The sequence below is a fragment of the Pyrus communis genome, chromosome 13 (genome assembly GCF_963583255.1).
Source record: "Pyrus communis chromosome 13, drPyrComm1.1, whole genome shotgun sequence".
In the NCBI taxonomy this organism is placed as follows: domain Eukaryota; kingdom Viridiplantae; phylum Streptophyta; class Magnoliopsida; order Rosales; family Rosaceae; genus Pyrus; species Pyrus communis.
This window is the reverse complement of record NC_084815.1, coordinates 6,567,675-6,631,161: the sequence shown is the minus strand read 5'-3', so window position 1 is coordinate 6,631,161 and position 63,487 is coordinate 6,567,675. Positions and strand designations below refer to the sequence as shown.

Genomic DNA, 63,487 nt, shown 5'->3' with positions numbered 1-63,487 from the left:
TCACCAGTTAATGAAAAAACTTCATTAATGCCGGAATGGAGAAACTTGTATTGTAACCGATAAATTTGAGAAGTGAATAGTAAATAATGCCGCAACATTAAAATAATTGTACCTAAGGGTATATAGGCAAACAAAACATATAATAAATTCATAAAAATAAATAAATAAATAAATTTGACTTGGAATATATAAGTTGACGTGGATACGAGTCAAATGATTATTTTTAGTTTTTCATCTTACATACAATATTATTAAAAAAGTGATTTTTTTAGGGATTAAAATAGAGTTTGTATACACGTGTTATAATATAAAGTCAATTGATAATACTATGTGACTATGTTACAGTTGCACAAATGAATGTTTTTTTTTTTTTTTTTAATAAAAAAAATTTAAAAAGAGACAACTGGTGGCAAACCACAGTTATCCATCCCATCCAGGCTTGGAGAGGCTATGGGAATTTCACCCTGCTTGTGACCACAATTAAGTAGACTCACCAGCTAGGAACATCAAACCCGGTACCTCCTACATTTTCAGTTTTGACCCTTACCACCAGGCCACTTGTTGTGGTTGCACAGATGAATGTTGGGAATATTGGTTTGTGCTTAAAACTTGGATTATGATATCACTTAGTACTACAGTCTAATGATATTCTTTTTCACTTGTAGGTGAGAGTTTTCGGCTTGATTCTTGCCAAAGACAAATTTGAATCACATTATTGCTAACACATTATGAAGCTAAGTTCACATCCTCTCCCTAATGTAGATAATATCGTTTGCTTTGAAGAAAAAAAAAATTTGAATGATGGTATTAATGTATTGCCTTGTTGAGAGGGACCCCTTTTAAAAAGAGTGGCAGGATCACATTGTTAGGCCCACTCCGAAATGTCGTAGTGTGGAGGATCACGTTGTTGGGGCCACTCCGAAATGTCGTAGTGTGGGGGTTCATGCCTAGGACTGCCTACTTAAGATCATTGACAAACAATAAAGGTTTACATCTCTATTTAAGATCATTAAGATCATTTGGTTATCATTGAGAGCATCTTCAACGCAAAATGCTTTGACATGGACATTTTATAGTTTTGGTTGGCCGGAAGCCATTCAAATGAAAAGATGTAAAATATTCATTCTCCTGGAAATGTAAATAAAAATGTAAAACATACTCTTTTTTTTTTTTTTTCATTTTTTTAACAGGAGTATGATTCTCTCATCTCTAACTTAGGCAATCTAAATTCCCCTCCTTCCTCTTCTCCTATTTGGATGATCATAATTAAACCATGTCAACATCTTGTGTTGACTTCTTTACACACAAAGAGAGTCAAAGAGGAAAGTAAGAGAGAAGGGGAGAGAATGTGAGGTGAAAGAATCCTACTACTTTTTAAGGGTGGAGATGCACTAGAACAGTTATTGTTCACTAAATCAGTAATTGTCTTTGCTTAATAGCCCGGGCAATAATTACCTTAGTGGGGTTGGAGTTGCTCTTAGAAGGTGTGCTCCTTAAGTTATACAGAGAAAAATAATGAGATATCAAATTTACATTTCCTCCATTAGAGTAGAATCCATATTCACCTCTCTTAGAAACTCAAAATGAGACGTAAATATAGTTTTTTACATTTCACATTCACACAGTAAAAAAATACGACCCGAAAATGTTGTCTAAATGTCTTTATCCTTCTCTTACTTATAAGTGAAGAAGAATATTGTTAAATAAGTTATTTAAAATTCAAGTCATGTTAAATAACTGTCACCATAGGAGCTTATGTGTCCAATTTCATTTAGGGATATCCTTCCCAACTTGATTCAAAGCCCAAACTACTAATTAGACTAGGGAAAATTTTAGGAATGTCATATGAACTTATATATTTTTCTTCAATTTGTCATATGAACTACAATTCACCCGATTTGTCATATCAGTTTTTCTAAATCATTAATTTGTCATCTCACTCCAACTCCATTAAGTTTTCCATCCAAAATAAATCATATGACATTGCTTTGCGCATGACTTATTTTCAAGGTTATTTTGAACATTTCAATTTCTATCCGCTTCAAGATTATTTTGGAAGGTGAAATTTAATTTGGACCCAAAATTTTCTTTCTAAACCAAACTTGTAACTTTTTTACTTTGAATTCTTTGTTTTACTTCCATAGAAAATGGGTTTAGAAAGAAAAAGAAGAAAACGAAAAAGAAACCCAGCCAAAGTCACGTCCCACATCCACCCCTACCTCTCCAAACCCAAAGACGTCCAATGTTCTTCACCCCCTTGCCAACAACCCAGCCACGACACTTGCACCTCCCCACCACTCACAAACCCAAATCTCATCCACTATAAGATAGAGGCAATACTTCACCACCATAATGATAAATCAATTAAGAGATAATCTAATTAACCCAATTTGTTTGATCTGAACCATTAAAACTAGTTCAATGAGTATGTGTGCAGAATCCTAATTCTTCATTCTTCCTTTTCACAAAATTCAACTATTTTGTGATAAACCAATTTGAGGTTGAAACTCAATGAGTTTAAATCATTCAATTGGAATGACAAAAGGTTTAGGCGGTCGAGGGTGTTTTCGTGGAGGGGTGGGGATGAGGTAATTAGAGATACTTTCACGAATGGAAATTTTTCGGCCTTTTCTTACTAATTTGGGTTTAGAAAGAGAAATGTTGGGTTCAAATAAATTTTTTTTTTGGAAAGTTCAAAGTTATTTCAGACACCTCAACTCCCTCTTTTTAGGGACATGAATGACACTGTTGAATTCTCAAATCTTGCGATTAGTTAAAATTCATGTTTGTGAGCCTAATGCCATTTTTAGTAGTTGACAATAAGTTTTTTGAAAAGAACTACGCATGTTCTTTTACCAGCCAGAAGTTTGGGTTTGTACTAGCCAAAATGTTTAATTCACATGACAAATAAAAAAAAATGAATAGTTCATATGACATTTCATATGTATAAAGTCCAAAGAGATTCCGTTATACTTTTTTTTTCTTTTTCAAAAAGGATATTCTGTTATTACATCAGCAAAAGCATTTTTGAATAATAATTTAGGAAATGATTCTACACACCCTCGTTTATTTGTATCTCACACTTTTCTCTAAGTTATCCAATTTAAATGCTAGAAATCAACAAAGCGTGAAGGGAAGAAAAATGAGAGTGGGAGAATTAATTCCCTAACCTTTTCAATACACAAACCAATAATTTAAGTTTTGTAGAGAAAATACACACAATTTCAGTTTTTTCTAGTGAAACTTCATAAGCATCTGAAACAAATTTTGCCAATCAAAAAGTAGACAATCAGCAGCTAACGCAGTGAAATCGAACAGATTCACAAAATTATACCAACACTATCAATTCTCTCAGATGAACACAATTTCAATTTATAATCTTCACTGAAATACAAAATCACAAGGCAAATGATATGCAGATATTACTGATGTATGTTTAAGAACAGCATAAATTTCTCTTTCTAACCAACTACACCGAGGTTCAATCAGATAACCGAAGATGCAACCTCAAGACGTTGCGCTAGATTCAGCAGTACCAGTCGTCCACCTCAGGAAGTTCCAAGGAAAAAAGGGCGTTTGACACGGTCCTATGCAAACTATGCCCTCTGGAGCACCAGAAGGAAGTGCTTCATATCCTTCATGGTGCTTAATTGTCCTTTCGACAGGTATTAATTTGAGCACAACTGCAACAAGCATGCTAACTGATCCAAGTAAAATGGTGAGTAGCCATAGTTGCCAGCTTAGTGGAACAGTACAAGCAAAAGCTCCCAAAAACTCTACTATGATAACCTGGAAAGCCGCTGTGCAAACCATGACGCCTAGGAATATCCAGCTGTCAAACATTCCGCGGAATATGTTTATCTTCTCTATGTCACGACTGTTTATCTGATTAAACACCTGTTAGAACAAAAGAAAAGCAAGATCATACGTATGTGGGATTTGAGTATTTCTACTACAAACGTTTGAGAAGCATTAGCTCGATCTCAGAAAAAAGACACGAGGGCAAATAAGAAACATGGGCCTAATACCAACTGCTTAATTTTCTAACCACAATCTAAACCGCATATAACTGACATTGACACCAAAATTGTGTGTGTATCTGTATTACTTCAGAATAATAAAATCAAAACTAGAAGTTATATGCTGGTAAGTATTAAACTTAACCATGTGGAAGATGCACGGAGAAAACTAGGGTACTGGTCAGACCAGTAAAGTGTACCTGGCAAAACACGAATGCGTTGAATATGACAGTGTTAAGAACCTCAGTTGCATCTGAACCAGCAAGTCCTATTAGCTTCTTCCCAGACAAATTGAGAACTCCAAGGACAGCCAGTTGATAGATACTCTGACCAATGATATTCCTCCACATAGCCTTGGTGATGAAGCTTGTACCCCTCCCAACTGGGGGCCTTTCCATAAGTCCATCATTTGGAGGCTCTGTTGCCAGTGCCGAAGCACCAAGAGCGTCCATAATCATGTTCACCCAAAGCAGTTGCACCGCTGTGAGGGGAGAAGATCCTGAAAGAAATGAGGAATTTGTTGTTTCGTGTCAGTTCACCTCCAAACAAATATAACGGAATTTCATATAAGAAAAATCTGCTGCACAACATACCCGAGACACATACAGAAACAAAATTGATTATTAGAGCAACAAGGTTAACAGTGCACAAACTTCTGAATGTTTATGTATACTGAACGTCCCCATCTGGCCACATTTACCATAGTTTTAAAATTGTCATCCAATATGATGACATCGGCACTCTCTTTGGCAGCCTGTAACATATCCATGAATAATTTAGAATTGGAAACATTCAATTATCAAGCAATGGGACAGAATATACATTCTAAAGCTCAAAAGATGCAAAATGACACAAAATGGCAGTTCATATTATGCACTTTTAGAATTCAGTAAAATCCCTTTAATATTTAGTGAGATAGTAAGAGATAAAATAAGAGCATTTTCCGAAAGATAGGAAATTTTTAATTATTAGTAGCTCACACACCCACAATAACTATCAGTATATTTAGTCCAGACTAAGCTCTCTGATCTACATGTAAATGGATGTGGAAATGATAAGAGGTAAAATAAAAAGAATTAATTAGAAGCAAAACGTCACAGAATTGAAGAAAAAAGATCCCATGTGGCAGAATACAAACCTCCGTTCCTACTATGCCCACAGCAAGTCCAATGTCTGACTCTTTCAACGCATGAGCGTCGTTAGTCCCATCACCAGTCATTGCAACTACCTCACCAAATTCATCCCTCAAAGTTTTTACCAATGTGTGCTTATCCAAAGGTAAAGATCGGGCGATTACCTGTATCCACACGAAACATTTAGAAAAAGAGAAAATAGGCTTCCATCCCTTTCTCTGTTATTTTATTGATTAAAACTTTATTTTTTTACAACTTTTTATCAAGGGCCATAGGTTTTAATAAATGTCATTATTTCAATAATAAAATATTTACATATCAACATAATTAATTTTTATTTATAAAATATGTTAATTTAGTGTTCGAAACATTACATGGGACATATTTATATTTATGGCTATACTTTGTATCATATTGTTTGGGCCCAAAATAATAGTTTGGGCCGAGGTTAGAGCCGTTCTCGGACCAGTAATCTTCTTCTAGAATTATTATGGGCCTTCTAGTCGTCATGGGACATCCAGTCAGGATCAGCCGAATCTTAATGCAAAATGGATTGGTTTAGATAAGAGTGGAGTAGTCGAAACCTAGTGCAACAAAGAGTCTTAAAAGGCTTAGGAGACGAATCTGGTTTGTTAAAGAGCTTGGTTCAAAGTCCTAATGGAATTAGGATTGGCCGAAGACCTAATCAGATTAGGATGAGGAGTTCTAATTCGAGTACAATTCTGGCTCGGTCATGAAGGGGGTTGCTATTATAAATAGAGAGGGAAGTGCACAATTCAAGGCCCCTCCAGTTCAACACACAAATTGCCCTGTGCAAAGCTTCTCAACAACCTTTGAGATTTTATCCTCTCCCCCTTTCTTCCTCCTAGACATCTTCAGTTTGGCTAAACAGCATTGTGAAGGCAACCTGCGACATCTTTAGTTTGGATAAACAACAATGGAGTTGTAGAATCAATCGATTAAAGAGCATCTTCAGTTTGGATAAACATTACTGCTTTGAGACCGACTGGTTATTTATCCAAGTCTCGGTCAACAGGGACTTTTGAGTTCTTGTTGGTAGAGATCATCTCATCAGCCTTCTCGGCGAAGTGAGGTGTTACAGGTTACTAGGCTCGACACTTTGAACGCCGAGTTGTTTTATGATTGGATATTCGCAAGTGAGTTTCAGAGTTCGGCATTCCGACGGTCGAACCGCATTTACTATCAAGACATACATCTCTTTCGAGTACTTGTTTCCATATAGTCTGGTGCCAGTTCGGCGTGCTTACACTCTTATGAATATAATCACCACGACCAAACCCGGCGCCGACAATTCGTGAACTTCACAGAACTAGCAGCCTTGTCTTCAGGCTCTAAGACCCAAAGACCGAGACGTGTTCCTTCCTCGGCCGCAGTCGCAAGATTAAGAAGTCAGCAATACGCTCAACGTAACATCAACACATTTTACTCCCCGGTCAAGCTCGGCCATCGAGTTGGCACACCCGCACATGACTGAATGATGTAGTTAGCTCATTAGTTACTTGGCTTGCGCACCACGTAGGCTTGGTAGTTTTTAGGGTCAACATTTTGGCACGCCCATTGGGACACAATGCTAAAGCTACGAAGTTCATGACCATTGAGACGCGATTAGTAAAAAAGAGAATAGTCATGGGAAAATCAACGACTAATCATCCAGTCTATAACCCAAGGCAAAATGGCTTGTTACAGGCTTAAAATCCTCATGTTGCCGTAACACCTGAAGCCACAAGCGTGACATGCCGAGAAAATGAAGTTAACTTAGGCGGACAGCCTCGTGATACAGAAATCCCCACTAAAACGACAAAGGGCATTTTCATTGAAGGAATAGTGGAGGATTCTGACGATGATGGTGGTGAAGCCTCTGATCCACCAACTAGGTCGTTTATTCGATGAAGACTTGAAAAGTAATCTTGTCAATTTGAACAAAATGTTCAGCCGAGAGGCAAAAAGCATACTCGAAGATATGCGCGATAATAGTGCTATACATAACAGGTTACTCGAAGTACTGGTTAATAAAGCCCATGAGGGCAGATTCGCCAATCGTTCCCAACAGCCTCCACTTAGGAATAATCTGCTGCCATTGATACAAGTTGAGACATGATCTACTCGACCCAAAATGATTGACTTAGAAAAAAAGCAGTGGGTCAACTAACAGATCAGACACATTCGACCAGAGAGCAGAAATGGCATATGTTGGTATGGTTGAAGTTCAGAGAATGATTTATTCGACCTTGAAAAATGGGCCGAAGTTTCCAAAATTCATTCACCCATATCATGCCTTTATAAAAAAAGTTCGAGTACCTCAAAAGGTTTAAGATCCTGGACTTCAGCCTTTTCGTTGGAGAATCATCCTGATCGTGGTTAGAGCACGTGGCTCGATTCACGGCTCAGTGTGAGGACATTAATAGCGATTTCCATAAGCTATAATAGCGATTTCCATAAGCTACGATTATTCAACTTCTCGCTAACCAGCTCAGCCTTTGCGTAGTATATCAACCTCCCACCCAACTCCATCCAAAGTTGGGAGAACCTAGTCGAGAAGTTTCACAAGTAATCTATCCACTAAGGATGGGCGTGTCAGTATCTTCTTTGGCCAAGATGCTCAAGGCGCTGACAAGTCACCAATGGAATACCTTACAAGGTTTAAGTCGGCCAGAAACTGGTGCCGAGTACCTCTAACTGAAGTCGAGTTCTTTAGGCTCGCCCTAAATGGCCTGGATGTGAAGTATAAAAAGAAATTCTTATTGGCAAATTTCTGGGATATGTACAAATTGACTCAACATGTCAAGTAATATGACTATTTACTCTGAGAGGAGAAGATCTCAAAACCCCCATCCAAATGAATGATCTACAAAAACCCTACAGTCAGTTACGCATCGCCTGAAGGCGAAGAGTCCCAGTATGCCAGTATAGACACGATCGAGATAGTAACTGATAAACCATATATACGCAAAGCATTGGCTTATGTTAATCCCAAATATGCCAAAGCTCGCTCAACCTCTGAGGAAGTTACCATCAAAATGTCAAAAGTCTATACTTTGGACATTACCAAGGCCGATGCCATATTTGACCAACTATTACTTGTGAAAATTGTCAAACTTCAATCAGGGCATAATATTCCCATGGCCAAAGATTTGAAAGGAAAAACGTATTGTAAGTACCACAACTCGAACAAGCATACGACAAACAATTGTGTCGTATTTCGTCACGCCATCCAAAGCTAGATCGACAATGGTAAGCTTAAGTTCCCTGAGAAACAGATGATCGTCAACGCCGATCTTTTTCCTTCGACGACAGTAAGCATGGTAGATGTTCAAATACCTAGGGATAAAGGAAAAGGGAAAGGCAAGTTCATTCCAATGCAACTCGTCCCGAAGCAGAACTCTCGACCACAATTGAAGATTGATTTATTTTCAAATGAGCCACCTAAAGATTTTTCAGGACCAGCTATTATCGAGTCAATGTCGGACTCCAGTGCAAAGGAAACTAACGGGCCGATAATTTTATGTAGTCAGAGCAAAGTGAACGTCATCTTAACTAAGCTGAAAGAAAAATCACTTTGGGCTGAAATACCATAACGGGCGCCCACAACTGCGGCTACATCCTAAAAGGTACTTGGTGCAAGCCAATGCCAGAAAGTTTTCGATCAGCTTAGCCCCTAGGTATAAGAAAACAAGCCATCTTTGGTAAGACGACGCCTTGACTTCGATGCACCATTTTACAACGAGAAGTATTATGCGCGCAACTCTGGCAGTTTAAGTTCACCAGCCAATCAGCACACATTCAAACCATCTAAGCCATGCGACCAGCATTGGTATACTTACAATTCCTCCACCGGTGTATATACTACGCTATCCTAATCATAGAAACGTCAAAGTTAAAAAATAGACTATATGGTTTGCCGATGAGTAGCCCAGACTACCTCAGCTGCCAAATGGCAGCCGAAAGAAATGGTGGATAACGAAGATGACCGACAACTTCCTTCTATTATGGCCGAGTTGTTCCAAGGAAAGAAAATGATTGATCGTGACTTCGAAACCACGGTTGAAGAATTCGAAAAGCGAATCAAACTCATTCTTCGGCTTAGGGAGATGAAAGCTTGCCTTGAGCATTTCCGAAAAGAAGCTGAAAGTAAACTTCCTCCACTAGCCCCACATAAGCCATTAATCAAAGTCCGACGGAATCTTCACCAGCTGTTCCTCGGTGAAGCTTTAGAATACATGCTAGAGTTTCACAAGAAGCATTTGGCTAATGACTTGTATGGCTTGCCGAAGGCATGCCAAGAAGCTCTTGACCTGGCATTAACTTGCCTCGATGCCGAACAAATCATCCAAAAAACCATGGATCCCGGGATGAAGGCTAGGTTCCAGAACATACGCAAAGCTCGAGTTCTTGGCTTTGAAGTAGACTCATATACTGATATTGATACCGATCACCTCTCTTTCTTTCTCGAAGATCTCACGTATTTGCGATACCATTTTGAAGTTTTTTCAACCATTTTCCTATTCGGCCTCACGACCAATGAAAAGGAGTGCGCGGCACGGTTAGACGTTTACCTTGACATAAGAAACGCCTGTATCGCATATCAGAAATGGACTCGTAAGGCTTTACAAGACCAAATTCCAATGCCAAGAGAGCCAGAGGTTGGAGTTCAGAATGAAACAGCTTTGACAGACATGCCACATGACCACGTTGTCACTACAATCGAAGATAGTCTAACAAGTAATGCCCATGAGAAAGATACCTCGCCAGAAAATCCATAGGGTGTAGATCACAATGGGCTCTTTAGTCCTCGACAACGTAAAGATCAGCCTGGTCCATATTTTACAGGCAGAATTCCAGCCGACCATATCTTAACCAAATTTTCTAGATGGCGACGTGGTTGCCGAGGAGGGCGACACAAGTTGAGTTTGTGGCCACTGAAGAAGTTAAGCCGATGACCAAAGAGGACAAACTCAAGGCAGCCCTCGCCGAGTTGTTACCTTGTTTTTCATTCGTTAACCTTCATCACTTAAAGTCGTTATATGTCACGACTCACATTGAAAGATACCCGATTTCCAAAATTTTTGTCCACTGTGGAGCAATGATTAACATCATGCCTGTTTCTATCATGAAAACACTACGCCACTTCAACGATGAACTCATTCCATTGAGGGTAACCATTAGTAGCTTTGTTGGAGACAAATCTCAGACTAAAGGAGGAGTGCTTCCTTTAGAGGTGACAATCGCATGTCCAAATCACATGAACGTGTTCTTTATAGTAGACTCGAAGACTGAATATAATGCCTTTTTTGGTCGAGATTTGATCCACCAAATTAGTTGTATCCCCTTGTCCTTGTATCAAGTCCTCATCTTCTAGGATGACAAGTTGGCCGTAGTTCATCCGGCCGACAATCAGCCGCTCAAAGTTAATATGATTTAGGCTCCCTATTACAATGATCACGTTAGCTACATCACTCTACAAGGTTTTAACGATGAAGGACGGTCGACTCGAATCTCAGTTCAGAAAACCATCGAGGTTGGCACTGAGATTGTTCACCAAGATTCGGCAAGACTCGGATTAGCTAATCTAATTGCCGATCCTGATGTCTAATACGAAACAGGATAGACATTAGGCCGCAGTTTCATCTACCATAGAATGACTGTTGGCCCATTGGTATATTGTTTCTCAGCAGCTGAATTCTGGCATGAACTTAGTAAAGTTCATCGTCGAATAAGATAACGGTCCAGTATTATCACTTGACAAAGTCCAAGCTGCACCAACTGAACTTGAAGATAGTCGGTCCCAAGTCAAGGACCCGTTAGAAGAGATAAATGTTAGAACGGCAGAAGACCCTCAACCTTTATTTATTAATGCTTTGTTACCCCAACCCATGAAAACCGAGCTTTGTAAATTACTCAAAGAATTTAAAGATTGTTTTGCTTGGAGTTACCACAAGATGCCTGATTTAGATCGAACACTCGTCAAGCACGAATTACGCATCAAGGCTGGTTGTAAACCATTCCGCCAACCCCCCTAATGATTCTCGGCTGAAGTATAACTCAGCGTAAAAGATGAACTCGTTTGACTTTTAAAACCCGAGTTTATTTGGACAGCTCGATACGTTGAATGGTTGACGAGCATCGTGCCAGTTTTAAAGAAAAGTGGTGCCCTACGAATTTGCATCGATTTTCGAAATTTGAAATTGGCAACCCTTAAAAATGAATATACAATGCCAATTTTAGACTTGTTAATCAATGCAACAGCAAACCACGAGATATTATCCTTCATGGATGGCCATACCGGTTACAACCAGATTTTCATCACTGAGGCCGACGTCCACAAAACTGTTCTTCGTTGTCCAGGGGCACTCGAGACTTACGAATGGGTCGTCATGTCGTTCGGCCACAAAAACATCGGTGTCACATACCAACGCACTATGAATACTATTTTTCATGATTTAATCACACCGTCATCGAGGTCTATATCGATGATGTTGTAGTCAAATCGAAATGTTGCCGAACACATTTAGATGATCTTCGGCAGGCTTTCCTTCCCATGCGCCAACATAACCTTAAAATGAACCCTGCCAAATGCGCATTTGGTGTATTGGCTGGTAACTTCTTAGGTTTCCTTATACATCATCTTGGTATCAAGCTAGATACAAATAAAGCTTGAGCAATCATTGATGCCCCACCTCCGACAACCAAGAAGCAATTACAATCACTACTCGGTAAAATCAATTTCCTCCGCCGTTTCATTTCTAATTCGGCAGGGAAGATGAAAGCTTTCTCCACACTATTGAAACTTAAGGATTCTGACATATTCGAGTAGAGTGAGGAGCACCAAGATGCTTTCACATAAATTAAAGTCTCCCTCACTACCCTACCTGCCCTTGTGCCACCTCAGCGTGGTAAACCCCTTAAGTTGTATATCTCGGCTGCCGAGGAATCCGTTGGCTGTCTTCTTGCACAAGACAAAGACACGGGGTGGGAACATGCCATTTTTTATCTTAGCCGGAATCTCAACTCGGCAGAGATGAATTATTCATCCATCAAGAAACTTTGTTTGGTTTTGCTTTTTGCTACGACCAAGCTCCAACATTACATGCTCTATTTTGTTACGCAAGTCATCACCCAAACATACATTATTCGCTATATGCTTACCCGACCGATAACGAAAGGCTGAATTGGAAAATGGACAATGGCGCTATTCGAATTTAGTTTGCAATACGTGCCCTAAAAAGCTATAAATGGACAAGCGTTGGCCGATTTCTTAGCTTAACATCCCTCTCCATATGTTTTGGGGGCAATATGTTAAAATTGGCATGGTGGAAACACGTGATAATTATTGGGTGATGTATTTTGATGGCTCTAGTACCTCGACCTCAGCTGGTGTTGGAATCATCATATAGTCCCCAAATCACTACCGATGGTATTTTTCTCTCAAGCTGGATTTCAATTGCACGAATAATCAGGCCGAATACGAGGCCCTTATCATCGACCTTAACGTCCTTCACGACTTGAGGGCAGCCCGCGTCCTTGTCTTGGTGATTCAGAACTTGTGATTAACCAACTCAATAGAACTTTTCGTTGCACGAGTTGTACTCTGGTGCTCTATCACATGGTTGCCAGTTATTTGGCCGAATTGTTTGAAGGCGTTACATTTAAGCACATCTCATGAGTTCGAAATACTGACGCAGACGAATTGGCTCAAATAGCTTTCGAAGCACAACTCCTTATGGGCGAGCTAGGCCAGGTTATACCAGTAGTGCGATGTCCACACCCGGCCTCAGTTAATCACCAAGTTCTCCAACACGACCATGTAATCCGTCCACGAGTTATGCCCCTACCTTCATTGTTGGAATGAGATGATCATGTAGATGTTTGTGCGATCGAGACATTACCTGATGGCTGGAGAAGGCTAATTATGCAGTATCTTAATAATCCCAATGGCAATCACGACCACAAGACAAGGGTACATGCCACAAATTACATAATGTACTAGAATGAGCTATACCGAAAGGGTGAAGACGATCAGTTGTTGTTGTGTCTCGACTCAGAAGATGCCGCCTAAGCTATTACAAAGGTACACAAAGGGATATGCGGGGCTCATTAATCCGGATGCAAAACCCCATGGTTGCTTTGTCGACACGGCTATTTTTGGCCGAGTATGTTGAAAGATTGCATCGAATACTTGCAGGGTTGTGTACAATGTCAAATCCATGGGCCCGTACAGAGAGTCTCGGCCGAATTACTTCACTCGGTCACTAAACCATGGTCGTTCAAAGGATGGGCCATGGATGTGATCGGCAAAATAACGCAATCTTTTGGGTCAGCAAAACATGCATGGATACTTGTTGTGATGGACTACTTCACCAAGTGGGTCGAAGCAAAATCATACGCCGAATTAATGTCTAAAGAAAATTTTGTGGAAGAAAACATTGTAACCAGATTCGACGTATCAGAAATAATCTTCACGGACAACGACACGATTTTTACATCCGACAAGTTCAAAAAATACGTAACGAGTTTGAAAATTCAGCTTTACGTGGTTGAGTTAAGTATAAACTCGTTACGAGTTATCGAACAAAGTAGATCATTCAATGCCAAATACAATCAAGCCATGTGGCAAGAATTGGAAGACTTCGAGGAAGCTCGGCTCAATGCCTATAACTTACTGGTGGCATATAAAAAGATTGCTGAATGAGCTAACAATAGACGAGTTAAGCAAAAAGCGTTCGGCGAATGTGAATTAGTACGACAAACTGTGTTGCCAATAAGGATCAAAGACCCTAGATTTGGGAAATGGTCGCCAAATTGGGAAGGACCATTCGTCATCCACAAAGTTCTAGGCAAAAGGGCATAGCACCTTAGAGATCGAACTAGCTTAGTCCATAAATTACCAATCAATGGGAAATTTTTAAAGAAGTGTTATCCGATTACTTGGGAAATGCAAGAGTAAAAGTTTATCTCATTAATTCTCTAAAGGAGTACAAGCAAGATTACAAAAAGTCAAACGGCTTACAACTACTGACAAAATCCTAAGGGGTCGAAGGAAGAAAAGCTCCAAGAGCAGCTCTCAGCTCTAGCCATCTTACTTCGCCCATCGTGACTTCGGCCTACCTTGTTTTTTTATTAAGTTGTAGTTACTGTATCCGCTTCGTGCCAACTGCATATTTCGCCGATCGAGGTTTATTCAAATCGAAATCCTTTTCAAGCTCTGAAGCAACAGTCGACCTTTGAAGTTGAAGTTCAGCGATTTGACGGTCGAAGTTGGCCAGCCGTTTCTTATTTGCCTTTATTGCCTCGAGCTCTGGTTGGATAGCTTCATGAGTGACCATGGCAGCCTTGAAGTCATCCTTCGCCTGAAGAACCCTCTAAAAAATAGTGAAGTATTGTCGGGTTCGCTCTAGGATATTGGACAGGTGAACAACACTTTCGTTGCTTTGAAGGCCGTCAGTTGCAAGGTCGTTCAGACATTCTCCTATAGAATCGTGGCCTTTGCGTTGGAGGATTTGCAAGGTCGAAAGGGATAAAAGCTAATGTAGCTTGGCGAAGGCACCGAATTCAGATGCAGTTGCAAAAGGCTCGACCGCAGTTGCCAAGGACCCAAGCATCCCAAAAGTGCTAAAAATGAGCGCATCGAGCTCGACTTCCCATGAAGGCTGCACATAGAAGAATTGTTAAGAAAATGAGAATTCAAAAGGGATGGCTGCAAAGGAAGTGGTGTTAGATCTGCCGAGGGGAGACTTCGGCCATGTCTGTTGGTTCGTTGCTCGAACCCAGAGAGTTTAATGGCCGAGCCCAGTGTTTAAGGAAGCCTTTTAATTCATACGGCCGATGAAGGTTATCTACATTTGATAGCCATTGGGGTAGCCAGGAAATATAAATAACGCCATTCGGCACATAGAATTTTCGGTGAAATAATTGACCTTTACAAAAGTCGAAGTAACCTATTGAGGAGAAATGTCGAGATTTTGGTCATAAGGGTGAACCGGCGTTTCTGTTGTCGCCTTCGGCTCGACTAAAAGCGCCGCTACAAGCCCGGGACTTACTTCGGCAGAATGAGGCTCGACTTGGCCAGCAATCTCGATCGCCAGCTGAGGATTGGTAGTTAGCAGTTCGGCCGATCAAGGGTGCCTCACCAGTGAGGTTCATTCGCTCTCATCCTCCTAAAAATAAAGGAGGATTATTTGTTAGTTGGGGGATCTAGTTATAAGAAATGGAGAACATTGTCAAGGAAAATGGTCGTACCTCTTCTTCCATGACGATCACTAGATTATTTTTTGGATTTAGGGGGAGGTTTCTCTCGGCCATAGTGGCCATCTTCTCCAAAGTAATAGTTGCTGGGCTAACATCAAGAGTAGCGGCCGGTCGTGAAGTTGCAAGTCCCTCGACCGATGGGACAATGACTGGTTCGACAACGGCTCACGTGGTCGGTCAAACCTCAGTCACCCGATCCATCAGAGGATTTTGCAGTACGTTCGTCGAGGCCTAGACGATAAGAGAAGAGAGGGAGACACTGGGAGTAGTTGCCCCTGTGGTTTGACTTGAAATAATGTGTATATCCCGCTCTCCCTTCATTGCCTTTTTCTTGAGGTGTTTTTGGGGCTGAGCAACGTTACCAGCCATCTCGACCTCTGGGTGAGGCCGTTTGTTAGATGCAGTTGACGCAGCAGGGGCTACTGTTAGAGTTGGTTCAATTAATGGAGGTGCAACGATCACAGCTTTCTTGAAAGAAAAGGCGAGTTTCTTCTTGGTCGTGACCATCGCAACCTTGCCGGCCTGTTTGATGGCACGACCACCTGGAAAAACTGAGTTTGAGTCAGAACGAAGTTTGGGTTGAATAGACAAACGAGAGAGAGAAAATATATATATATATATATATACCTTGGGTCGTTTCTTTGTATTTTAGGGCTAAAGTTTTCCTCAGTCGGTCGCCGAAGAGTTTCTTCAAGACTTCCTCGACTGAGACACCAAAGAAATCCTTGACACACGCATCCCACCAGTCGGTGAAGGTGCTGGTACTATCAGTTTTTAGGATATACGGTCGAAGGCAAAATTTGGTTCACCGTTCTTAGAATGTCTTCTCAACCTCTTGGCATTCTCTCTCTGAAGAGCCAGAGAGGCATTCTCAGCTAAGGAGTGAGTGAGAAGTAAGGAGCGGCATAGAGCAGACCTGGAGATAGCCTAGTTGACAAGCTGTGAAGTGAGGATGGTAAACCTCTCAACTGGCTTGTCGAGCATCACAACCGAAGGGAAGGTCGCGAGCTAGGACAAATAATCCCAAAGATTGTCGAAGATCGGCGTATTCTGCTTTTTCCCACGCCAATGTTGGGAGCCTGATAGAATATGATTATTTCTGGAGGCGGCAGACTAGAAACTCGTCATCCGACAAGTTTTCAAGATCGAAGAAATATTTGAAGACATCTTCAGCCAAATGAGTAGGAACAGGGTGCGAGGCCAGTTGAAGACCCTTAGCTTCAAAAGAATTGAAGCTTGGGATTTCCGGATTCAATGTGCAAAAATAGACATGCAGCCATAGCTGAAAAACCCAGAACGGGTCGTTCTAGTGCGGATCTATTTTCCCGACAGTAGCCTCGGCTAAGCATCGAGAAAGGTCAAGCGAATTTAAGCTGGGTATTTATAAGCATTTAGAAAAAAGACCAATATTTTAATTTTAAAAGCATGAGGGGTATATTCGACTGGAAAGTTTTGCAATCATAACGAATATTTAAAGAATCCAGGTGAAGAGGCCGAAAAGCTCATAGATTTAGGTTGCACAATTGCATGTAACGGCGAAATTTATGATGAGGAGACGTTTCGGTGTCCACATGCCTCGAACGTGGGGGCACACATGATTGAAGATGGAAGGTTATGATGAAAGGATGCCACATGTCAGGTTGTGTTAAAAGAAATAGAAGTGAGAAAACGTGGGAACTGCCACGTGTCGAGTGGTGCAGTGCTATCAGAAAAGTTGATAGGTGAAATACCATGCTTAAATAAATTTTTCTGGATGTTTTGAGTGCTCGAGTCTTGCAATGATCCTTTGATTTTTGGAGGGAATATGTTAAGGGTTTATTTTTCAACAGAGGATCACTTAATCAAGGTCCAGGCTTGGCCAGAGATTGTAGGCTGAAGACCTCAGAAACGAGGGGGCAATGTTTGGGCCCAAAATAATAGTTTGGGCTGAGGTTAGAGCCGCTCTTAAACCATCAATCTTCTTCTCGAATTATTATGGGTCATCCAGTAGTCATGGGCCGTCCAGTCAGGATCGACCGAATCCTATTGCAAGGCGGATTGGTTTAGATAAGAATGGAGTAGTCAAAACCTAATGCAACAAGGAGTCTTAAAAGGCTTAGGAGACGAATCTAGTTTGTTAAAGAGCTTGGTTCAAAGTCTTATTGGAATTAGGATTAACCAAAGACCTAATCAAATTAAGATCAGGAGTTCTAATCCGGGTACAATTCTGGCTCAGTCATGAAGGGGGTTCCTACTATAAATAGAGAGGGGAGTGCACAATTCAAGGCCCCTTCAATTCAACACACAAATTGCCCTACGCAAAGCTTCTCAACAACCTTTGAGATTTTATCCTTTCCCCTTTTCTTCCGCCAACACATTTTCAGCTTGGATAAACAGCACTGTGAAGGCAATCAGCGACATCTTCAGTTTGGATAAACATCACTGGAGCAATAGAATTAGTTGATCAATGAGCACCTTCAGTTTGGATAAACAGCACTGCTTCGTGACCGACTGGTTATTTATCCAAGTCTAGGTCGACAAGGACTTTCGAGTTCTTGTTGGTAAAGGTCATCTCATCAGCCTTCTCGACGAAGTCAGGTGCTATAGGTTACTAGGCTCGGCACTTTGAACGCCTAGTTGTTTTATGATTGGATATTCACAAGTGAGTTTCAGAGTTCAGCATTCCGACGGTTGAACCACATTTACTATCAAGACATACATCTCTTTCGAGTACTTGTGTCCATATAGTCTGGTGCCAGTTTGGCGTGTTTATACTCATCATGACCGAACTCAGCGCAAACAATTCGTGAACTTCACAAAACTAGCAGCCTTGTCTTTAGGCTCTAAGACCCAAAGGCTGAGACGTGTTCCTTCCTCGGCCGCAGTCTCACGATCAAGAAATCAGCAACTCGCTCAACCCAACATCAACACATTTTACTCCCTGGTCGAGCTCGGCCATCGAGTTGGCATGCCCCGCACATAACTAAAGGACGTAGTTAGCTCACTAGTTACTCGGCCTACGCGTCACATAGGCTTGGTAGTGTTTAGGGTCAACACATATATTTTTATTTTGTAATTTGTACCCAATTTTAATTTGCAACCATTATTTAAAATTTGTACTAATTTTTTTTTTAGTTTTAATTTGCACCCTTATATTAATTTCTTTTTGTGACTATATTTTTTAAAAATTTGTTTGTACTCTAAAATTTTTAATTTTTTTTTTTTTTTTGTACCCATAATTTGTTTATAATGTACCCATTCTTCTTTATAAATGTAACACTTTGTTATATGTAAAATGTGCCAATTTTTGTCTAAATGCACCATTTATATGTAAAATGAATCCATTTTGTAATATAAAATCTATAAATGTTTCCTTTTCCAATTTCAAATGTACCCTGATTTAAAAATATAAAATAAAACATTTTATTTTTTGAAAAACTAAAAAAATCTGGTAAGTGTAAGACTAAATTTTTTTTCGTTACAAGAATATAGTGATAAATTAATACTAAAATTAATATTTTGTCTTTCAATCAAAGTATTCAAATTAATAAAATTCTAGTCTAAAATTTTGGTCTAATAAAAATTCAATCAAAATAATGCCCTTATGCATTTTTGGGTACATTATTATATAGCTTATTTACAATTTTTTTAAGACTATGGATACATTCTTTTACCATTTATTATTTCTTACTGGTATCTATCCATATATTCAATAAAAAAATGAAAATTTTTTATTGTAGCTGTTTTAATTAGTAATATAAAGAAAATTAGATATGAATTCAAAGGTTTGTACCCAACATGGTAAATTAATTAGGTTAGAAGTTCAAATTTGAAAATCAAGCTTCATTTTATGTGTTTGGCTGCGTGATATGTGGATATATATGGAATAGGATTCTGAGGTACTTGAATAAAAAAAATTCACATTATTAAGGGTTTAGTCTAAAAAAGTTATCAACCAAGAACCGAAATCAAAGTGTCTCTTTAGAAAATTTGAAGCATCTTTGGATATATATTGAGGGTGAAGATTTTCAATGCAATTGTTTACTAACCTGAATCTATGGTATCACAATTTTCATCTGCTCAAGAGACATGCTACGAAACTCAGGTCCTTCTATGGCTATACCACCCTCTGTGAGTATGCCACATTCTTTAGCAATGGCTTTAGCTGTATTTATATTATCACCAGTTACCATACGTACAGTGATTCCAGCAGCTAAACAAGTCTCAACTGCCTCCTTGACCCCCGGGCGCACAGGATCCTTCTTAATACCGACAACTGCTACCAGTGTATAGCCATCATCTGGGATGCCTCTTTCAATGGAAGAGTCACCTATATCCTCGAAAGCTAAGCAGAGAGTTCTCAAAGCTTCACAGGCGTAATTATTTATGACATTCGTGATATTCTTTACCATTTCTTCGGGGAGATGAACAGATTCTCCATTAGAGTCGATGTACTTGTTACATATTCCCAGTACTATTTCTGATGCACCTTTGCAAAACGCTCGTTTTCCACCATGAGGATGAGCTACAAGAACAGACATTTTCTTCCTGACAGAATTAAAAGGTTCTATCTTAAGAATCTTTACCTCTCGGCGCAGGGCATCAAAATCGCCACCTAAAAGTAAACCGAACTCTAGCAATGCTGACTCCGCTGGTGTTCCCAAAATGGAGGTCTTTCCATCATCCTTAGTAACCTCAGAGCTGGTACTTTGAAATATAACCTGCAAAAGGATGCTTGATGCTCCATATATTTCCGATGTCAATGTTTCTTTACTGTCATTTTCTTCTGCATCTACAGATTTTTCACATATCCATACTTTGGTAACTACTATATGATTTGTAGTTAATGTTCCGGGTTCGGTTTTATCTGTGCAAATACAACCAGCAGAACCCATTGTCTCACATGCTGAGAGATTCCTTGCAAGTGCCCTATCATTCATCAATTTTTTTCATTGCAAAAGCAAGACTCAGCGTCACTGCCATTGGTAATCCTTCGGGAACTGCAACAACAATTATAGTTACCGCAATAGCAAAGTAGTTCAAAAGCGTTACGGCATTATTTGAAGACCAATCAGTGATCTCGTTGTTAAGTCCTTTTGTCACCAAAAATCTTACTGTCAATACCAAAAATGTCAACACTGCAAAAGCCATACCAATTTTACCAGTAATTGTAGCAACACCATTAAGCTTCACCTGCTGTGGGGTCTCATCTTCTCCTCCTTCACTAAGCGTTTCCATCAATTTTCCCCATTCAGTCCTCATACCAACTGCAGTCACGAGCATTTTACCTGATCCATCCTGCACTGTAGTTCCGGTAAGAAAAAATGGCTTCTCTTCACATATATTCACCGGCTCACTCTCACCTGACAAGCTTGACTCATCAATCAGCAAACTGTACCCTGATATGAAAAGTCCATCAGCTGGAACTACATCCCCAACCAACAAATGCACAATATCTCCAACAACCAAGTCGTAAATGGAAACTTTTTGTCTTTTTCCATCCCTAGTGACCTGAACAAAAATCTTTTTCTTCTCCCTGTCCAAATTCTTGAATTGCGAAGGCTGCTTGTAGTTACTAATGGCGGTAACTGTTACCACTTAAATTATACTAATTAAAATTCGCAGACCATCGTACGTGCCTTTGGGCCAGCCTTCAGTGGCAATTCCAACTCCAATTGAAACCACAGCACAGACCATAAGGATCATTAATGTTAAGTCCTGTAGTGCTTCCCATATAAACACCAAAAAAGTTCGAGGAGGTTTCTCCTTGTAACGGTTTAAGCCATGCATAAACATTTTGTCTGATTGCTATATTACTATCTTTGACACCTTCATCTACCGAGACAGAGACTTTCCTTAAAATCCCATGAATTCCACCACGGCTTTTCAAGGCCTTAGTATCATGGGCACGTGTAAGAGATGCAAGTTCATCGGGATGAATGCTGAAACCTGCCATTCTGGTATCTTCTGACAGCTTGAATTCATCCAGACCTGGCTTTTCACTAGATTCACGATCACCAGCTTCATAACATCACAAAACAAAGAGAGAAAAAGGATTCACTACATGAGATCAGCACACACATAATGAAATTTCACTTGAACTATAAATTTAAAGACGATACCATCAATGAACGGCGGCGCTGCTTTTTGAACATAAAGAGCAACTCGAATCTTTCCTGGTAAATCAAATAAGAATAATAAAGTTAAGAAAACAGTAATGATAATCATGTCATTCAGAGCTATCGTTGTAGGAACAATTAAAAGGCCAAAAACTTCATCGGACAATAATAGTAACCGGCGGCTGTATACCGACATAGATATATAAATTCATATCTTCAAAAATACATAGCTTATAGCTACATGTGTGCGTCTGCAGTTCTACACACATTATATGAAGTTATTTCTCTCATCTGGTCCTTAAAAAAAATCGTTACTGAAAGAGAGGGGGGAGAGGGAGGGAGGGAGAGGGAGAGAGAATACATTGTGGTGTTGCCGGGGGGGGGGGGGCCGGGGGGGGGGGGGGGGGGGGGGGGGGGGGGTGGGGGGGGGTGGGGTGAGGGGGTGCGGCGAAGAGGGAGGGAGGGAGGGAGGGAGAGAGAGAGAGAATACATTGTGGTGTTGTATTAGAGAAAGAAAGAGAATCCATTGTGGTGGTGTATTATTTTGTATACAAGATTCTATCCTAATGGTTCACAAAACCAATGTATTTCCGGTCAAGTAAAATTCTTATACAAACCAATGTATTTACTCCAGATATTGTGGCTTGCAAGTGAAGTTTATTTTGAGGTTTGATGATATCAGGTTTACCGCACTGTGGAAAGTGCTTTGCAAGATTTGCATTTTATACAAACTTCTCAGTGACATAGCATGTGAAATTTGATAAACGAAAAATGCCTACTAAACGACTTTTAGTTTCACATTTAATTTTTTGCATGATGGATCATGGAAGATAGCTTTCAGAGGTTGATACAAATTATGGAATCACGTTGCTAATCCACGTGTTTGTTATTAGTAGGCGTCGAGTTTATGCTTTTAGATGTAATATTAATAAGGGCTTTTTAGGTATAAGGGCTTAAATAAGATCATTCTTAAAATATAATTTGAAAGTTTTTTTGTATCTAAAAAAGATTCTTTATTTTAAAGGAAAACTAATGAAAATGGCTTGAAAACTTTGAGTTTTAACGATAAGAACAAAACAAAGGGTAAAGTGAATAGTACTAGATTTGACTTTTTAATGTAAAAATGTGGTTTTTCGTTAAAGTGAATAATACCGCAGATTTTTCGTTAAAACTCCCTTATTTTAATGCACTATGTACATGTCACTTGTAACAATACCACATATTTTATTACTACTTAAAAAAAAATGTCATCTTTATTATCTACAATGTAACCTACATCATCAAAGTTTCAAAACGTAAGGTAAATTCATTATCACCCAAAATTGAAAACACGCGGACGTAAAAGAAGGAATTCAATTATACCTGTATTGAATGAAATTTTTCAAATTTTCAAACAGGCAAACTCTCTTGTGATTGTACCTGTAATCAACTTTTTTTTTTTTTCAATTTTTTTTCCAGTTGATTAATTCTCAAAAATTATTTTCATATTTTCGTTCCCTGACTAATTATCTTATTAAATAATAATAGTTATTCTTGAGTAATTTCTATTAGGTACGTTATATATGTTGATGAAGCACCTTTGTCTTTTAGGTTCGGTTGATTCGGTACATTCAGTTATGTGTTGTAAATAACAATTAGGTATGGTGTATTATTTTACGTCCGATAGTTTTAGTACAGTCAATTAGGCTGTAATTTCAATTAGGTATGTTAGTTTCGGTATGGTCAATTAGGCTGTGATTTCTATTAGGTACGTTATATAGTTGAATACTTTTGTAGATACAGTTGAATAGGTTTAGATGACCACAACATGACACCATTTCATTGAAAACTAAATCTTTATTCAAAACTCTTTTGCAATAACCAAAGCGAAACATAGTAACAAAACTAAGATCACAAAAACAGATGAATTAAAAATATGATCTCTCAAATTTGGACTTCAAGTGTGCGGGAATTATGCCATCCAAGTCATCACACCTCCCACATGTTATCGGCCTTGATTTTTCGCCAAGCAGTTTCATCCGCTTAACTTTTGGCTCCTAGATTGTTTTTTGACCAATTTCTTCAACTCCATCAATATCGGGCTTGCTAATGTTTGGAATTGGCCAAAACGAGATTATGGCGTTCCTCCATCCCTAATAAAGAACTGACATTTTTACAATTTTGCATAACTTACCTCAGAATGGATGGATTGGTTGGAATTGGGATTTAAAACCCGAACGACAAAAAGATTAGTATGAGCTAATCACTAGTTAATGAAAAAACTTCATTAATGCCGGAATGGAGAAACTTGTATTGTAACAGATAAACTTGAGAAGTGAGTAGTAAATAATGCCAAAACGTTAAAACAATTGTACCTAAGGGTAATATAGGCAAACAATATAATAAATTCATAAAAAATAATTAAATCTGACATAGGATGTATAAGCTGACGTGGATACGAGTCAACTGATTATTTTTAGTTTTTCATCTCACATGCAGTATTATTAAAAATGATCTTTTTTTTTAGTCAACTGATAATACCACGTGATCGTATTACAGGGGATAACTTGATATAGATCTAATTTTGTGAGCCATTAGTAGAATTAGTCCACTTGATTGAAATAGGTCCAATAATTGAGATTCCATGTATGTTTATTTATGATTTGTACCATATTTACCCCTTAGGCTTACGAATTGTAGTAAATACACAAAATTTCTTAATTATGGGATAATTTGTGGTTTAACTAATCCCTTAATTGTAGGATTAGTTATAGCCATATAATCACCTCAACCCCCGCTCAGTTTCATCCCTCCTTTTTTCCTTCTTCCAAACAATTCCCTCTATCAATCCTCCTCTTTTTTGTCTCTTCTTTTCATGGGTGATATTTTTGTGTTCTTCCCTCCAAATTCGTTCCTTTAATGGAGGTATATTATATCATATTTTTATTTTTATGTTCCGCCATGTAGGTTCTCAGCATTTTTCTTCCAATACAATAGGTAGTTTATTTTTGTTTTGCGGGTAGATTATATCTTCTTTGTAGGTATAAACATTTTCTTCCTATACAATAGGTAGGTAGTTACTAGATTATATCGGTCTTGTTTTCTTCATAAATAGTAGGTAGTTACTAGATAATATTTTAGTTTGAGTATTTAAATATTCAAAATTTAAAAATTGAATAAATGATAAAAAATTAAAGAATTTAAATATTTTTATATGAAGGGGCAAAATTGATATCAAAATATGTAATTGGATAACTGGACTTGATCCCAAAAACTACCTAAGTTTTTGGATCTAGATCCAAAAGCCCCGTATTACGGTTGCAAATATGATTGTTGGGGATATTATTTTGTGCCTAAAACTTGCATGATGGTATTAATGTATTCCCTTGCTGAGAGGGATCCCCTTTTGAGAGTGGAAGGATCGCATGTTGGGGCCACTCCGAAGTGTGGTAGTGTTGGGGTTCATGCTTAGGACTGCCTAAGTTATAAATCTCATTGACAAAAAATAAGGGTTTAAATCCCTATTTAAGATCATTAAGAGCATTTGGTTATCATAATATCTTCTTCAATGCAAAATGCTTTGAAATGGACAATTTATAGTTTTAGTTGGCCGGAAGCTGTCCAATGGAAAGATTTAAAGAAGTATTTATTTTCGTTAGAAATGTAAATATACATCTACATCTACATATTTCGAAGGTGTGGCCTGTGAATTATAGAGAGAAGTAAATGAAATATCAAATTTACATTTCCTCCATTATAGTAGTATCCACATCAAATCTCTCGGAAATGCAAAATGAGATGTAAATGTGGTTTTATAATCTCAAATTTGTATTTCTCCACTAGGGATGTCCTATAGTACACACACATAGTACTTTATTTGGCAATTTATTTGGTCATAGTTAAATAACTAAAGGGTGGTGTAATCCACATACCCAATTTTACCTCTTATACACACTCTCAATTTTCGACCATCGGAAAGAATGAATTGAAGAAGATCAATAGACAAAGTTTAACAAGAAAGTGTGAGAAGTTAAAAATTCAAATGAGTGTGAATAATACTACCCTAATTAAATAGTGCCAATTAATATTTTGTGGGAGTGATCCATAAATAGGTACCTAATAAGAAGGCCGCCTGTCCAATTGAATTGTATGTAGGGTGGTAAACGATGGTGATGCATAATGTATTTGATTTTTATCTAAAGCATAATTTGTAAGTCTGTCCCTAGCATTACGGTGTATTTTTCTCCACCTATAAGTAATAGTTCTTATGTTTTATGCTCAAGATCAATTTAAAAGAAGATAAAAATTGATGTGGAATTAGGATATGCTAAAGATTTGATTTTTTTTTTTTTTAGTATAGTGATATCTTTTACATTAAATGAAAGGGGAGTTGTGCTAAGCCACACAATAGGCAACTTAATTTGGTATCGACTTCGTCATCCACGAGATTCAAGCTTAAGACCCTTCACTTACAAGTGAAAAGAAATACCACCAGACCGTAGTACTAAGTGGCAATAAATAATGTTAGTGATAAAACTGTTTTTATGAACCTAACCTGCAAAAGTCTTAGGCCATCTCCAATCGAGAGCTGGCCAGAGGGTTCGTTTTAGCCCTCTGGCCCTCCAAAATATTAATATTTTAATGAACAGTACAGGGTCATATTTGCTTCCATCTCCAACTGAGGGCCATAGGGCTCGTTTTAGCCCTATCACAAAAAAATGTCTCCAACTAGGGGTCAAAGGGCCAAACATAATTTATTATTTAAATTTAAAAACTACAACAACTTAAATTTAAAAATCACAACTTATATTTAAAAACTACAACTTAAATTTCAAAACGACAAATTAAATTTAAAAATTACAAATTAAATTTAAAACTACAAATTAGAATTTTTAGGTATTTATAGAAAAAAAAATTAGAATTTTTAAGACTTCAAAAAAAATATATATATATATTTGTCCCAAAAAACCCAAAAAAAAAATATAAAAAAAATTGGCCCAAAAATTTGAATCCAACAGTAACTAGCGTCAACTAGCCATTGTGTGACATCCCACATCGCCCAGGGGAGTGATCCTTAAATGTATATTCTCATCCCTACCTAGCACGAGGCCTTTTGGGAGCTCACTGGCTTCGGATTCTGTAGGAACTCCGAAGTTAAGTGAGAAGAGGGCTAGAGCAATCCCATGATGGGTGACCCACTGGGAAGTTGCTCGTGAGTTCCCAAAAACAAAATCGTGAGGGAATGGTAAGCCCAAAGCGGACAATATCGTTCTACGGTGGTGGAGCGGGCCCGGGTTGTGATGGGGCCCGGGCCGGGATGTGATAATTTGGTATCAGAGCTTAACCCTGACCGTGATGTGCCGACGAGGATGTCGGGCCCCTAAGGGGGGTGGATTGTGACATCCCACATCGCCTAGGGGAGTGATCCTTAAATGTATATTCTCATCCCTACCTAGCACGAGGCCTTTTGGGAGCTCACTGGCTTCGGGTTCCGTAGGAACTCCAAAGTTAAGCGAGAAGGGGGCTAGAGCAATCCCATGATGGGTGACCCACTGGGAAGTTGCTCGTGAGTTCCCAAAAACAAAACCGTGAGGGAATGGTAAGCCCAAAGCGGAAAATATCGTGCTACGGTGGTGGAGCGGGCCCGGGTTGTGATGGGGCCCGGGCCGGGATGTGACACATTGGATTCAAATTTTTGTTTAAGAATTCATGTTTGTTATATCCGATAGGATTGCTGGAATTTCTGGCCAGCCCCAGGCTGGCTGGCTAGCTGGCTGCATGAGACCAGCCCTTTGGCCTTTTCAAATTTTGTGGGGCCCATAAGCCATTTGGCCTAACCCTCGGTTGGAAATGGTTTTCAGACTATTTTCGGCCCTCTGGCCCTCTGAACCTTTCGGTTGGAAATGACATTATGGTCCTGACCATCAATTAGTTAAATCCACTTCACACGAACGAGGATCTCGGGGATTCTTCAATCACATTCATTCATCATTCATCGTGTGGCTATTTTTCATCAGGTACTGTTCATATTTAATTTTAAATAAAAATTTCACAATGATTTTTAGCCATATGATATACGATGAACGGATATAATTGGAGGATCCCTGTGATCCTTACAAAGAGGATCTGGAGAGGATCCTCGTTCACTTCACACAACGCCCTTCTGAAAAAATTGTTTTTATTTTTTATTTTTTAATTAATAAAAATACATTTACATTAAAAGCGAGGAATAAGTCGATATTAAACTCGTCATTAACGAAATTCAAATCTCAAATATCTCACTTATAAATGAAGAAGAATACTACTAAATAAGCTATTTAAATTTTGAGTCATGTTTAAATAATGTCACCTTTTTGTGTCCAATTTCATTTGGGCATGTCCTTCAGTGGGCGTTGTCGAATTTGCATAGCTGCATTGCCATGCTGTGATTAGGCTTGAAGGAATGTAGCACTAGCACTAGTCTTCCCAACTTGATTCATTGCCCAAACTACTGATTAGACTCGGAAATTTTTTTAAAATGTCATATTTCTTTTCAATTTGTCATCTAAATTACAATTTTAAATAATTTGTCATATTAATTTTTTAAAATCATTAATTTGTCATCTCAATGTTACTTCATTAAGTTTTCCATCCAAAATAAGTTATGTGGCTCGCACATTACTTATTTTCAAGGTTGTTTTGAACATTTCAATTCCCCTCCTCTTCAAGATTATTTCAGAAAGTGAAATTTGATTCAGACCCAAAATTTTTCTTTCTGGACCAAACTTATAACTCGTTTGGCAACTTGAACTGTAGTGACTATTTTCATTGAATAAGATAATTAGTCATCAAATAGTACTAATTAGTCAGATGTTTGGTAGTCTACCGGATTAAAACATTGACTATTTAGTACTATATTTGATATTGTATCGATCATTATACTGTAATTATAAAACTAATTTTAGATAGAAATTTAGGTGCCTCCACTTTCATTAATTTCACCCAAGACAAAAACTTTGTCATTATACTTCTAGATTTGCCCAGACCTTTACTTCTCACATAGAAAAGCCAAAAATTCTCCATCCTCCTCGCAACACCTTTGCTTTTCACCCAGCCAAATCCAAACCCAACTCATCAACCTCCACTCAAATACAACCAAAAATTACAATTGCTCAATCTTTACCAAGAATTGAAACTCAAAACTCAAAGCAGATCTGAAAGAAGGAAATCCTTCTAGCCACATCTCTTGTCGGATTGTTGCTACTGGGTTCACAAGAACACCATGGATTGTGGATGATAAAGAACACAGTTAGAGAGATGAGGAGGAATGGGTTCGATTCATAGCCGACTTTGATGTGTGAGGAGTTTGAGAGAGTAGATCTCAGGATGGGAGAAGTTAGGGTTAGGTTGATGGAGAGAGAGAGAGAGAGAGAGAGAGGATTGGTCTAGCCGTCACTTGCGAGGTAGGGTGGGTAGCTGATTATTCGCGTTTTTAATGCGCAGAAGACAAACTGGAGAAGGAAACAGAGAGAACGAGAGACACGGAGGAAACTCGACAGAGCGTGTCGTTGCCAGACTAAGGGCTGGTTTGGTATTGCTGTGTTTTGAAAAAAAACTGCTTCTGCTGTGCTGTGAGAATAAGCAGCTGTGAAATAAAGCAGCAGAGTGTTTGGTAAACTTTTTTGTAAAAGTGCTTTTGAAAAAAAAAAGCAGTATTAGAGTGTTTGGTAAACTTTTATGTAAAACAGATGTGAAAAAAAGTCGGTTTTTCAAAGCTAGGTTTTGCAGCTTCTTGTTTTTGGCTTTTTTTCATCCAAAACTGTGAAAAAAAGCTGAAGCTGAGTGTTTACCAAACACAAAAACAGCTCCCAACTTTTTTTGATAGCAGCTTTTTTCAAAATCACCTCAGTACCAAACCAGATCTAATTATACCGAGCCTTTTGAATGGATAAATAAGCAGGTGTGAATTGGAATAAAAAGATGAGACCGGATAAATTATACTAGTACTATTTAGTACATAATCACACCAAACACCCAGGATTGTATTACTTATCCTATCTGATCCCTTATACGGGCCAATTTGTTTAATCTGAACCATTAAAACTAGTTCAATGAATATGTGTGCAGAATTCTAGTTCTTCATTCTTCATTTTCACAAAAATTCGACTAGTTTGTGATAAACCAATTTGAGATTGAAACTCAACGAGTGTAAATCATTCAATAGGAATGACAAAAGGTTTAGGCAGTCGAGGATGTTTTCGTGGAGGGGTTGGGATGGGGTGATCGGAGGTACTTTTACTAATGGGATTTTTTTTTTTTTTTTTTTTTGACTTTTTCTTTCTAAACTCATTTAGTATATGGGGTAAAACAGGAATTTCAAAATAAAATCATAAGTTGAGTTTAGAAAGAGATATGTTGAGTAAGATTAAAATTTTCCTATTGGAAATTTCAAAGTTATTTCGAACATTTCAATTCCCTCTTTTTATGGATTTGAATGACTGCATTGAATTTTTAAATTAGTTAAAATTTATGTTTGTGAGCCGAGCCTAATGTCATTTTTAGTAGTTGACAACAAGTTTTTGAAAATAACCATGCATGCTCTTTTTACTAGCCAAAAGTTTGGGTTCGTACTAGCCAAAAATTTTAATTCACATGACAAATAAAAAAAATGTGTAACTTTATATGACATTTCAAAAAATTTCCAATTAGACTAGAGTCCAAGGATATTCCATTATTACATCAGCAAAAGCATTTTTGAATAATAATTTGGGAAATAATTCTACATACCATTGTTTATTTATGTCTCACACGTATCTCTAAGTTATCCAATTTAAATGCTAGAAATCAACAAGTTGTTTTTGTAGAGAAAATAACACATAATTTCTGTTTTTTCTAGTGAAACTTGATACTCTACTGCACGTGAAACAACTGTTGCCAATGTAAAAGTAGACAATCAGCAGCTAACGCAGTGAAATAGAACAGATTCACAAAATTATACCAACACAATCAATTCTCTTAGATCAACAATTTCAATTTATAACCGTCACTGAAATGCCAAATCACGAGGCAAATGATATGCAGATACTGCTGATGTATGTATAAGAACAGCATAAATTTCTCTTTCCAACCAACTATACCGAGGTTCAATCAACCTTTCTCGCTTTTGGAAAACAAAAACAAAATACCGAGCAGATCTGTTGAGTGTTTCACTGAACCGTCTTAAGTTCTTCACCTTCAAAAATTGGTCTTTTGACCAAACCCAAGACGTTGAGCAGCACAAGTCATCCACCTCAGGAAGTTCCAAGGAAAAAAGGGCATTTGACACGGCACTATTCAAACTATGCCCTCCGGAGGACCAGAAGGAAGTGCTTCATATCCGTCATGGTGCTTAATTGTTCTTTCGACAGGTATTAATTTGAGCACAACTGCAACAGGCATGCTAACAGATCCAAGTAAAATGCAAAGCAACCATAGTTGCCAGCTTAGTGGTACAGTGCTAGCAAAATCTCCCAAGAACTCTACTATGATAGCCTGGAAGACTGCTGTGCAAACCATGACGCCTAGGAATATCCAGCTATCAAACATTCCCCGGAATATGTTTATCTTCTCTATGTCACGACTGTTTATCTGATTAAACACCTGTTAGAGCAAAAGAAAAGCAAGATCATACACATGTGGCATTTGAGTATTTCTGCTACAAGCTTTTGAGAAGCATTAGTTTGATCTCAGAAAACAAACACAAGGGGAAATTACAAACACGGGCCCAATACCATCTGCTTAATTTTCTAACCACAATATAACTGACATTGACACCAAAATTGTGTGTGTGTGTGTGTGTGTGTGTGTGTGTGTATTAATTAGGAATAATAAAATCAAAACTAGAAGTTATATGCCGGTAAGTATTAAACGTAACCAAGAGGAAGATGCACGGAGAAACTAGGGTACTGATCAAACCAGTAAAATGTACCTGGCAAAACACGAATGCGTTGAATATCACAGTGTTAAGAACCTCAGTTGCATCTGAACCAGTAAGTCCTAGTAGCTTCTTCCCCGAGAAATTGAGAACTCCAAGGACAGCCAGTTGATAGATACTCTGACCAATGATATTCCTCCACATAGCCTTGGTGATGAAGCTTGTACCCCTCCCAACTGGGGGCCTTTTCATAAGTCCATCATTTGGAGGCTCTGTTGCCAGTGCCAAAGCACCAAGAGTGTCCATAATCATGTTCACCCAAAGCAGTTGCACCGCTGTAAGGGGAGCAGATCCTGAAAGAGATGTGGAATTTGTCATTATTTCGTCAGTTCACCTCCAAACAAATATAACAGAATTTCATATAAGAAAAATCTGCTGCACAACAAACCTGAGATACATGCAGAAACAAAATTGATTATTAGAGCAACAACGTTAACAGTTAACTGGAACTGCACAAACTTCTGAATGTTTATGTATACTGAACGTCCCCATCTGGCCACGTTTACTATAGTTTTAAAATTGTCATCCAATATGATGACATCGGCACTTTCTTTGGCAACCTGCAACATATCCATGAATAATTTAGAATTGAAAACATTCAATTATCAAGCAATGGGACAGAATATAAATTCTAAAGCACAAAAGATGCAAAATGACACAAAATGGCAGTTAATATTATGCACTTCTAGTATTCAGTAAAACCCCATTAATATTTAGTGAAAACGATACAGTAACAGGCAAAATAAGAGAATCTTTCAAAAGATGGGAGATTTTTAATTATTAGTAGCTCACGCACCCACAATAACTATTAGTATATTTAGTCCAGACTAAGCTCTCTGAACTATATGTAAATGGATGTGGAAATGATAAGAGGTAACATAAAAAGAAATAACTAGAAGCAAAGCATCACAGAATTGAAGAAAAAAAATCCCATGTGGCAGAATACAAACCTCTGTTCCTCCTATGCCCATAGCAAGTCCAATGTCTGACTCTTTCAAAGCAGGAGCGTCATTAGTCCCATCACCAGTCACTGCAACTACCTCACCAAATTCATCCCTCAAAGTTTTTACCAATGTGTGCTTATCCAAAGGTAAAGACCGGGCCATTACCTGTATCCACACGGAACATTTAGAAAATTTGAAGCATCTTTGGATATATATTGAGGGTGAAATTTTTCAATGCAATTGTTTACTAACCTGAATCCTCGGTATCACAGTTTTCATCTGCTCAAGAGACATGCTACGAAACTCAGGTCCTTCTATGGCTATACCACCCTCTGTGAGTATGCCACATTCTTTAGCAATGGCTTTAGCTGTATTTATATTATCACCAGTTACCATACGTACAGTGATTCCAGCAGCTAAACAAGTCTCAACTGCCTCCTTGACCCCCGGGCGCACAGGATCCTTAATACCAACAACTGCTACCAATGTATAGCCATCATCTGGGATGCCACTTTCGATGGAAGAGTCATCTATATCCTTGAAAGCTAAGCAGAGAGTTCTCAAAGCTTCACAGGCAAAAGTATTTATGACATTCGTGATATTCTTTACCATTTCTTCGGAGAGATAAACAGATTCTCCATTAGAGTCAATGTACTTGTTACATATTCCCAGTACTATTTCTGATGCACCTTTGCAAAACGCTCGTTTTCCACCATGAGGATGAACTACAAGAACAGACATTTTCTTCCTGACAGAATTAAAAGGTTCAATCTTAAGAATCTTTACCTCTCTGCGCAGGGCATCAAAATCGCCACCTAAAAGTAAACCGAACTCTAGCAATGCTGACTCCGTTGGTGTTCCCAAAATGGAGGTCTTTCCATCATCCTTAATAACCTCAGAACTTGTATTTTGAAATATAACCTGCAAAAGGATGCTTGATGCTCCAGATATTTCTGATGTCAATGTTTCTTTACTGTCATTTTCTTTAACATCTACAGATTTTTCACATATCCATACTTTGGTAACTACCATATGATTTGTAGTTAATGTTCCTGTTTTATCTGTGCAAATACAACCAGCAGAACCCATTGTCTCACATGCTGAGAGATGCCTTACAAGTGCCCTATCATTCATCAATTTTTTCATTGCAAAAGCAAGACTCAGCGTCACTGCCAATGGTAATCCTTCGGGAACTGCAACAACAATTATAGTTACCGCAATAGCAAAGTAGTTCAAAAGTGTTACAGCGTCAGTTGAAGACCAATCAGTGATCTCGTTGTTAAGTCCTTTTGTCACCAAAAATCTTACCGCCAATACCAAAAATGTCAACACTGCAAAAGTCAAACCAATTTTACCAATAATTGTAGCAACACCATTAAGCTTCACCTGCAGTGGGGTCTCATCTTCTCCTCCTTCACTCAGCGTTTCCATCAATTTTCCCCATTCAGTCCTCATACCAACTGCAGTCACCAGCATTTTACCTGATCCATCCTGCACTGTAGTTCCAGAAAGAAGAAAAGGCTTCTCTTCAGATATATTCACCGGCTCACTCTCACCTGACAAGCTTGACTCATCAATCAGCAAACTGTACCCTGATATGAAAAGTCCATCAGCTGGAACTACATCCCCAACCGACAAATGCACAATATCTCCAACAACCAAGTCGTAAATGGAAACTTTTTGTCTTTTTCCATCCCTAGTGACCTGAACAAAAATCTTTTTCTTCTCCCTGTCCAAATCCTTGAATTGCAAAGACTGCTTGTAGTCACTAATGGCGGTAACTGTAACCACTAAAATTATACTAATTAGAATTCCCAGACCATCGTACATGCCTTTGGGCCAGCCTTCAGTGGCAATTCCAACTCCAATTGAAACCACAGCACAGACCATAAGGATCATTAATGTTAAGTCCTGTAGTGCTTCCCATACAAACACCAAAAAAATTCGAGGAGGTTTCTCCTTGTAACGGTTTAAGCCATAAACATTTTGTCTGATTGCTATATTACCATCTTTGACACCTTCATCTACCGAGGCAGAGACTTTCCTTAAAATCCCATGAATTCCACCATGGCTTTTCAAGGCCTTAATATCATGGGCACGTGTAATAGATGCAAGTTCATCTGGGTGAATGCTGAAACCTGCCATTCTGGCATCTTCTGACAGCTTGAATTCATGCAGACCTGGCTTTGCATCAGCTCCACGATCAATAGCTTCACAACATCACAAAACAAAGAGAGAAAAAGTATTCAATACAAGAGATCAGCACACACACAATCAATTTTCTATTGACCTCTAAATTTAAAGATGATACCATCAATGAACTGCAGTGCTGCTTTTTGAACATAAAGAGCAACTCGAATCTTTTCCTGGTAAATCAAATTAGAACAACAAAGTCAAAAAAAGTAATGATAATCATGTCTTTCAGAGCTATATTTGTAGGAACAATTAAATGACCAAAAACTTCAAGAGACAATAATAGGAACTGGAGGCTGTATACCTACATAGATATATAAATTAGTAATCTCCAAAAATACATAGCTTATAACTACATGTGTGTCTGCAGTTCTACACACATTATATGCAGTTATTTCTCTCATATGGTTCTTAAATAAAATCGTCAACGAAGTCACACTAGCAGTTGTTAAATCAGATATGGCTACTCTCAATGCAACTCAGCTGTCTGTACATGAGAAACATGACCTCCTTTAAGGAACTTATGAGAAATTTTTTGTATACTGGGTAATAAAACTTCTTGTCAGGTCTGAGAACACAAACATTGACAGATGTATGAACAAAAAATCGAAATCACCAAATGGAGATCAACTGTTGAGAACTAGAACAAAACTAAGTTAATATAATTTTAAACCAAACCAAGCAATACATTGTAAATAAGTAAATCTGTTTGCCTAGCTACTAACAAATCAATCAGAAATGATCTGTTATTCTACAGGGATTCATACAATACGTATTAGAAAGAAATTAAAAAAAATTGAACATTTCTTTCTACATTATAGAAAGAAGAATGTCATTTCAAAATAATCCATGTTGGCAGGTCGCATTACATACAAGTTTCGTGTCAAGTAATAGTCAACCGTAATATGTTAATTTCATGTTGGTTTCGAGTATTGTTTTTAAATGCCGACAATCTATTATTCAGTACTAAAACTACCAAAGCAGTGTCTGCAGCGTGTTTGTGTGAGAACAGTTATCTTCCTGAAATTTGAACAAAATAATAGTTGAGCATGACCCAACACTTGCAACCTGTTTACGGTTATAATTAAACACGACTTTAATGTGAAAACAATTACTTTTAGGAATTTAATATGAAGGACAGCACGTGACATCAGAAGAAAAAGCAAAACTGCCCCATAATAATCAAATTAATGCCACGTAAGTATCAGATATTGAGCGGGTCATGTTTCAAAATTAACACAATTAGTCATAACAATTACATAAAATTTCTATTGACCCAAAAAAAAAAAATGTACATAAAATTGGAAATAAACATGGTATGCACGTGATTACTCACTACAGTAAGAGAAAATGTTTGGGAGCTCTAAAATTAAATACCTTTTAATTATGACTACTAATATTTTAGTTTAGTTATCAATCGAAATGTCAAAGGATGAACTAATATAATTGCTACTAAAACTCTATGTTACTACGACATTGAGTGAGACCAATGTTTAGTTTTAGAGGCCGGTGTTATAAATAAGCTTTTTAATCTTGCGATATTCTAAATTATTATAGTCTATCAAGAGAAAAATTGAAACTCGAATATAAGGCAACGGCCCATTCTACCTTGGCCAAGTAACTAACATACCCATATTTGCAATATGTCTTATACTTTTTATTAAACAATAATAAAAAACCGATAGAAATTAACTCACACCATGCAAAGGTATCACTTAATAACAAAATGATTTAAAATAGCAATTATTATATAATAATTAGAAGATGACCAAGTACACGTCATCCAACATAAACAAATCTTATCCTAATATATAGGGTGTCCAAGTGGGTGAATAGCATCAATAAAAAAATGGGAAGTGGGTCTGTCACTACGTAACTTGAGGGGTGGGAAAATGGGCCCGTGATGATAACCCCACTTTCTGAGGATAAAAAATGGACACAGAGTCGTTGTTTGCCCCTACTCTAAAGTCATCTTTTAAATTGAAGTATAGTTAGATCCTCACGAAAGTTCCTAGAAATTTCCTGCGTTGCCGTTATTGGAAGATGGACTCAGAAAGTCGCTTTATTATATCTACCAGCAATCGAGTGCGTCTTCTCTTTTGTTCTATAATAATTTTCATTTAACCAAAAAGGAAAACAAAACTAATGAACGAGAAAAATCCATTGAGCAACACCGACCAAATGGACCAAAATGAAAAGAATGTGTCAACGGATAATGGAATCGAATGAGACCACACGTGGCCGGGCCTAGCAAAATACCAGCATCAACAATAAAGTTAGCCTCCCCTTCTCTTAATCAAAAGAAATTTTTTCTTCAACGATGGTAGGTTTCCGAGGTTTGAAAACTTTGAATGAGGCTGATCTGTTTCTTTAACAAACGATATTATCTACAATAAAAAGATAGCATTGGTTTAATCTCACAATAAGTTAATAATAATATGATTCAAATTATCACCAAAAATGTAATTCAAATTCGTTTTTGGCTGTACTCATGGACTAATGCATGTGGGACCACCTATGCTTAGCGCATTGTTAGCCGGAGCTTTCTATTGTTACAAATTTGTTCAAGCATGTGATGCCAACAAGGCCCAAAGAAATCCATAGCTCCCCAACCTGTTTGGGAGCCGAGAAAATCAAAGAAATTAAGAAACTCCGAGTCCTCCAAATGCTATCCTAAATCTCAGCCGTTCGGTTCACCACGACGATTTAATTCAGAAACTACGTGTTTAAGACTAACGATCGGTCAAAATTAGCAAATCAAACAGGAATAATAATATCAGGCAAAAGCAAAATGCTGAAAATCGTTTCAGTTTCTTTTGTTTTCCGACCATATTTTCTCGGCAACCAAACAACCAGGCGACCAAACAGATCTTCAAAACGCTTCGTTTTCAATTTTTCGTTTCGTAAAAGAGAAGAGTAAAAAACTGATTAGAGAGGGAGAGACCTGGATTTGAAGCTTCTTCTTCTCGGCCTCAGATCGCTTGGCGAGATCGGCGACGAATCGGAACCTTCTGCGAGGGTTTTTGACGAGCGCGACGGCGTTTCTCCATCTCCTTATAGCCTCCTCCGACGGATTCTTGTTCTCCACCTCGAAGTTCTTCAAGTACTTCTCCATTCCCACACTTTCTATTATTTCTCACAGCATTTAGAGAGAAGGAGAGGGAGGCGACGACTTAGAGAGAGAAAGGGAGAGAGCGAAGTGGAAGTCAAAGGCGTGGGAGTTGCTTCCCTTTTATATTTACAGCGTAATTGTAGAGAGAGAGAGAGAGAGAGAGAGAGAGTGCAAGATCTGAGACTGTAAAAGATAAATATGCACAAATGCGGTTAGTTATTAACTTTCGTTAGGTCTGCTATGTATACACTAAGACCTCGTTTGGTAACTCATACTATACTAATTATTTCTGTCGGATAGGATAAATAGACACTGGATTGTACTGACTAAATTAGTTCGGCGTTTGATGCAGTATCGGACTAATGATCGTATTATTTATACTGTGTTTGGTTTTATATCGGATAGGAGGAATCAAACTTAAAATAAAATTAAACTTAAGAAAAATTAAAAAAAAGAAAAAAACAGAAACCATCACTTTTTTCCCAGATCTCTCTGCCACACCCCTCAAACTCCCTCCCTCTCTCTCCCTTCTTCTTCTCCGACTGCAGAAGAATCCCAAGTAAATTCAAACAGCCAGTTGCAGAAGAATCCCAAATTGAAATCATCTCTCTGCCGCACCATGTTTCTTTGCAAGACCCAGTTGCAGGGGAGGACGGTGAGTAGGCGATGAGGAAGGCCACAAGGAGAGGACGACGAGGAAGGCGACAAGGACTAAGAGAGCAGAGATGGTGAGAGAAAGCGACGGCGATAAAAAACGACGACAAGAAAAAGCGACGGGGAGGAAGCGACAAGTGACTCAGTGTAGCTTTATCTTTCGGGTTAAATTTCAAATCTGAAACACAGAGATATGAGGTGTTTTTTTTTTAATTCAACCTCCTCGCAACCACCGCCACCATCAGGCCAAGAAACCCAGATAACATCTCTCCGATTCTAGTTCGATCTGCCATCATGGATGTCTGAATAGGGACGCCATGGCCTGGGTTTAATACGCCACCTCTGATTTTCTGTTTGTATGTGCTTGATGTTGATCGGAGGTGGGGAGGGAGAAGGAGAGAGAAAGAAACTTGGATGAGGACTTGGCAATGCGCAGGAACAGAGAAGGTTGGAGAAAGGGAGACCCGACTAAATTATACGGAGGCATTGGAGTGTATAAATTAGCGGGTGTGCGAGGGATTAAAGTGGTAGGACTGGTTTTATTTATCCGGTGCTTAATTAGTACACTGGAACACCAAACAGCTGATACCGTAGTACTAATACTATCCGGTCCTTTATACGACGTGCCAAACGAGGCCTAAACAAACAATAAACCATATATATATTTCACGACTTAGTGCTCTTTTATTCTTCATTTAGTGCAGCCTTAGTCCTGTTTGCGTTCATTCCCTAGTAAAAATCAACTGAAGCTATTCTTTTATTAGTGAAGTCACCAAAGGGTTGTTTGGCATTTTGATCATCAGCCTGCAAAGTTCTCATTCGATTCCCACATAATCGCTCCGGTTAGTCCTAGTGCTCCTGCAGATCATTCACTCTCTCTCGGGCTTAATCTACAGCCATCTTCCACAAACTCATGGTCCACCGTCTGTTTTGATTGCAGCTAGAGTAACAAGGATAACATATATATTTGATACGTTAAAATACTGTCACATTATGTATTATAATATACCAAAAAAAAGTTGTATCCTTTTTTTTGTAATAAAAAAAGGTAGAGTTTTATAAACTACTTTAAAATCTAGAACGATTACACTTGAATTTCTACGAAATTTTATAAACTCTTTTAAAATTTGATGAGCTCATAATTAAGTACATTAGAGCAACTCCAATCCTAAAGACTTTGCGCCAGCACCCAACCCATTTATCCACTTCAGTGAACAGTAATAGACCCTATTGAACAGTAATAGGTCAAAGCATCTCCACCCCAAAAAAAATGTGCTGGCACCCAGTCTAAAAATGCGCTGGCACAAACGATCTCCACCCCTACAAAATGCGCTGGCACCCAGTCCATTTAAAATATTAAATAATTCTTTTATAAAATAATAAATTTAAAAAATAGTTTTAATTTCGGATAGGATTTTTAACCAATCTCTTCACGCCACGTGTCATTATCCAAACGTACTATTTTGTGAATAGATTTCCGCTAAGATTTTCAACCAATCCCGACAACCCACGTGTCACTTCCTGTTTACAATAATTTAGGCAAGATTTCGATAAGATTTTCAACCAATCTTGTCATGCCACGTGTCATTATCCGAACGTACTATTTTGTCGATAGATTTCTGATAAGATTTTCAACCAATCCCGACACGCTACGTGTCGCTTCCTATTTACAATAATTTAGCCAAGATTTCGATAAGATTTTCAATCAATCACGTAGTGCCACGTGACATTGTCCAGAACCTCATCTTCTTTTTTTTTTGTCCATATAAACCCTACATCCCTACATCCATCCTCACACTAAACTCAATCCTTTTTTTTAGTTCGGAATTCTTCTTTATCGTTTTCAAATCTTGAGTTCTTACAATATCTTCTTCAAGGAGAGTGTATAAACAGTTGCAAGAGCAGCAGAAAAAGTTGTTGGCACAACAGGAAGAATTGGTCAATCTTGACGAAGGTGGAGGTGAAGATGAGGACTTCGCAATGGAGGAGGATGAGGATGATCACCATAGAAGGCGGAGGGCCTCACATTCCCGCCGTATCATGGAAGCTGTGGGTCAGATAGCCAAACCTAGATGTACGGCAAACATCGATAGAAGAAGGGAAAGATTAGGTAAAGATCTCTTGGAAGATTATTTTATTCCCAATAGTGTTTTCCCTGATCATGTTTTTAGACGTCGTTTTAGAATGCAATGAAGTTTGTTCAATAAAATCATGAGTGCTGTTTGCAACCATGATCCATAATTTGTGCAAAAAGATGATGTTTTTCATGTTCTAGGTCTTCTTCCTGAGCAAAAAACTGCGGTTGCCTTGCGAATGCTTGCATATGGAGCATATGCAGATCAAGTGGATGAGATCACAAGGATGGGAAAAACAACAGTTTTGGAGTCCCTGATGCGATTTTGCTCTGCAATTAAAGCCCTCTACACCAATGAGTACCTTCAGAAACCCACACCAAGGGACATGCGAAGGCTTCTGAGGAAGGGTGAGATGCGAGGCTTCCTTGGCATGATTGGAAGCATCGATTGCAGACACTGGACATGGAAAAACTGTCCAAGTGCGTGGCAAGGAGCTTATGGAGACAGAAAATGAGCCAAAAGCATCATTTTGAAAGCGGTGGCTTCTTTTGATACATGGATTTGGCATGCTTTTTTTGGTGTTCCAGGAGCTCAGAATGACCTAAATGTCCCTGCCCAATCTCCAATGTTTGACGAACTGCTACAAGGAAATGGGCCGAGATGCACATATTGGGTTAATGGTAATAAATACGAGGGACCATACTACCTTGCATATGGTATTTACCCAAGGTGATCAACATTTGTCAAAACAGTGCCACATCCGCAGAGTGAAAAAGAGAAACACTTCGCAAAGTGTCAAGAAGGGTGTAGGAAGGATGTCGAGCATTGTTTTGGTATCCTGCAAGCTCGTTGGGTGATTGTCAGGGCTACAGCTAGAATGTTTGATGTCGAGGCTCTTCGATCAATCATGATGATGTGCATTATTCTCCGCAACATGATTGTTGAAGACGAGTATGATTATGATGCTGTTGATGAATATGAGCCGGATCTGATGAACAACTTAATAACACAAATCTACTATGCTCATGACCGGACCGAAGATCCCATGCAACACGAGCCGTTGGAACAGGATAGACGTTACAATAAATTGATCGTTCAGCGGTACACTTCATTGCAAGAGCCATACTGGCACATAACCCGCCAGAATGACTTGATTGACCACCAGTGGGGATTGCACGAAGGCGAAGATAATTAAAATAAGGCTTATGGTTGAAGAATAAAGTGTATTGTTTTTTAAGTAATCTTATTTAGCGTGTTTTTTTTTTTTTTAAGTTTATATGGTGAGGTTATGTAATTTTATTTGGTGTTTTTTTTTAAATGTTTATTTGGTGAGTTTATGTAATCTTATTCAAATATTTAAATAAAGTACAAAAATTACATAAGAAATTAAATAAAGTTCTAAAAATAAATAAGAAATTAAATAAAGTTCTAAAAATGTTAAGAAATTACATAACAAATTAAATAAAGTAGTACAAATAAATACGAAATTATACAAAGTCTGTGGAGTTAGGATATGTGGTGCTAGGATCTTGGTTGCTAGGATTTCTGTAGCTGGAACCCCCTTGACTTGTTTCGGCATCTCTTGCACACCTCCTTCGCACGACATCTCTTTTTTCTGATGTCCAAAAATATTTTGAATTCGGAGACAGTCCTACTAGAGACTTGTTCATAGTGTCACGATCTGCTTGAGCCATCCTTTCTTCTCTAAGCATCTCATTTTCTCAATGAAGTGCTTCTTTAATCATCTCGTTCTCTCGATTAACTATTTCTCTTTGTCTCTCAGCCGCCACATCACGAGCCTTAGTAGCTGCTATTATTGTTGCCATAGCAGTAGTTTTTTCCTCATCTCTAGCCTTTTCCCATGCCATGTTCAGTTCACCTTGGCGAGCAAGTTCCTCCATATATTTAGTGTTGTCATTTTTGGAAGAACTACCTTTTTTCTTTGATGCCTTTTTACCTTGAGGCCTGATGGACTGACGAGTCGGTTGGGTCTCCGGCACTTCTTCAGGCATCCGTTCCGCGTCTTCAAATTTGTTGGCTTCTTGTTCGGCCGTGTCTGCTTCTGGCGAACTGTGTGGACCCATACCGTGCATGACAACTTCTGGACCGGTTGCCACAATTTTGTATCTAGGGCAATCTTTGACAATTTGCCAACATTCCCATTTGTTGAATGATTTGTTACGGTTCTTTGCATTGTAGAATGCTTGTGCTTGTAGTGTCTATAAAAATGTGGGATAAGATAGTATTAAAAAAATACGGGTGTAACACAAATAAATAAATTAAAATATTGATGGGCGTGGAATGCATATAAATTACATAAGAAATTAAATAAATTAAAATATTGATGTGGGTGGAATGCATATAAATAAATAAAAATATTGTTACCTGATCCGCTAAACTTGTCCAACTACGCAGATTACCAGAAGCATGAGAGATGGCGTTTTTCCAACAAGTAAAGGATACGTTGAGTTTTTTCCAACGATCTTGAAGATCTTGACTAGATCTGGCATCTTTTCCATGTACATCGCAAAACGATTTCGTAATTTTATTCCACATTTCTCGCTTATCCATCTCATTACCCGTAATCGGGTCATGAGTAGTGTGAACCCAACATTCACACAACGTAACATCTTCAATGAGCTTCCACGAAGTCATTTTTTTCTCTCAAAGTGTACAAAATATTCAAATGTAGAAAGTGTAGAAAATATTGAAATGTGGTGTAAGGTGGAAGATGTGACATCCCACATCGCCCAGGGGAGTGATCCTTAAATGTATATTCCCATCCCTACCTAGCACGAGGCCTTTTGGGAGCTCACTGGCTTCGGGTTCCGTAGGAACTCCGAAGTTAAGCGAGAATGGGGCTAGAGCAATCTCATGATGGGTGACCCACTGGGAAGTTGCTCGTGAGTTCCCAAAAACAAAACCGTGAGGGAATGGTAAGCCCAAAGCGGACAATATCATGCTATGGTGGTGGAGCGGGCTCGGGAAGTGGTCCGCCCCGGGTGGGAATGTGACAGAAGATGAGGGTTAGGTATTTATAAAAAACAAAATTAATTTTTAAAATTTTTCTGTATTTTTTTAAAAAATTTCACAATTTTTAATAAATTTTAATGTTGTAATTAATCTACACCGTTGGATTTGAAAAATAATCAAATCCAACAGCCAACCACCTGCCACGTGGCCAACGGTCAAAATTCTGATCGTTGGGCCTTTTTTTTTTTTTTTTTTTATTTTGGTGAAAAAGTAGCCGTTGGAAATCCAACGGCCTACAAAAACTAGCCGTTGGAAATCCAACGACTCTGAGGAGGGCCATGTAGCCCTCAGCTGTTGGAACGCAAGTGGGCCTGAGACGCGGGCCCCGCCGCCTACAACCTTGTCTCCTACTCGCGCCCAATCGCGAGTGTTGTGCACGCGCCAGCCCAATAGGCCGGCTTCTGGGTCTGTCTGAAATGGGCTGGTCTATTGCCTGGCTTGGGCTGGGTGCCAGGCTGTTTTGCGGGCTGGAGGTTTTGGACAGGGTGCCAGGCTATGTTTTGGACAAGGTGTTGGGCAAGTCCACCTCCGGTGGAACTGCTCTTAGAAGTTAGATCTTGTGGGGCTCTTTCCTCTATCCCTACTTGGACAAATTCAGCACAAAATTTTAAGTTTTTTTATTTCGTACATGTGCGCTCAAAAGACTTGCGCTGTGGCGGAGGACACGTCTAATATTTTTTTTATTGCTTTACGCGTTAATATTAGAAATTTTTTATGAAAATGACTTAGATTAAATTTATTTTAATAAAACAATCATACTATAATTTTATTTAATTAAAAAAACTTAAAATTTGAATTTAAAAAAAAAACCCTTATATTTAAATAAAAATGATAAAAGAACTTAAATTTTAATGAAAATGACATAATTTTAATATTAAAAAATTTTAAAAACAAAATTTGACGCTCAGACTTATGTGTCCTCACACTGTTTATGAAAATTCTACACTATTTATGAAACTTACTGCACTGTTTATCAAAACTTACGACACTATTTATGAAATTTACTACATTGTTTATGAAACTTAACGGTACTACACTACTGTGCTGTGTTTGTAACCTAGCCCACTCTTTTTTCTTCCCCTTTTCTTTCTTCTTTTCCTTTTCCCCCATGAACACTCCAGAACTCTCTCTCCTTTTCGAACTCTCTGCCTTCTCTCTAAACCACCATAGCCAAAAAGAACTCCACGCACGATCACCACAAATTCCAATTTAATTGAGACCTCAAACAACCAAATACAAAACCTGCGTAAGCTAGGGATCTCTATGGTACCATTGCATGTTAAATTCTGTAATGGGAAGTAGGATAATCCAAGCAGGGGTTCTCAGTGAGAGTTGCTCTAATGGAATCGAGCTACAGCCTTTGAAAAGAGGAGGTAAAATTAGCTTGGTTTTGTTGTAATCTATTACTAGTAATGTCTTCTAGCATCTTGGATCAAATCTGGGTCTAATGGAGCTTTTGGTGGGTAGGTAAGGGATGCTACACAAAGGATATTGAGAAGAATAAGAAAACAAAAGTTGATATTAGTTATGGCGACAATTGAAACATACACAAAAATCACAAACCGATCGATTTTTCTTGTCTCTTCGCTTCCTCCTCCACCCTTTAACAAAGCTTGGCCAATCTTTTATTCAATCTTTTTAACTCAACAAAATCTACCTTAGTTACATGCTCGCTTTTATTTTATTTACATGCACACACGCTCTATCTCTCTCTCTCTCACTAGATTGATTACTAGCTACCTGCTGCCACTGGAGTGCCTTTAATGGAGCTAGAATCATACCTAAGAGGACTAGAGTGCCTCCTTGGTCCAGCCAGTGAAGCAGCGCATGGCAGCTGCTTCTTTGTGACAGCCCGTCCCGGATTTTTTGTACCGTAGGGGTAAAATGACAGTTTTGCCCCTAGTATTTTTGTTTCGTTGTGTGGTTATTTTGGGGTTTTGGTTGGCTGTTTTGGACCACACACGCACCCACACACATTTCATCCTCATCTTCTTCCTATACCGAGCCTTTCTCTTTCTCTCTTTCTTCTGCTTGTGTACGGACAAGACCAGGGTGCTCGAAAACGTGATAGATCGAGGAAAAAAAACTACATATTTGTGCTCGTGAGGTCCTTAGGAGTTCAACCATACCCATTTCAGGTAAGGGAACCTTCGTTTTCACGTCGAACCCGAGATGTTCAAATCGGGGTACTATTCATGCACATGTAAAACCTTGTGTTTTTGGGATTTTTAGGCTTGTAAAAAGCTTGGTGAGGTTCTTAGGAGGCTCAGGGTGGTTCATTTGAAGGTTTTGGATGTCGGGATCGTGAGTTGCAGGTTTGACCGGTTTTGGTGGAGTTTTCCCGGCGAGATTCCGTTGGTTTTAGTGCTCGAAAGTGGTAAGGATTTGTTCCTCTAATTGTAAGCTTAATTTTGGTACCAATATTGTGAAATTTGGGTGAAAATGAGTGAGATATTAAGTTTAGAGATTTTCCCGGTTTTTCAGCGATGGCGGCGGCGCCGGAGTTTACCTGGAGAAGATAACGGAATATTCTTAACCGCGTTAACAGAATCTGTCAGACTTAACAGAATATTCCTGACGGTGTTAACTGACGCTGTCAGTGTGCCAGGCACGTGCCTGCGCGTGGGCGGCGTGTGGGGGCACGTGCGGTGTCAGAAAATTATTTTAAAAATATGGAGATGTTCGTGAGGTTGAGTAGATCACGTTGGTGTATTCACACACCACATTTGAGCATTGTATGAGAAGTTTTTACCTAGTTTGGGTTATGTGCTTTAAATTAACGTTTTTATAGTTGTTTCGCATATAGGTGGGATCTATCCCGAGAACAAGCACAGTCACTCGAGGCAAGGGGGTTACGACCCTTCTACATACCAGTGAGTGGCCTTTTGGTTTTCTGTATATACCTATATACTTGTGATTTTCCCAGAAAGTGAAATTAAACGTTTATATGTTTTATATGCTATGCATTATGTTTGCCCGTTTAATTATGCATTTTTAGTTGCATATATACATATGTTTGGTGCTGCGGAAACACAGGTAAGTGTCAGGTAAGTTATGGTTTATGTTTATGTTTAGTAGTGATTTGAGATGCATGGAGAGCTCATAACTTGCACCCCCGGTGTTAGTGCTCCCACCCTGAGTAGGGCACAGTCTTTCACGTGATGTTCACCTCCCGCACCACACGCTCAGCTTGGATCTAAGTTAGGTGCACAGTTTTGTCGTACAGACCACTATAGGTGGTTCCGACTCGTAGGTGACATGCGATTATTCGCCCAGTCTTCACGTGATCGTAGCACTTGAGCGTATTTATTTACACCCAATCTTGTCGTACATACCACTTTAGATGGTTCCGACTTATGTGCAAGTATAGTTAGTGAGTTGGGGATTTGAGCTCTAGATTCAGCCGTACAGGTCGTGACTCCGGCTGACAGATTATATGGCATTGATTTGACATTACCTGAGTACTTGCATTTTGTTTAAATGCTTTCGACATGACATATTTCTAAGCATGTTTTATATATATGTGCATACTCTATTTTCTGGGAAATTATACAGGTTTTACGGCGAGGGGTTAGTACTCTTGATATTGAAATGATTTTGAAAAACTTTGTTTTTGCCCACTCACATTTTCTGTTTTTGCGCCCATCCAGGTTCTAGTTTGGATAGCTCTGTTGGTGGCTCTTGAGGGATTCACGGCATATCTGACAGATTATCACCAGTGTAGGACCACCTTTGGGTGTGTTATTTAGTGTTTGTTTCTCCCGGATTGCACTAGGTCTTTCGTGCTCTGAAAATTGTTTCTCACACTGACGCTTGCACATGTATGTTATTTACTCAGTGTATAGCTTGATTTTTATTTATTTGTACTTTTATTATTATTCTTAGCTTCCACACTGTGCACATGGTTACGCCACTATCACGTGACGCCCAACATGCCCTAACCTCGGTCGGGGTATGTCATTCTTTACAGACGCCACTGATCACGATTTTTACTTTTTATGTTTTTTTTTTTTTAATTTTTTTTTGTCCTTATCATTAAATAAAGTCAGTGTAAGGTTTTTCATTAAAATACAAAGATTTGAAGCCCTTTTCATTAATTTTCCTTTAATATTATTACTTTTCACATGACATGCCTAGTCGAATGATACAATATTTTACAAATTAAAAAGTAACACTTTTGTTTTTGTAAGTTTAATATTTTTTATAAGTGCAATTTGTATTAGGGGTGTGCGATATATCAGGGGTGTGCTATCACACACCCCATTTTACTTCTCATACATTCGTTGATAATTTCTGTCTATTGATCTTCTTCAATTCATCCGATCCGACGACCAAAAATTAAAAAGATGTTTGAGAAGTAAAATGGAGTGTGTGGAATGGATATCACACCCATTGGTACCACATTTGTCTTAATAGTGAAGTGTCTTACTTTAGCAAAAATGAAAGGAGAAAACCTTGGTTATGATAATTAGAGCAGTTTAGATGAAACAAATTTATTATCACGTGGTATTTAAATTTAATATTACATTGCCATGTGAAAAAAAAAAAAAAAAAAAGAGGTATACATAATAATTTATTAGTGGCAAAGAATGTCAATTGGCGGTAACCCATTCTGTGTAATCGATGATGCATCGTTAGAAATATTATGGGAATTTAACTTAATGTCCTGCCAATTTGTTACTAGTGATTCAGTGATGTTGGACAAGCTCTTAACTTAAGTGAGTACGTATTGCAATATGAATTAGTGAGGGAAATTGTCTAGATGGGAGAGATGACACACCCCGATCTGGAATGTCTACTAGGACCCTGAATCAAGCTGTACTGGCTGACACCTGGAAGGTGACGAAGCCATAAAGTGTGATAGTGTATAAAATGTGAATAAATTAAAACCTAAAAGTGCTTAAGTACATGAGTGCGCTATGAGCGGACCTGGACCCATTTCATGTGTGATACAGAGCATAAGTATAATACAATAAGGTAAGATAATGATTATACTATCATAAGAAGACATCTGTACTGAAAAGTGCCACCAATTCTCATCGATACGGAACTCTGCTCCTAGAACCTAGAGGGGTGCAAAACAAAACTTTTCAAATCAATTTCAATTACCAAAAGTAGTAACCCCTCACCGTAATACCTGTATAATTTCCCAGAAAATAACATGCGTGACTATAACTCAAAATCATAACCAAAATAACAGTCTCACAATTATGCCGTGTCAAATATCTCAATGAAATGGCATAAGTAATCCAGTTAAAATATAACAATGCCAAAGTATCACAATGAAATGGTATGTCAGTCGGATCCATCTATTGTGGCCTGTACGGCAGAAACAATAGTTCATCAACATGCTAGCCAATAGCTCATCAACATGCTAGTAAATAGCTCAATAATATGCTAGCCAATAGCTTATCAACATACTAGCCGGAGTCACCTCACGTGACCTGTACAACTTATCCATATCTCATCAATCATCGCTAACACATAAGTCGAAGTCGCATATAGTGACATGTACGACTTATCCATATCTCATCAATCAATGCTAGCATATAAGTCGGGAGTCACCCATAATGACCTGTACGACTTATTCATATCTCATCAATCACTTCTAGCACATAAGTCGGGAGTCACCTATAGTGACCTGTATGACTTATCCATATCTCATCAATCAATGCTAGCATATAAGTCGGGAGTCACCTATAGTGTTGTACGACTTATCCATATCACACCAATCAATGTTAGTACATAAGTCGGGAGTCACCTATTACATGTACCACTTATCCATATCTCATCAATCACTGCTAGCACATAAGTCGGGAGTCACCTATAGTGACATGTACGACTTATCCATAGCTCATCAAACATCCCTGCACACAAGTCAAAACCACCTCTAGTGGTCTGTACGACAAGACTGTGTGTAAATAAATACGCTCAAGTGCTACGATCGCATGAAGACTGTGCGAATAATAACAGGTCACTTACGAGTCAGAACCACTTATAGTGGTATGTACGACAAGCATGTGCACCAACCTTGAGTCCAAGGTAAGCGTAAGGTGCGGAAGATGAACATCACGTGAAGGATTGTACCCTGGCCACGGACGGGAGCACTAACTAAGGGGTGCAGGTTTATGAGCTCTCAATGCATCTCAATATAGCATGTACAACTCATGGGTAACCAGTACGACAAGGTCAAAGTTGCCTAAAACATAAATGTAGTCATGCCATAACTCCATCATTTCAACTAATACCATAAACTTACCTAAACTTACATGTGTGTCCTGCGTTCACCTTTGCGCTTCAAAGCATTCACAATAATTATGTGCAGATAATATACATATGAATGTACCATGATGCAATCTAATACTTAACCATAACATAGTGTTCCAAAATATATATATATACACACACATAACATGGCGTGAAATGCATAATCTATAATGCCCCACTTCCAAACTATTTATTTTCAAGAATAATTATCAGTAATAAGCCCAACTAGATACTAGTTTAATTAACTATCATTACTTACGTTTCCTTACATATTTTTCTTGATTCTTCACACATTGATTTATGACCAACATTTAACCACCAAATCATAAGGTTAAATCTCATATTTTCCACCAATGTCCCTCACATTGCTCGATTCTCCAAATAAGGCTATTGTCTCAATTATTTAGTCTCATTTATTTTATGGCTGTATCTAATGTCTCGTTAGATTACCTACGTACTCTAAACAGGGATCAAGCCATTCGTAGTTTGTACTTGTCGTCTAGGCGCTTATCGTTCAGGACGCGCCTATCATGTGTGTATATGTATATGCATATAAACACACGATAGAAGGGAAAAGACCCACTCACTTGTAGTCCACGCTATGGTTCTCTAGTATGCACCTTTAGGCGTCCTGAACGATAAGCGCCTAGAACAATTATCAAATCACATATCAGAACTTTTATCAATAGAACACGTAATTCACATAAAACACACCCTCAAGGACATTCTAAAACAGTTTGAGGCCTATTAACCACGATCGACGGTAGGGTCTACAACCATGTAACTCGATCCGGAAGATCTGCATATCAGATTTCCAATCCGCAACTTCCAAAGATCCAGATTATGATTCTAGAATAACATACTAAAATTTCATTACGATCCAACGGTCGGATCTCGCCAATTGCCCAAACCAAGTGGCGGTTATCATTTATTTTACGAATTTACAAATCCAATTCTGAAATATCTGTACATCAGATTCCTAATCCCTAAGTTTCTAATATCCTCAAATATTATATACTATAATGTATTAAATTTTGATGACGATTCAACGGTCAGATCGTCAATTCATGCAAGGAGCTCGTGGTGGCTAACTAGGTGATCAACTACGAATTTTCATTAAAACATTAAAATTTCACTAAGCGAATGACAAATATTGAATAAGGTCGTCAAAATTAACCTAAGATGGTCATGTGGGGTCTCGGCCCACGCGCTGCCACATGCGCCACCAGCCACGGTTCGTAGGAAAAATTCAACTATCTCCAAAAATTCTCAAATTTCACAGAAATGAAGATCTCAATTAGAGGAACAACTTTTATACCTGCCACGAAGTTCAAAAGTGGAGGGAAGATGGTCAATTTTGCCCACGAAGTCGGCGGGTGCCTAAAGCTTCCCGGTGTCGATTCGTAGTCTATGGTGGTCCAACGGGGTCAAGGTTGGTTGGGTTTTGCTCCTGGGATGATGGGCTACAAAACCCAAATGGTGGCATCGGCCATCGTTTTGCCGATTTGCCGGAAAATAAAAAAGGGTAGCCGGAGAACCGTTAACTTTCGTGGCCTCAAACCGCCACATACAGAGGTTAATTTAGGTGGTTCTTGGGTGTATTTTGTAGAGGGGAATAATAGCTTCAAGATGACAGTGGTGGTGTTGAAAAACTCCATTGGAGTTGGCCGAAATCGGCCTTGGAAGTTGGGTGGTCGCGGTGGGTGCACGGGAAAGCTAGGAGATTTCTCCCTTTTTTTATTTATTTATTTTTTTTTTCTTCTTCTTCTTCTTCTCTCCACATTTCTGATTGGTCAACCTTTCTTTTATTTTGATTGGTCCCTTTTCTTCTCTTAAAAACCGATTGACTTCCTTCCCACAAAATGGGAGCTCAAATTATTTAACTAACTTTAAATAATAAATTTCAAACGTTTGTAACTATACCGTTAGAATCTGGACTCGCAAACGGTTTTCGTCTATGCATTAGTGTGAACGAGTACTACAAGGATATGCTAAAAGAATAAGTCCCACATCTCTCAAACCGACGGTCAACGGAAGTCAAAGTCCTTACCTCTAGGGCATTTTCATAAATTCACGCTTTTAAATTAATAAAAACGTAAAATTAGGGACGGATTGTCACAAGAGAAGGACTTGAAGAATTTTGTGTGTCATATTCCTGATGTCTTGTTTCTTTTTATTCTACTAAAATTCCTCCTGTCCTTATCTCCCCTCTAAAGATTTCCGTCACCAAATTCCTACTACAAGTAATACGGCTAGGAATACATTTCCCTCTGGACAATTTCCCTCGGAACAACAATTTCTCTTTAGATGATTTCTCTCACTAAATTCCTTAACTCTATGTTTGGATGAAGAAATTTATGATCACTAAGGAATTTTAAAATGACAGAAATTGAAATGATGAGATTTATTTTCTAGAATTTGTGAATTTTCTTGTTTAGTTAATCTAAAAGAACAATGGAAATGAACACAAAATTTGTTATTTTTAAGCCCTCAATCATAGAAATTGGGAAATGATACCTATTTACATAGAATTTAAATTTGGGAATTGGAGGTCCCAAATTCCAAGTTTTTTTTTCCATGTAAAAATTCTAAATTTCTAAGTTTATGAATCGAAACAAATGAATTGGTGCATGTCAATTATAAATTCTTATTTTTAGCCAAATTCCAAGATTATTTCTCTTATCCAAACATAGTTTAAGGGAGAGAGAAATCTTGTTCTCCAAGTAATACATTTACAGCTAGGAAACTATTTAAAATATATTGTAGAATCTTACACATAATTTACTAGAGTATTTACACACTCAAATAGAAGTATTGTAGTCCTAATTTTTATAATTAGATATTCAGTGCATTAATATTTCTAGTCAATCACATATTGCCGTTTGAAAAAAAAATATTAAAATGTATAAATATCACCGTTATCAATAAACTTATTTCCTAACTTACAGCATCTCCACATCATTGTGAAATCCTGAGTATATGGACGAAGCGCTTCCAACAAATAGAAAGGAGCTTCCATGAATTTAGGGTGTCGCAGAAAATCATATGCATTTCATCAAATTTAGGGAAATACATAAGGTTTGGACCACTTTTAAGTGCTGATTCGAATTTGAAAAAAAGAGAGACATCTAGTCTCTAACTAATTCATGTACGTATAGCGGATGCATTATGAGATCAAGATGGTACCAGGACCACTCGGAGTCCATGAAATAAGCATGTAAATGTCTTCGGGATGCTCCAAATGTTTTGTTTGACACCCTTTGTGCCCACTAAGTGTTTGAGGTAATGCATGCTAGCATATCTTAGTGGCAATCAACAGGTTGTGTCATTAACACTCGACAATGTTTTTTATAGTACTTATCAGATTGTTTCGGCAAATGTCGATACCATTGACTTTGCGCAATATAATTCGGTTCACAACAATGAGCCCACCAAGTGGTCAATGAAATACAATAAATTGAAATTTTTTTGCGCGTTTCACGCTATATTTTTATCTAAAAAACTTGGACTTTTAACATTGGGACCTTCAAAAATTCCAATCCTGAATCTGCCACTGTACGTATATACATGCTGTCCTTGAAAACATGCATGAAAAGCTAGAAATATTTTAGCTTCAACAATAAGGTGTCGATATAAACAAGTTACTATGTACCATTATCCCATAAAGCTTTAAAGAAATATTTTACTTCATTTAAAATTTTTATTTGTAACATTGCACATTTTAGACTTAAGACAATCCTACTTGTAGCAAGCTGGTGTGTATATTGTACCGGAATGTCTTGGACTAGATTAGCTCTAAGGACTAAGTTTGACTGGCGTAGAATAGCCTATGATAGAAATGAACAATACCAGAAACTTTTCGTTAACACTGACTATTTCTAAGGACTAAAGTCCATCCTATTTTGTACATCAACAGTTTGTGTCATGTCATATTAACACTGACTATTTTTATAACTGAACATTGATTATTCCTAGAATTGAACACGAAATATTTTTATGAAAACTAATGAAAAAGGTGTCAAAACTTTGAATTTTAACAAAAGGTCATCTAACAACTTTATTTATTGATAAGCACAAAAGAAAGAAAAAGGTAAAAGAAAAAAACTCAACCAAAAAGGCACGTGCAAGGCGCATGCCAATCCGTGTTCAGTTTCAAAAATATTATGTGTGTTCAATTTCAGAAATATTATAGGTATGAGTCATATTATCGATGGCTCTTGTACCAATTGTTAGCTTTATATGGTTATATTATTAAAACACAAAAGGAAGAGTTTGTTGACCTGATTGTTGTGGCAACCATGGAAGTTGAACAAGAAAGGCAACACCAAAGTCCTCTACAAATACCTAGCCAGATACAATTACTTTATGGAAAGCATTTCGTTGTGTGTTTCTAGAGTTAGCAGGGACCTTAGTATTTATACTTGCTAAGACTTTAGGGTTTTTTCCATAAAAGAATCCCAAATCCCATTAAGTTTATCAGTTAGATATCATAATCACATATAATCAATGACAAAAAGACTCCTAATATAAGATTGAGACATAGGAAATCAAATCACAATTTTTACATAATTCCAATATTACATTCCTATTTTATACTGTAAACCACTTAAAAATTGATTTATATTGGAATAAATCCAATAGTATCTTCAAGTTGTATAGCATCGATTCTATAATAAATCTTTCTCCCAAGCAATTTAAGCGAAATATTTTACTTTATTTTAAATTTTCATTTGTGACATTGCATATTTTCCAGACTTTTTGACAATTATAAATATGTGGAGGCAACTTTCTTAAAGGAAATTGTTATTAGTACTCTAAAAATCGCATTCTACACTCCTCACAAGTGTATTTTTCTTTCTAATTATAGAAAGGTTGCTGTGCAAAATGAGATTTTTAGAGTGTTAATAACAATTCCCTTCTTAAAACGAGACGTAAAAACCTTATAACTTATTACAATATGGAGTTTATTCCAATATATAATTGGTCCAAGTGCAGACGAAATTTTTTATCACTAAACAAAGGTTATCCTTTAATAGAGAGTATCACTATAAAACATTATGTTGTAATTTTGTTAATTAAATAAAGAATAATGTTAGGGAGATCCAATTTTTGAACCAAATTTGCAAACCAAATGATTTGTCATCAATAGAAAATAAGCAAGTTAATCAACATTTAAGTAATAATCCAATCATCAACCACTACATCATTTGGTTCACAAATTTAGTTTAAAAATTTGATATTTCGAGCATTATCCTTAAGTAAATGTACAATGAGAGATCATAATAGGAAGAACAAAAGAGAAGACCAAGCCCCTTACAACATTTGGTAGCAATCAACCAAAAAGAAATAGTCCAATTTGCAGCAAGCTATAATAGAATTGGCAATCCAGACATTCAATAGAACAAAGTCCAGCATTTTTTGGACCATCTTGACTTGAGTGGTGACATTTGGAAGGCAAGCGCTACTCCTAACATTTTGCAATTCTTGTCCCTCTATATGTAATCCACAAAAGTTCTGGTAAAGCCACAATATTTTTTTCCCCTTACACGCATTTGTTTAATCACGTATTTTATTTTCGTTTAATTTAATATCGGAAAATAAAAAAAGGATGTGTGAAAATCAAATCTCTTTTTTTCAACAATAAGATACACAACCAAGGTGGAGAATTACATTTCCGAATGAAAAAACTAATATACAAAATGACTCGCTTCATAAAACAAAAATGTTAAGAAAATGATGTTTTAAACCAATCATACAACGTTTAGTTATTGGAATTTATTGAGGACAACCCATCATACCGCACTTACCAAAACTTTTGACTAGATTATTTATTTTATTCCCATGTCATATCCAATTTATGTCGTATTGCTTCAGTGCACTCTCTCATTTAAACATTCAAGACTGGAGAGTTATGAATCCTATTTATTTGTTTAAGATGTGGTACCAACGTAACCAACCCCTGTCAATTTCGTGCATGACTAATGGCCAGTTGACTGACAATATTAATACCTTAAGCAAATGCATTGTTAATTGTTTGTAAAGATATAGTGAAATTAGAAATTCATTTAGAGATCTCGTGTAAAGATTGCATTTGGGGTGATTTTTTTGACATACCGGATCAGAAACAAGATTTTCAATATTCGTTCTAAAAATTACAGATTGGATCGGAAAGAAGAGAGAGTGAACATAAGATCTTGGAAGTGAAAGTAACTTAAAATTTTATTTTTTTTATTTTTTATTTTATTTTTTATAAATATTTTATGTGCTTTCCCTTATGCACTTTCTCATCATCTTTCATCTATTTCTGTTTATCTTTCATTTTCTGTGAAAAGTCTGGTAGCGCGGGTTTGTAATTAAAGGCATGGGTTAAAATGATTGATTGTATGAGACCTTGGGTTCAACACTAAACTTGTGGGACGCACCCTACCCATAACGAGCTAATTTCCTCCATCTATTTTCTCAAATGGGACCTATATTCTAAATTCTAACATTCATGTTATCCACCAACTCTGTATGTTTTTTTCTCCTCTGTGGCGAGGGAAATGTTTTTTTTTTCTTCTTCTTATATACATGATATTATTTACACGAGGGAGGGGATTCGGGATAAAACACACAACATGTGTCAACTATAAGTGGTACTGAACTCGTCATTCAAGAAATTCAAATCTAATCTCTTATTAATAACTAGAGAATAATATCACTAAATTATAATACTAAATAACAAGAAAATGTTTTTCTTTTTAACAAACAATGTTATATACACTAAGAGGGTGGGGGAGTGAGTGGTTAAACCTCACAATGGATCAGCTATGATAATATGGTTCAAATTAGTTTTTAACGAAAATCAAACCTAAAACATTTCTCTTACAAGTGAACCAAAATGTTTGATATTGTATTTTCGCAAGTGATTAATTGGTTTTTGTTGATAATACCACGAAGGCCGAATGAATGAGTCCGAATAACTTCTCAAAGTCAAAACCAATGGCAAGAGGAACAAGCCCAACCAAAGAGGTCCATAAAATAGGCTCAATAATCAACGAAAGGCTGCTAAGCCCAAAAATGCATAAGCCATAGACCCGAGTTGCGATTGCTTGTGAATCAAACAAATTCTAACAATGGAGTGACCAAAAACTCAGAGTTGGATGATCTCCAAACAAGAGCTCATCGTATCGTCACTGTGATCATCCCTAAATCATACCAGAGTATGTGAAGCGAAGGGCAGACCCTCAAGCCCACGAACCTTAAAAGGTACCTAACTACACGTCTGATTAGAAAGACTAAAATAGACGCTAATCGCGCAAAGGGCCTACAAATAGCATTAACATTAAAAAAATGGGCTAGGTAGCATTAGATGCTAAGCTCACGTTGTCACGTCAACGTGAACTAAGAATCTCATAACGTTTTAGATGAAAAAAGGGGAAGGAACTCCAACCCTTTATCTACCTTCTTCCACTTCTTGCTCAGCTAGTTACTCTATCCAAGAGAGTGAATGGCCGACACCACCAGTACCACTTTTAGGTGACCCCTTTGTTTGCAAATTGCAAGGGAATTTTTTTTTTCTTATCTTTATCAATGGTGGTATGGGGACAATTTGTTTATATCCAAACTCTTAGTCCTTTGTTGATGCCAAATTACTTGAGCAAGTCCCAGCGCAAGAATTAACACATGCTTCAACTTTCTCTCCATCTGAAAAAAAAAAAAAAAAAAACAGTAAGTCTTATGCGTACAAGTAATCATGAAAATTCTCGGGAAAGAGAGAGATCGCTGATTTAGTTGACGACAATTGACTAACTATTGATCAAACAATCGCATGCATAGTTCACATTCTTAGTATGACAATATAAGCATTTTTCTGGTAGTCAAAACCTGATGGCCGAACATTATTAATGAGAATGAGAGAGAGAGAGCATTAATTACTAAGGTTTTCGACCGTGCTAATATTAGCGCACACAGATGTAGCACTACCAAGTTTGCAGAAGTAAAGAGGCGTTTGGATGTCCTTAGTTTGTCCCGGAGGAGGAGGAGGGGGTGTTACAGGAGGACTAGGTAAGCAGGGTTTGATGCAAACTTCCGCGCAGTCGATTGGAAGGTGTGTTCTGAAAAGACATGATATGTAACAAGCCTTATAACAATCGACGAAACCTGCGTTTGACTGAGTCCCTAGGAGCAATCCCAGCACCAAACAAACCACCACTGCAGACTTAACAAGTTTCCCCTCCATATCTGCAATTTTACCAGACCACTAATTTGCCCGTAAGCTCTATGATAGGATTTATACATGTATGCCATGCATATATATACATTAATGGGGGAGGATCTCTCTCCTCCTTTTTCCTCTAACTTTCTTCGAAAAATAAATATAGCCGTTATAAGTTCATTTAAATTAGAATCCAACTCGACCATGTACATGACTAATTAAAGCAAAACTTACATTCATAACTCGACCTTCGTAGCCTTGAAAAAGAAGGTGAGGATCATCTAAGTCCATAAATATCAAATCTGCAACGTCGTTAAGGGGAAATCTGAGTTTTGTAACAAAATCGGAGCATTAGCAGAAAAGGTTAGAGTTAAATCTACCTGCTGCAGATAATCTTCAGCGGTTGTTGCTTCAGATGGAAAAACTCTGCAAATGTTGTCCTTGAATGACGAATGTAGAAAATTATGAGGCAATTGTACTTCGGAGGTATACGCGCAGAAAACAAAGTATTGTTGAGATTCGGGTACACAAAGCAAGCATTGACTTCACATAAGAATATCTCAAGGCGAGCGCAGTTAAATGCTCTCTCTGTCTCATACAAGTATTGTTGAACACAGAAATGTCTTGAGATTCATGAAACACTGAAACTTATAAAATGTAGAATCCAAAGAGACTCATGAAATGATTGGTAATTTGGTATGGTTTAACAATTTTTAGCAAAATCCCAATGCGGCAGATTTCTACGGATTTAGAAAGGAAAAGGATCATTACCTTCAATGCGAAGGACTTAAGGTCACATGCAAGTTTTTCTGCATTTCGTTTCTTCCCTCGCGAGCAAGAAGCCTGTAAAACGTTTCAGCAACGAAAAGAAAGTGAACAAAAGAACATCTCAATCAACAGACATTCTTATATCTTAACTCTTAAGTCAAGGAATACCGCATAAGAAAGGAAGATGAACAGACGTACTATTTAGAATCAATAGCTGGCCAACCATTTTCTGGGAAACCAAACAAAGCATCAATGAAAGGTGAAGAAACAAACTGTAAGGGTACTACAAATGCTGTCATATTTTTCATATATCTAGATTTCTCAGAAAATAAATAGGAAGTGGATAGATTTACACCTCAAGTAAATAGTCATTCTTACAACTTGAACCAAAGAATATCAAATACAAAAGGAAAGGACACCAAATATAGGGTTTTGTTTCAAAAACTTATCCAACATGTTTTCAAAGCGCTAAGACAATTGCCATGCACCAATATCTTTATTTGGATTCATGAACATAGAAACTTACAACTTCCGTGTGAGAACCTTCTTCTGAAGCCAAAGGAAAGAAAAAAAAAAACCGGCGAAAGACTGAGATCTCAATTTGATACAACGATTCCCTTTAAAGTAAACTTAGCCAACATTCTGGAATTTAAGAAGGAGAAAAGGCAGTCAGAAAAGAGAAACTCAGCTAACAATTCCCTTTAAAGTACTTCTGAGGCAACTTCCATTACAATTTCTTGACCTGTTTTCTTTGCTTTCAACTGTTGTTTTGTCTTTTACTTTCAAGCCCTAAGTCTACATGTTTATACCAAATAGCCTGACTAATGTTTCTGACTGGACAATGTGATGCTCATTGCCCACATTGTGACATTGTTTAAGGGGTGCTTTGAATAGTAGTTAAACTTTTGGATATGTTAAGATTTTTAGCCCCTTCTTTATTTACTTAACATAATTTTAACCACTGGACAGGCGTCCGAGCACTAAAGCTTGAAGGGGATTTGGACATAGTTGAAGGGGCCTCGAACGAAACACCTCTCGAAGATAATTCAGGCATTGTTGAAGGCTTCTCGAGAGGGCTCGAGCAAAGCCTACTTTGGCTGCCAAATCCTGACTCATCAATTTGGAAACCAATGAATGAATCCATGGTGACAGATTGATTTCAAAAATTGAGTTGGGAAAAAGAATCAACCTTAGACCGTACAATACCATTCCAAAATGCTAAAAGAATAAGCCATAAATTGAAAATACTCTACTACAAATCTGATTTAAATTGGATGAACTGCTTACTTAATCCACCTTGGAGAAGAACTTCCAAGGCTTTACCTTCATCATGATTTACATAAAAACTAAACTAATTACTACTGAACGTACGAATCCATCAATAGGAGCTACATTGTTGGAACTGTGAATAACTAAACCCCTGCGCTACTGGATTCTGTCACTCTCTGGTTTCGGTTTTGCAACATGAGATTCAAGTATGTGCAGCCAGTTCACGTATTGACCGTGCTCTTTTTTGTGCAGGTGGTGGAGGAGGAAGTTAGTCAGGCTTTCTCCAATGCCCTTGGATTGTAGATATTTCTTGAGGGCATCTTGTAACTGATCATCCAAAGAACTGCCATAGATACTAAGATTAGAGTACGAAAATAAATACAGACAAACCAAATTCATATTACATTACATCTACAAGGTAAGATGCATAATAATATTAGAAAGCATCTGATGTAGCAAATTACCACAAATTAAGCTTGCAAAATATAAGCGAGATTAAATTAAAAGAGCGATGCAAGATGGGTAAGCAAGCTAAAATAGAGGCCAGTCTTTTGGTACAGCCACACAATGGAATACGACAAAAATAGAAAACCTACAGAAATCCAACTAAGATGCTTTCAAATTTTGTGGGATTTCCCTACCCCTGCTATACTAGACCATTTTTCCGTCCGATAATCCTTGAGGTGCTGCTGGCTGCGCAACTCCACAAACAAAAAGTTAATGAATAAACTATGGAATTGTGCTCCCAACCACCTCAGAATCTAGCAACAGAGGACTTCCCTATTTCCTAGTTATCCTTGGAAAGTTCCTCCAAAAGATTCACTCCAACAACACTCAGGTTTCCTTTTGCTCCATAATCCAATAACTATATGGTTTTGCACTAAAAATTTTCAGTGTTCCTCCATAGTCATATACCCAATAACAGCATAAGTTAATATTTTTTATTTGTAGCACACTTGAAGGTTTCATTACACTAATATAACATCACCAAACACCAAACGATATCCGAGTAGACAGAACTCCTACATTGGACAGCAGCCTTTCTCAGAGAATAAGAAGAATTTCATGTAATGACGTCATGCATGGCAAAAATTGCTATTCAATTACATCCGTTTTGATCATTCTAAAGTACATAAACTATTTTTCTAAGGGAAAAAAAAATATATGAACAACATAACCTGCTCAGGGAAGAAAAAAGCGGGGAAGGACTATAGAATCTAAGGCCCAAGGTGTTGATTCATCATCGTTATTTAATTAGATTTTCAACAAGGACACTTCAAGAAAGGATTTCTTGAGTATCGAGTTGCAAAGCACAAGCGAAAAAAAAAACCACCTGTTTAAATATTGCACACATTTATTGTTTGTGGCTGATACAGGTGCCTTTGTAGCAACTGTTTTTTTTATTTTATTTTTTTCCGTTTATTTGTTTATGTTCTTTTCAGCCGAAGTCTCAAAATTAATGATCATAACAATAACAGAAATTTTATGTTCATCAGGTGTAAAATTAATAGGGAACAGCTGACGAACCTGAATGCGGGGCCTCTGTAGACAGAAGGGCCAAGACCAGCTGATGGTTGAAGAATATGGGCATTATGGATGTTGAATACGGACCCAGAACCGATAATCTCGAAAACACTGCAATCGAACTGCAGCATTGAGCTCAAACCAGGCTTCTTCACACATACCTTCATCAAAGCTTCCCCCGGATACTCGCTGTATTTTTCAACAGCGCCTTCCTCAGAGTAAAAGGGACCCAACAAAGCAGAAACAGCAACCTCCTCACCGCTCTCAAATTTCCTCCTCAAAACCACATCTTGGGACCGTGGTGAATCCCACTCCACCACAAAATCACCCAACGAAGAGCTTCCTCTTTCCTGCATCAATGATTGATTCCGCGTCACCCACTAACACAAAAACTACTCGAAAGGGCGAATCAGACACCCCCAACCCCCTCTCTTTTTATTACAAGCGATATTACTAGTCTAAGTTATACTAATGAGAGGGGAAGGGTTTGAACCCGCAGGCAATCCACTACTTTTAAGATCGCAATTTTGCAGTTGTCATACCCTGAATCTAATTTCTTTCAGAAACAAAAGCAGAAAAGTTAACTAAAACAACAAAAACTAGAGAGAGAGAGAGAGAACCTGAAAGGGATTAGAGGAAAGCTCGTATTGTATCTCGGACTGCAAAGCCCTGAGCAAGTTGCATTGTTTGAGAGCTTTGAGACCCTGCCGCGCCAGAGCCGTCGCCTTCGACATTCTCCTTCACCCACCGTCCCTCTCTTTCCTCCACGGGAGACAGTTGAACATTATATACTTGTTTAAACCCCAAAACGACACCGTGGGTTCACTCCCCCCCAAAACGACACCGTACGGTGACAAATTTCGATAGCGTTTGTCTGCAGTTTTTACAGTTGCCGCTTAAATTGCGTTAGGGCTTTGAAAAAGGTCTTAAACACCTTTCCCTCTCTCGGAGAAAGCCATGGCGACGGAGCAAAACATGAGTAGCTGGACCGATCTGCTCCACTCCTCCACCAAGCTTCTCGAACAAGCGGCGCCTTCCGCTCAGTTCCCTCCGCTACAGGTTCAGCTCCTTCCGTTTCGTCTCTGTTTGCTATCTGTTTGTTTGGTTACCGAGAAAACGAAGGGAGTTTGACGACTCTGTGGGAAACTTCTACTCTTAGGGTTTCGCTAACAATTGAGGAAGTGGTTAACCCGCTTAGGCATTGTCAATTCACTGTTCAGATTTTTGCTGTATTCCTGCAATTGCAGTATTTGGTTTCCAAGAAAATTCGGGAAAAGAAAGAGAAAGTTCATTTTATTGTGTTTATTTTTCGTTATTGGGAGTTTCGAAAAATTTATATTTTGGATGGTTCAGTACTCAAATTTGAGCATACAGTTATTCTTCAGCCTGTTGCGATTATAAAGGTTCGCTGCGAATGCACTTATGTGCGATTTAATTAAGAAGAACTCAAATGAAGTTCTATTACTATATTAATAAGGTTCAAATTATTGCTGAATGCACTTATGCTGGTTGCCGATATAATGTCTAATAAGATTTCGTATCAAAACCCTATACCTGTTTCTTTTCCTTTTGTATTTGATATCTCGAGGTGTGAGAACGACTATTTAATTGAGATGTTCGGTCATCCAGTTTCTTTTTATTCTGAGAAAATCAAAATATATGTGAAAGATGATAGCATTAGCACCCCTAGTGCACTTATGGTTTTGTTCTTCACCTCTCATAATGTCATCAATGCTTTGTTTGGTATCCGAGAAAATGTAGGACAAGATACTGCATAAAAATCTTATGGTATTCATTGACAGAAGATGTAAGAATTTCTATTTGATTGAGATGTTCTTTTATTCACTTTCTTTTCATTGCTGAAACATTTGTAAGGGGAAGAAAACTAGCAGGATATAAATACTGAGGTTCTTTTCTAGTTTTATTGCTGAAAAATACTGAGAAAATTTGGGTTTTAGAATCCTTTGAAAATCACTTCTTTTTTAATTCAGCCAATTCAACAAATTT

At 38.0% G+C, this 63,487-nt stretch overlaps 3 protein-coding genes and 1 pseudogene across 3 annotated transcripts in view; 1 reads left to right on the top strand and 3 right to left on the bottom strand.

The window, feature by feature from the left end:
• Nucleotides 1-3,458: 3,458 nt before the first annotated feature.
• LOC137712152 (putative calcium-transporting ATPase 11, plasma membrane-type) lies at nt 3,459-21,709 on the bottom strand (annotated as a pseudogene).
• Nucleotides 21,710-30,218: 8,509 nt separating this feature from the next.
• Nucleotides 30,219-37,797, bottom strand: LOC137712734 (putative calcium-transporting ATPase 11, plasma membrane-type). Its single transcript, XM_068451880.1, has 7 exons — nt 37,526-37,797; nt 34,700-34,754; nt 32,641-34,598; nt 32,395-32,553; nt 31,833-32,004; nt 31,439-31,737; nt 30,219-31,110 (listed from the first exon to the last, which is right to left on the bottom strand). The coding sequence occupies exons 1-7, from the start codon at nt 37,694-37,696 to the stop codon at nt 30,805-30,807; spliced, it is 3,120 nt and encodes a 1,039-aa protein (XP_068307981.1). The 5' UTR covers nt 37,697-37,797; the 3' UTR covers nt 30,219-30,804.
• A 22,128-nt stretch (nt 37,798-59,925) lies between these two features.
• LOC137713548 (uncharacterized protein At2g39795, mitochondrial) lies at nt 59,926-62,343 on the bottom strand. The gene is made up of 3 exons (XM_068452859.1): nt 62,101-62,343; nt 61,484-61,830; nt 59,926-60,299 (listed from the first exon to the last, which is right to left on the bottom strand). The coding sequence occupies exons 1-3, from the start codon at nt 62,212-62,214 to the stop codon at nt 60,113-60,115; spliced, it is 648 nt and encodes a 215-aa protein (XP_068308960.1). The 5' UTR covers nt 62,215-62,343; the 3' UTR covers nt 59,926-60,112.
• Nucleotides 62,344-62,399: 56 nt separating this feature from the next.
• Nucleotides 62,400-63,487, top strand: part of LOC137713547 (nuclear pore complex protein NUP93A-like) — a 9,524-nt gene continuing 8,436 nt past the window's right edge. The window contains exon 1 of the mRNA XM_068452858.1: nt 62,400-62,539. Within this exon, the coding sequence (XP_068308959.1) occupies nt 62,438-62,539 (102 nt within the window). The 5' untranslated portion in view covers nt 62,400-62,437. The remainder of the gene's footprint in view (nt 62,540-63,487) is intronic.

Excerpts from the sequence above, each read along its gene's own strand:
- LOC137712734 (XM_068451880.1), bottom strand. The coding sequence starts at position 37,696 with ATGGAGAAGTACTTGAAGAACTTCGAGGTGGAGAACAAGAATCCGTCG. Across the intron at positions 32,554-32,640 it reads CTGTGATACCGAGGATTCAG|GTAATGGCCCGGTCTTTACC; the intron begins GTTAGTAAACAA and ends GTGTGGATACAG. Across the intron at positions 31,738-31,832 it reads TGTTTCTGCATGTATCTCAG|GATCTGCTCCCCTTACAGCG; the intron begins GTTTGTTGTGCA and ends CATCTCTTTCAG.
- LOC137713548 (XM_068452859.1), bottom strand. The coding sequence starts at position 62,214 with ATGTCGAAGGCGACGGCTCTGGCGCGGCAGGGTCTCAAAGCTCTCAAA. Across the intron at positions 61,831-62,100 it reads TTTCCTCTAATCCCTTTCAG|GAAAGAGGAAGCTCTTCGTT; the intron begins GTTCTCTCTCTC and ends TCATTGATGCAG. Across the intron at positions 60,300-61,483 it reads TACAGAGGCCCCGCATTCAG|TTCTTTGGATGATCAGTTAC; the intron begins GTTCGTCAGCTG and ends TATCTATGGCAG.